At 36.7% G+C, this 63,131-nt stretch overlaps 2 protein-coding genes and 3 long non-coding RNA genes across 5 annotated transcripts; 3 read left to right on the forward strand and 2 right to left on the reverse strand.

Moving 5' to 3' along the window:
• Positions 1-3,209: 3,209 nt before the first annotated feature.
• LOC149409001 (uncharacterized) lies at positions 3,210-7,511 on the forward strand. Its single transcript, XM_089650235.1, has 4 exons — positions 3,210-3,501; positions 4,296-4,512; positions 5,921-6,073; positions 6,169-7,511. Exons 2-4 carry the CDS (start codon positions 4,359-4,361, stop codon positions 6,927-6,929), a joined length of 1,068 nt encoding a protein of 355 aa, XP_089506361.1. The 5' UTR covers positions 3,210-3,501; positions 4,296-4,358; the 3' UTR covers positions 6,930-7,511.
• Positions 7,512-14,800: 7,289 nt separating this feature from the next.
• On the reverse strand, positions 14,801-18,472 carry LOC149409002 (uncharacterized). The gene is made up of 4 exons (XR_016305311.1): positions 18,355-18,472; positions 17,114-17,331; positions 15,533-15,679; positions 14,801-15,444 (listed from the first exon to the last, which is right to left on the reverse strand). It is a non-coding gene; the product is annotated as an uncharacterized LOC149409002 (long non-coding RNA).
• Positions 18,473-22,609: 4,137 nt separating this feature from the next.
• Positions 22,610-31,262, forward strand: LOC149409003 (uncharacterized). The gene is made up of 5 exons (XR_016305310.1): positions 22,610-22,747; positions 24,523-24,685; positions 27,760-27,930; positions 28,390-28,545; positions 28,644-31,262. It is a non-coding gene; the product is annotated as an uncharacterized LOC149409003 (long non-coding RNA).
• A 7,523-nt stretch (positions 31,263-38,785) lies between these two features.
• Positions 38,786-44,635, forward strand: LOC149409004 (uncharacterized). Its single transcript, XR_016305312.1, has 4 exons — positions 38,786-38,962; positions 39,453-39,669; positions 43,157-43,309; positions 43,396-44,635. It is a non-coding gene; the product is annotated as an uncharacterized LOC149409004 (long non-coding RNA).
• A 3,863-nt stretch (positions 44,636-48,498) lies between these two features.
• LOC149409005 (uncharacterized) lies at positions 48,499-54,142 on the reverse strand. Its single transcript, XM_089650245.1, has 4 exons — positions 53,723-54,142; positions 53,182-53,285; positions 50,469-51,310; positions 48,499-49,994 (listed from the first exon to the last, which is right to left on the reverse strand). The coding sequence occupies exons 3-4, from the start codon at positions 51,274-51,276 to the stop codon at positions 48,499-48,501; spliced, it is 2,304 nt and encodes a 767-aa protein (XP_089506371.1). The 5' UTR covers positions 51,277-51,310; positions 53,182-53,285; positions 53,723-54,142.
• Positions 54,143-63,131: the final 8,989 nt, after the last annotated feature.

The raw sequence follows: 63,131 nt of genomic DNA on the forward strand, positions 1-63,131 counted from the left end.
TTTGTATTTATTTATTTATTTATTCAGACGCCATAAAATGGCTTTTACAATACAGTGAAAATCGAATTACAAGCGTACAGTGGTAAACAGGATAATAATAGCAATAAATTAAAGATCAATTAATGCGTACACAAAAACACTATTGCAAATCATGCAGTTATTAATATAAGTGCAGTAAGACAATGCAACATTCAAAAGAAATATATACCAGTGTAACAATAGTTGTTTGGAGATCTGGTGAGGTGGCACGAAATGAAAGACGCCGGTGAAGGTCACTGTGTTTCATTGAGTCAGGTTGCCAAATGTGATATGACTTATGACCGATGTTGAACACTCCGGATGCAGGCGGTGATGTGCTGGTCAAACGCGGGTCAGTGAGTCGACGCCGCTGCTGGTGACCGGACTCGTTGACGGTCAGGAACTGGCGAAGAACGTGGGTCTTCAGGTACTCCAGTGCTGACAGGAAAGCCAAAGGTGCGGTGGACCTTGTAGGCGGTTGTACGGGAGGTGCATAAACCAGGGAGGATGCTGCGTGGTCTAGGTGCGCGAATGTAGCGCTGGTCAGATGCGCTGGAACCAGGGCGCTGTGATCCAGTGTAGCGCTGGCCAGGGACGGTGGCTGGAGCCAAGGCGTTATGATGATATCCCAATGTAGTCATTGGTTGAATCCGTGCAGAGCCGGTAATGTTGTCCCAACGCGCGGTGAAGGTGCGCGGGCTATCACTCGTTGGGCCTTGTTAATTGACGGCTGACTGCTCGCTGCGTCGGGTCTATTTATACAGACCGGCCGATGGCATCAGTAGGTAAGCGAGATCGCAGGTAAAATGGAGACAAGTCGCTCAGTCTGGGTGCCACTGGAATTTTCGTTGGCGCTGCTATTATTCCTAGGCAACAGGCTAGAACCTTCTAGTAAGTTCGCGTAATGTGCTAGACCAACTAGCAACGTATTGTCGTAGGTAGCTCTAGACGTCGCGAGTAGGTAGTTCACTCGCAAGTAGATACTCGTAGACAGGTAGGTCGTGTTGTTTACTTTCAGCGAGACAATCTGGATGATTCCACCCATCGCTACAGTTGAATTATTTTAACTAGGCTTGTATAAGACCTGTCGTAAGTCGAAGTATGAGGTGTCTATGATAATAGTAAGTACTGAGTTTATTGTTACCCACAAAATTAATTGTACTTAGAATAGCAACTTGGCATTAACAATTCAGGGCTGTATATTCCACAATTTAATCATTTAAAATAATATATATCGTATTTGCGGCACGTTTCAGAGTGGTAGATAGTTTCAGTATCACCTTAGTGTAAGACCACAATTCAGAATCGAAAAGTTGTTTGAAATGGCTTTAGCCTCATTTGATGACCAGATCTGAATAACCAGGAACTTCCTTACCTTCAACCCCACCTCCTTCCCTTCCTTACTACCAGAGATGTGCTTTATTTCAAATAAATCCATTTCAAATGGAAATGCAAAATGCAAAATGGGTATTTTCCATTTTGCATTTTAAATGCTTTTCTAAAAACCATTTTGCATTTTGCATTTTAAATGCTTTTCTCAATGCATTTTCCATTTTAATTGCTTTTTGCAACATTCTTCCTACTATCTCCACTCATTTTTTTCATAAGCCCCAAATATCAGTCGGTCCTCAACCTCGCTATGAGAGATAATTTACATTTGTCAAGTTGCTCCCTGGTAGGAGCCCTGGCAATTGAGTGATACCATTACAAAAAATACTGAACATGGAGCCATGACGCTGTAATATTAAATATTAGATAGCAGTTTCTATGTTTTTACGTTGGCAACATTAGTCCCGCGCAAATTTTATGTGGTTTCATAATCTGTAGTCGTGGTGTTTTTGGATTTACCATCATGTAATATGTTTGTTCTACATTGATGTCCATTATTAAATGACAAAATTGTTCAAAAATCTATAATTTTTTTAATTGTTTTACCTGAGAAACCATTTTGCATTTTCAATGCATTTTGAAAATATGTATTTTGCATTTTGCATTTGAAATGCTTTTCTAAAAACCATTTTGCATTTGAAATGGAAAAGTTTTGACCCATTTCCATTTTGCATTTCAAATGGTTTTGGGTACCCATTTTTCACATCTCTGCTTACTACCTTCAGCCTCAAAACATACCCCAGTTAGGGATGCCATAGTCTCAATGGCTCCAGGCGGTTGGGAGGTGTTGGACCGGTTTTTTCTAAATTTAATAAACCCAAATCTAAAAATCTCCTTAATGGCAATAATTTCGCAGAAATTGTTGATGTGTTCAATTGTACGGCATATAGTTACAAGAAGACTATCGTAGCACACCTCAATAATATTAATAACTTAGGACGGGTTGTTTCGGAAAATTTGAACAATTCATCAAATTTCAACGCTCATTTTCCAGTTATGCGAAAGATTTTCAAGTTCTGTTTTTATTTCAGTTCTGTCAAGCAACTAGCCTATAATGATATAATAACAGAACTTGAATAGGACTTTCACAGAACCCTGAAATGAACTTTGAAATTTGATGAATTTTTCAAATTTTCCGAAACACCCCGTCTTTAATTGAGTTGAAAAAATAAAAAAAACTACATTGTATTGAGGATTTAAAATATGTTTGAAAATAAATTCTATCAATTCAAAATAAGCAGAAAAATGTCGGAATTCATCTCTCGTATTGTCGTACAATCATTTTTTGCAATTTTAAAATTTCAAGTCATTTTGGGTTTTCTCTTCTCAGATTAACAAGTTTCATTGACAAAGTTTCATCTTGAGAAAATACGCTGTAAAAGTTCATTTTCTAGTCAGATGAACCTTGCTCTCAGGAAAAATTTCGATATTTTTCTGCTTCAATGACATTTTTATTTTTAAAATAGTTTTTTGGGCTAAATAATGAATTGCTGAGTGCAATTATATTGTCTATGGTCGCACCTTTTTAAGGCCTTACCTTGTATGTTATCACCGCTCCGTCAGCTATATCTGTGGTTAAGTAGTGTACAAACTTTTTTGATACAAAGAGCTCGAAGATATCGATCTAGTGAGTAGTTTATTTGTGAATTATTTTCTTTAATTGAATGTTGTCTATGGATATGTTCGGCGTCACGTTTTCATTAATTCTCTTGCAGTGCAGTAATTGTTCTTCCTCCTTTTGAAAGGATTATCTCGTAAACTAAACAGTAATTGCATTAAGTTTATACTACCTGAGATTATGTCAATAGCCATCACATTCTTAAAGCAATGTTTTTTTAAATTTCAACTTGGAATTGACAACTGCGATTCGACTTAAGTAGGTTTTTGCTATATTGACCTAATAACACGTAAGCTCCTTAATATTGGTGCTTGTTTATTGTAAGAATACATCGTTTAACGCTTGATTGATCAGTTTTTACAACATTTGCGATATACATACTGAATTCCCCAACACCAACCAAGTTAACTTGAGTACATGAGTTAGTTCTTCGTTGATTGACGGACGCTGTCAATAATTAAAACCAAACGAATCAAGTAAGTTCATTTAATCTTCATCCTGAGCTACATAAATTCAATTCCATTTGACAAATATCATTATCTCACCACCATTTTTCTTGCATTTGCACCCAATGTCAATAATAGATGTCAACAGGTTTGTTTTGTTTTTAGCCCTTGAATTAATAAACCAGTTTTGTTCATTTTAAGTTTATATTTGCAGTTTTAATATTATTATTTCACAAATATGAGAAAATTGACACAAAATTACACCAATTGATTAAATTTCTGGTTGTCACATTTGTGTGGAACATTGCGATTGTTTTTGTCAAGTCTTTACTGAGCAGTCGCTTCAGTGGAAACCGCGCTCGTTTATTGCAGAATGGTACAGAATTATCATATATAATTATTGATTATTTAAATACTTACCGACTTTTTTGTGGGAAAGAAATCACCATGCTTTTACCGTCAAGGGTCCTAATTCTTATTTTCCATCTGTGATCAAGATTGATCATGTTGGATACTTAATGAGTTGCAGTTAGCATGAGCGTGGATAGTACTACGAGCTGTCAAATCGGAATTATCAATATCTACCTGCCTGAAGAGAATTTTAAAAAGAATTGTCATTGAGATGTTAACGATTCTTTGTACAAAATATGTGGTTTTTAATTAAGTACGTAGGTATTTAAGTACCTAATTACAAAATCTTATCATTTCAAGAGATTTTTTTTGTTTAATTTATTCAATAAGAGACAATTAGATCCCTACGTTTTGGACGCGAGGCTTACACTGTTAACAAAAGTACTAGTTCAATTATTAATATTTTTTTTCAGTTCTACTTTATATGAGTTGAGATCGATTACCATAATACAACAGGACGCTATCACAGCAGTGACATGGATCTTACTGACCCAGAGAGTGTTTCCATCAAGACGGAGCCAAGGTCCCAGGAAGAGGGCGCAGGTGAAATGCCGTATACAGATGTGAAAATCCACCTACCGGCTGTAAAGAAGGAAAGTTTGCAGTTTGCTGAGAGTGTACAGCCAACCAGTAAGTTGCATTGCGTATATTACAAAGGTGTTTCAGATACATGAAGTCAGTGAGTCAATTTGGGAGGCGGAAATGGGTATCGCTGCCCCGGGAACTATTTATTTTATAACCTAAACCGCTGCCATAGGTCACCCCAAGTAGGTTTCTACGTTTGGTGGCTTAGCAGGGGTGTCTGTGGTCACGGGGTTAGGATTGTCAAGGTCTTGGCGGTAGATGCATTTGCCCATCTACTGGGTGAATCGAGTTAGACTGGCTGAGGTAGAACCGCATTGGAAGAGGAGGATTCAAACGTCCATCACTGCTAGACACATTTTCCTTCAGATTGATACCCACCTCAAACCATTTCTCTTCCCAGAACATCCTCTCCTTCCTTTCCCTAAAAAGACCCTCCACAAAGACAACATAGGCCCCGAGAGATTTTTTTCGTCAAGGCCTCCTGTATGTCTCATGTTTTGATTTTACCGTCGAATTATTGCTTTTCGAGGAACTGTCGAACTAAGAATATCGTCAAACAATCGCCGCAACATATAATTTTATTAATAAAATAAATAAGCCCACTTTCCGTACTCTAATAATCGTTTTGATGTTTGTGCTATTCCTAGATTTTCGGAATGATAGTTCTAATGTTAATCTCCAAGATTCTACCGCATTCTTTTATATGTTGTCGTTCGAAGATTGGATTATATCGGCTGATGTGCTCTTTCTACAGAAAATTTCTCAGCTCCTATATCATGTTTAGACAATATTGTTGTTATGAATTACATTTCCTGTATGTCTAATAATAATACGAAAACACTCATTTCTTATGACTTGTATTGTTTTTTTATTGACTCTTCAAAAGTACAAAATCTACCCTACTTTTGAAATTTGTATTAGCTAGAGCTAAGATACTGTCAGTCGTTTGTCAGCGGTAGCTTAGATACACAGTACAGTCGAACTATAAATAAAATTAATCATAAAAAATGCCACTGATGACAATAATAAAATAATAAAAACTATAACATAATATACGCCTACTCAGCTATTCCAATTACAAGTAATTCTGTGAGTAGCAATAAACTCACTATAAACCTGTCATAGGTCGAAATATAAACTTCGACTTATGACAGGTCTTATACAAGCCTAGTATAAATTAGTTCAAATATTGTTTCACTGGTATATATTTCTTTTGAATTATGCATTGTCTTGATATTATTCATTATTAAAAACTGCATCACTTGCAATAGTGTTTTTGTGTACACATTAATTTTTCTTTGATTTATTGCTATTATTATCCTGTTTATCACTGTACGCATGTAATTCGATTATCACTGTATTGTAAAAGCCACTAAGTGGCGTTTGAATTGAATAAATACATTTTAATGTCATACTTGGCTTGTCTTGACAAATCAATTTAATATTATTCCAGGTAGCATTACTGAGGAAACTGTCCCCATCAAGGCAGAACTAGGACCCGGAGAGGAAGATGGAGCGGGAATTCCTTATTCGCGAATAGACGTTGACTTACCGGATATTAAACGGGAATGCTTAGAGCGTTCGGAAAGTATCACTCAGGCAACAGGTAAAATGGGTTTATTTTGCCTGAATTCATTTTAGTAATTTCCTGATTAAATGTTGGACAACTATTTATAAAGCTTTATCTGCCATCTTTTTCAGACTTAAAAACGGACACGAAGACGCAACCTGGAGAAAAACCGTTTTCGTGTTCTTACTGCAACTATTCTTGCTCTCAAAGGAGACTTCTAAAATATCACATGTTTACCCATACTGGAGAGAAACCTTATTCATGTACCCTCTGTAACTATTCATCACCTCTAAAGGGGCAGTTAAAAAGTCACATGCTTACCCATACTGGAGAAAAACCTTATTCATGTTCGTATTGCAACTATTCATGTTCTCGAAACGGAAATTTAAAACTTCACTTGCTTACCCATACTGGAGAAAAACCTTTTTCTTGTTCCTTCTGTAACTATTCATCAACTCTAAAGGGACACTTAAAACGTCACATGCTTACACATTCCAGACAAAAACCTTATACGTGTACCGATTGCAGCTATTCGTGTTCTCAAAGGGGAAATTTAAAACGTCACATGCTATCCCATACTGGAGAAAAACCTTACTCATGTTCTTACTGCAGCTATTCTTGTTCTCAAAAGGGAAATTTAAAAGATCACATGTTCATCCATACTGGAGAAAAACCTTACTCATGTTCCAAATGCAGCTATTTATGTACTCAAAAGAGCTCTTTAAAATTTCACATGCTCACCCACACCGGAGAAAAACCTTATTCATGTTCCTACTGCAGCTATTTATGTTCTCGAAAGGATAATTTAAAAAGTCACGTGCTTACTCATACTGGAAAAAACCTTATTCATGTTCCGACTGTAGCTACTGATGATCTCAAAAGTGACTTGTAAAATGTCACATGTTGACTCATTGTATAAAATAATCATTCACGTGATGCGATGGATGTCAAAACTTGTAACTTCAATTCATAATCGTTTGTTCAACACTGGCCCCGCGCGCCTTTTTACCTTCCCACATTCCGGCTAAAATCGCACAGAGAGTACACGGAGATTGGGTCGATACAATAAAAGTTTTTATTTCGAATCGCTCTAGTGCGAAAATGTTGCTTCCTATAAGACAAAGAAAATGACATCTTTTTTTCGCACACTGAAATTAACGAACGACGCGCAATGGTTTGTTATGCAATGTTTATGAAAATTGCCTTGCCTTAATGCAGGAGGTTGATTCGATATTCACTGATTTTTGGAATTAAATACACTAAAATTTGTAAAATTGATAGACATATTTAGAGATATCGTGTCAGTGATAAAACGAAATTTACGTAAATACTTGTGAAATATGCTGAAATGTACGAATTCACTACTTCGTAGAGAATCAACAATATTTTTCTAAATTTCTCAATTCGTACTTTAATTATTACATTTAATTTTATATTTTATAAACTCCTTTTAGTTGCTACTTATGTTAATCGAACATGATACTAATTAAGTAAATATTTTTTGTATTATATTTATGTACTTTGGAAAAGATATATTAAGATATATTTTTATCTCTTATTCGTCTTAGGTTTGTACTATACATAAATAATTATTGTATATATGTATTTACTTGCTTGTGTTTATTATGTGGTTATTATATCATTGTTATTATTTACTTATAAGATTTTTTATATAAACTTTGTATGCTTAAAGCCTGATGAGAGTCAAAATAAAATATTTTAAATGTGAAAATAATCAAAAATGTGTACTTTGCCCTTGTTCACTCTTTGCTTATCTACGTTATCTTACAAAAACAATCTATTCTCTGGTTTCGCAAATAGTCAGTTTTCAGTACAAAATAGCAGTCCACAATGGAGTGCTGGTGCCTACCCTGATGTATGGTGAGGCATAGAACTGGCAGAGAAAGGATGAAAGTAGACTGAATGCTGTATAAATGAGATCCCTGAGGTGTACGTGTGGTAAAACCATGTATGTGAAATATGGAGATTCGCAAATAATGCAAGGCTGATGTAAGCGTAATGAGTCTGATTAAGAAAGAGACGCATAGATGGTTTGGACGAGCGAATGAGCGAAGAAAGGAGTGTAAGGAGAATATAAGATGCAAATGTGAATGGTAGCAGAAGTCGGGGACGCCCGAGGAAGACATGGCACAACCAAGTGAATCTGATACTTGAGTCGGGCCATTTCAAGAGTCAGAACAATAGAAGAGTATGTATGAATGTGAATGAGGCAAGGAGTATGTGGTGTGACCGAGTTGTTTGGCGGTCCGTCCTCTACCTACCCCTGCTGGGAAACGGCGTGATGGTTGGTTAGTTAGTTAGTCAGTACAAACTATCGATGAAATATTTAACCCTTAAGGCCTGGCATATTTACCGTTGTATTTCTTAAAGAAGCTGTCAGAAAGTCGGATAATTTAAAATCCAAAAAATTGGATATTTCGGAACGTATCCAAAATGTAATAACTGTTTTTGAAAGGTGATAAAGAACGCTTTCAAATTGTATTATTACTAATAAACATATAATTTTTGGAATATTAAAATTTTGAAATAAAACACAATTTCTAAATTTAAAATAATAAACACTGATCTAAAATTATTGACAACGAAAAACAAAACTATTATTTTACTAGACAAATGTTTTATAAACATTTCTGGCACCTCTTTTGTCGTTTAATATAAGAATAATTAATTGAAAATTCACAAAGTTTTATATTTTTTTCTTAAATTGCGGTCGGAACCTTTGGTTTCATAGAGGCTTACTGTACCAGACGGTACAGGTCTGTACAGGACTAGATTTAGGCATTAGTCGCAAACCGTGTTTTTAACCGACGAGAATGCTGATTTTACGATGATGTTGATGATGATTAAATATGATTTAAGATTGGCGGCACGGCACGGCCAAAAGTATTTTTGTTATTTGTTTTTGGGGTGTTATGCCGTGTTGCGGCAATTCCTCCTTCTTAAGTCACCGTTACAGTGTCCATCATTATCTGCCTTGATGATGGACAGTGTAACGTTGTCCAAAACGTTCACTAAAGAAGGAGTTAGCGCAACACGGCATAACACCCCAAAAACAAATAGCAAATATTAATTTATTTCATTTAAACGCCCATAGGGCTTTTACATACAATGCATTTTTTTTAAATATAAGGTATATATACCATAGGTTTACAAAATATAGGTAACATGAAACATGAAAGTTTACGAAACGTAGGTAACATGGAATTTAAGTAAGTGAAATAAAAATAGATGGTTTGCCAATATCCTCCAAATCAATTGAATAAAAAAATTGTGAAATTGTCGTTCACATTAGCTTATAAACTATGTGACTTAATTAAAAATCTCTATTACGCTAGATTAGGATAAGAATCGACAAAAGGTCTAATAGAGATACATTTATATCTAATGTAAACATTCCATTAAACTGAGTTTAAATTTTGACACTGATTGGCAGCGGTAAACATCGATTGAACTATACTTATTACCAAGTCTGTGTAATCTTTGAATAGGTGAGTTTACCAAATAATTGTTGGCAGATTTTGGAAGATTATACAGGGCGTTCAGTCTAGTGCCCCGTGTACCCACCTGACTCGCAACGAAATAACGCTTGTTAAATCAATGGTGTCCAGTCTGCCATTCGATATTTTGAATAGACATACCATATCAGTCACTGTGCGCCTTGATTAAAAAAGTATAATTAAGATCTTCGATTGGAATTCCTTATTTAAAACTAATGAATCTCAGGAACTTATGCTGCACTCTGTCAATTTTTAGTTGGTGAATCTTATAAAATGGAGCCCAGATTGTTGTATTATACTCTATTATGATGACTTATGGTCGCCTAATAGGGCCGGATGGTCTTGATGAGGTAAGCACCAGGATGTTCCAAGCAGAGAAGGGGCGAGTGAGACAGCTGATGATCATGAGTTACTTTGAAGGCAAGTAAAAGTCTTTGTTGAGGGTAAAGTTTTATTACTTTTTTGTTCAATTACAAAGTTTGTACATGATGTAGGTAAAAATTATAATGTAAGCATAAATTCCTCCTTACCAGGGTTTCCTGTTCTGAGACGGTCTGCAGTTCTTATGCTTTTGCATTTAGTTACAAGTTGTCTTTATATCGTCTTCATAATGTTTTGTAAGTTGAATGTCACTTTTTTTCTCTCAGTCATGCTTTTACTTTTGTTTTAAATATATTAATTTCATTTATATTTTGTTTGATTTGGTAGAGCATTGTATAATTTCGTAGCACAGAATTTAAGATTTCTCTGTCCAAAAGATGATATGTTCAAACTGGGAGTAACTAGTATATTTTGGCTTATTGATCTGGTTGAGTATTTATGCTGGGCAGTGGGGTATTTTGATTTTTTTTCTATTTTAAATTAAATATATTTTTTAGTTTTTGTACATTATAGACTTGAAAGTTTTTAAATATTTCTTCGGTCGGAGTTCTAACCCGAACTTTTAGAATTGTCTTATACTACTGTACTACTTTTTGGGCTATGTTGAGCCGCTCTGTGTGAGTGCCAAAGACAGACCCACAACCAGTTATCTCGTACTGTACGTCAGTGATTGACACAAAGCGTAGTATACTTTTTTAATGTGGTTTACGTTGAGGATATTACGGGTGTTTATAAAAAAGAATATGTACCTGGTAAGTTTTTTTGTAATAAGTTGAACTGACTTTTTGAAATAATGACATACAGAGCTTCGGGCCGAAAAGGTCACTTTCTCTTTCATTGTGATTTTAATTTAAAGGTTGTTGAAAAATAGATGTAATTTAGGTTATGTGAAATAATTATTTGCAATGGAACATGGCTGCAATATAGGGAGAATTAGTCTTTACGTAGGATTTGTTGAGGTTTTTTATAAAGTTTTTTTATATTTTAATCGTACCGGGCGAGGAAATTTATAAAAGCATTTTCATGGGTGGGGATACCTAATCCAAAATAAATCCTTACGTATTGCCCTGGGAGCACCAAAATGGATGAGGATTTCCCAACTCAATCAGGATTTTACGAAGAATAATTCCGCAAGACTTAAGGCAAGTGTTCTGGGTTCGAGTCCTAGATGTTACCGTATATTTTCTGTTTCAAATTTTCTTTTAGGAATCGCTAATATTGTCTTAAATAATAAAATATAAATAATTTGTTTGATTTTCTCATTTTTTTTTAAAAATCATCATAGTAGAAATAATGAAATGATAAATCCGGCCGCAGTATGTCGGCGGTGCGGTATCCGAGCTTTTCGGGGTCGGAAAATTCAGCCGATCCTGGCTATAATCTGCTTGGAATTGGTTAGTGGCGTGCAGTGGACATATATTAACAAAATTATAAAAATTATGAAATGCCTAGAATAACATCTGTTACACGTAAATTTTTCTGTGGTTAACTTCTATATTTGTAGGTATAGCATGGAATCTTTTTCTTTCTAAACATCAGTTTAGTTCGTATTTCTGTTGACGGTAAGTGAGATATAATGATTTCTATGAAACCATGCGAGCTGTTCCGAAAACTGAACAAATTGGCAAGCATCTGCGGGCGCAGAATTTTCCTACCCTCGGGTAACGAACAGTTGTAGCTAGCCAGACAGGTTATTGTAACGTAAATAAACAGTATGATATTAAGAACCTTTTACTGATTATAAGAGTTCCCAACACCCGAAGTCCAGTGGCGGATCCAGGGGGGGGGTCACGGTGGTCATGACCCCCCCCTGGGCCCCAGCCCAGTACTTTCAATATTTAATTAATTTAATATAATACTTTGTTTGACGGCAAACGCATTATTCGGGAACGAACGCATCGAAAATTCGAATGTTACCGCGTCACCGCGCACCGCCACCGGCGCGCGCTTCGGCCGCCACCTTTCATATTATTATGACACATTTCGTGTAACCACGTATGACGCTTGCGCGCGCTTTGTTTCGACTGACGTCTAGCGTCTAGCAAAACCTAACCTCAATCGGAACGACTAAACTTTATTAATAAAGTGTTTACTTTTATTTGTTTACTAAGTTAAAAAAAATAAGTTCCAATATAAGTAATAGTGTTCTTAAAAATTGTTGCTGCAAATTCAATTCATTACAAGAAATGGTAAGTAATCTAATCAGTTTCTTCATTATGCCAGTGTATGTGTGTTTAAACTCAAATGTTATTTGTTAATGTTCTAAGGCTGGGGATAGACTCGTAAGTTTTTTTCCTGTAAATCGCTCTTGAAGGCGAGTTTGGCCAAATTCCCAATGTAAACGACACCAAAAGTCACTTAACGTAATTTTAGTAAGTTACAGAACTTATTCTTTCGGAAGTTTTTTGACAGGTCTGGACAGGTCTAACGCGCCCGCGCGAATTACCAGCCTTCCTATACTTCCTAAAGCAATTCTTAAGGCGAGACACAACCTCGTTCATCGAGGTTTTGCCCAAGGCTAACATTTTAATTTATTTCGGCGAAATTATAATTGAATTTAAAAAAAATAAAATTATGCCGCACGAGGGATGCAAGTTATTTATATTTTAGATTAATAAAACAATACCTTACAATTAATATATTTTACGTTCAACGATTTTAAAACTTTATAACCCGTGTATAACTATAAAGTTAGCGGACTTAGCGGTAAGTACCAGATTTTATTTTTCTAGATGATGAATAAAAGAACGTATTAGTTACATTTTGTTAATATATATACATATTATATTTAACTTAATCAAGTTTCTTTTTATTAATATTTATATGTACCTATTAATAATTCACTTTCAGAATATTTTTGTTTGGATTGTAAATAAATAAAATCAATTCAAATTTTATAAATATTTACTTTTATTAGCGTTCCCCATAGTTTGAGGATTGTCGATAATATTGACTACGCTGCCGGCTCGGCCGCTGCTGGCAAAATAGAATGGACGGTATTCATCCACCAGGTAACAAGGTATTAACAAGCGTATGGAAGCATCGGCGAACGGAGATCTCGCTGGGCGCTTCTTACGTATTGCAAGCACCGCGTCATGGCAACAATATTTATTTCAAATTACTTGCCTCGTGCAAATCAGGCCAAAATATGACGGTGCAAGGCGCTCGGTTTTAAAATTTATAAAGCACAAGAATCGAAATATTTCCAGCGTTTATATTCCTCTTAAATATGGAAGTACAGTACTTACATTTATTAATAACATTTGCTGCACACGATTGGTCCTAAAGGAGTTCAAATTTTTAATTCATTAGGCCTCACTATTGAGAAGAGCACGCTGGAAGGCATTATTCTACTCTTCGATAGACTGGATAGACACTTCATACCTACAGTGAATATTAGAGTGGAACGATTCAAATTCTTTACCAGGAAGCAAAGAAATAACGGTCAACAAGCTGTTATTATTTGTCTATTTTGTCGTGACAAGCAAAGTGTTACAATAATAATGTCGAGTCAAATTCTGCAAATGCAGAATGCTACGGATATGGTTGGCGAGTGGAAACGTTTTAAGCAATCATTTCTTTTATATATGATGGCGAATAACTACAACGAGGAAAAGGAAATTCAAAAAGTTGCAAGATTCCTACACACAATATGTTGAAGACACAACCTATGTTGAAGACACACCTGACACCATGTTATATTGTGGTGAAATAAGAACACGACTAATAATTGTAATCTGTACTGTATTGGTTGACAATTGACATTACACGAGCCTACGCCGCCCGGGCTTGCGGAGCAAAAGACAATCTTAATGATATACCTAGTGTTACCATATCCAACAATACCTACTTTTTACTTGTATATATTATTATCAAAATTAAATTATAACTTCTTGTAACTGTAATTGACCGGACCTAAGTCCTCCATCACAACACAAGCAAGCATTTACGGCTTTCTGTGGTGGTGGTAGGAGTTATTGTTGGGTTATTCGTAACCCGGGAATGTTTGTCTTTCTTTAAAAAAAAAAAAAAAACTTGACCACGACTACGTGACCCCCCCCTGGCGCCAAAGCTGGATCCGCCCTTGCCGAAGTCTGCTTAAGTAAAGGCAGATATAACAGTATGCATTTGGGCTAGAGCACGGCACTGACATTTTGTAGGTAGTATTGAAATATTACGAAACAGACGTTGGACATAATAGTACTTTAAGATTTCTTTTACTGATAGCCCCTTGTCTGTACAGTGTCAAGACATGGGAGCGTTGAGGCGGGTTGAGGTATAGGATTTAATAATGCGCGTCTTAATGAAGCCCTGATTGTATGAAGGAGCAAAAACACTAGCACAATTTAAAAGTTAATATGAATCAAAAGTTTGTACGAATTCACTGAAGAATTACATTGCAAGTTGTTTACGAAAAAATAATCATTTTGAGGGAGAGAACACAATGTCACACTTGAATTTTATGATCGTTAGAATGGGTAAGCATATGACGTTTTAAATGTCCCTTTTGAGAACATGAATAGCTGCAGTAGGAACATGAGTAAGGTTTTTCTCCAGTATGGGTAAGCATGTGAAGTTTTAAAGACCCGTTTTGAGAACATGAATAACTGCAGAAGGAACATGAATATGGTTTTTCTCCAGTATGGGCAAGCATGTGGAATTTTAAAGTTCCCTTTCGAGAAGATGAATAGTTGCAGTCAGAACATGAATAAGGTTTTTCTCCAGTATGGGTAAGCATGTGACGCTTTAAGTTTTCCTTATCTGAAAACGAACTATTGCAGTCAGAACATGAATAAGGTTTTACTCCAGTATGGGTAAGCATGTGACGTTTTAAATGTCCCTTTTGAGAACATGAATAGTTGCAGAAGGTACACAAATAAGGTTTTTCTCCAGTATGGGTAAGCATGTGAAGTTTTAAAGACCCGTTTTGAGAACATGAATAACTGCAGAAGGAACATGAATAAGGTTTTTCTCCAGTATGGGTAAGCATGTGAAGTCTTAAAGATCCATTATGAGAACATGAATAACTGCAGAAGGAACATGAAAAAGGTTTTACTCCAGTATGGGCAAGCATGTGGAATTTTAAAGTTCCCTTTCTAGCACATGAATAGCTGCAGAAGGAACATGAATAAGGTTTTTCTCCAGTATGAGTAAGCATGTGACGCTTTAAGTTTTCCTTATCTGAAAACGAACTATTGCAGAAGGAACATGAATAAGGTTTTACTCCAGTATGGGTAAGCATGTGACGGTTTAAAGTTCCCTTTTGAGAACATAGATAGCCGCAGAAGGAACACGAATAAGGTTTTTCTCCAGAATGGGAAAGCATGTGACGTTTTAAAGTTCCATTTTGAGAACATGAATAACTGCAGAAGGAACATGAATAAGGTTCCTCTCCAGTATGGATGCGCAAGTGCCGTTTTAATTTTGAATTGCTGTGGCTGACGTAGTTACAATAGGAACATGAATAAGGTTGTCTACCAGGATGCGTCTTCAGATCCGAAATTAAGTCTGAAAAGATGGTGGATAAACCTTAATAAATTTGTATGAAAACAGAAAATTATTAACAAGAATTCACACCAACAAAAACCTATTTTACCTGCAGTCTGTGTAGTACTTATAGAAGGCTCTAAGCTTTCCTTTTTAACATCCAGCAGTTCTATGTCTATTTCCGTATAAGGACGTCCGCCTCCGCCTTCTTCTCGGGGCCCAGCCTGGATCGGAACAGTTTCCACACCAACGCTACCTGGAATACAATGTTATGTCAAGTCCTGCTGAGTTTCATGATGCTTGCTGCGTGCAGTAATGCATTAGAGCGAACAGTTTGCGGACAGATTTCCATTTAAAAAATGAAAATATATTTTATTGAAAATAAAAAGAAGTTTTATTTTTTCATATAAAACTAGTGGATCCACCGCAATGCTTTGTCTTTCTCGGGCGCCTCCGACTTCTTCCACCATTCACTACTGTATACTACAACGTTACTGTGAAAAAACTACATTACATTGATTTTAATTCGACTTCTTATCTCATAACGATGCAGAGATTTTTCATTAAGTATTTCTCGGGTGTCTTCGACTTTTTATAACATATAAACATCTCTAAACACTCGTGGCACTAATAACAACAAACTTTGAAATTTTCAGCGATACCGGTAGACTACTTTTCGAGTTTGGCGAGCACAAACATACAATTTGTTTTAGATCTCTAAAACAGCGCCACCTATTGGGTCCAAAACTATTCTATAATCACCGAGAGGCAGCTGCAACAGTTGGAAAACCAGACCCCTCACTTGAACAAAAAAAGTGGATCGTCCACTACTCAGTCAGGGAGAAAGATAGGTATCGCCTGATAATGAGCGTGGACGAGGATAGTGTAAGAGTGCTGAGGGAAATGGTCATGACGGCGCAAGTCGGAATAATGAAGGCCACCTTCACGGTGCGCTGTTCCAACACCGAGGAGCGTAAGTAGGGTGAGTGTCCTAAGGATTAGAAGACACTGCCGTGCTCAGCAGGAGTCACCCGGGACAGTGTGGATCTCACGCTGATCCAAGAACCCTGGACTTTCAGAGGGAAGGTGAGAGGACTAAACATGAACCAAGGGATAATCTATTACAATGACTCGGGAGACAGACCCAGGGATTGCATCCTCATTAGAGAAATAGCTGGCACATTGCTCCCTGACCACTGCAGCAAGGACCTGGTGGCGGTGAAGCTACATGTCACGCTGGATCAAAGAAGCAGAGGAGTAGTGATGGCATCAGCATACATGCCCTACGACTCTACGGAACCACCGCTCGCACCACATTGTATGGGAGAGCGCGGACATCAAAAAGCGAGAACAGTGAACCTTGAGATACTCAATAGTGGTAGGAAACCCACCTTTGTTATAAGTAACGGATGCTCATAAGCAAAGCCAGAAAGAATACAAGGAAGCAATTCGGAAAGCCAAAACAGGCTGAAGGCTGGCAAATCTGGCAAGGCCTGAGGAATTAGGAACAGTTTGGGGGGAATTAAAAAAGTTAAACACTTTCTTAGTTCGACAGTTTTCTGGAAAGCAATATTACAAAGGAAGAATCTTTACAAAATACCGATGGACGATTAGAGGCGACGCAGAAAACAAGCCGATGTCCTGACTGCGTCGTCTGAAACTCCTTTGCGATATACGTAATGCCACTTACTAGTTGGCTGAACACTCTCAGCAAACTGCAAACATTCTTTCTTTACAGCCGGGACGTCGATTTTCACATCTGTATACGGCATTTCAAATGCCTCTTCTTCCTGGAACCCTGGCTCCGTCTTGATGGAAACACTCTCGGGGTCGGGACGATCCATGATATTTTTGTGATAGCGTCCTGTTAGGTGATGGTAATTGGCCTCAGCTGAAAACAAAGCTTAACTGAAACAAAACATTAATTAATTTATTAGTATTTCATTTTCGTATAATTAATTATAAGAACATAAAATGGCGAGTGTTGTTAGAAAATGTTAATTATTTTTTAACTGTACCAATCTATAATAATCGGCCGCTTTTACCAAAGAAATGATAGAAGATCTACCGCTAACTTAAGTCATAACTGTTTCGCCTGCGATATTATTCGATTCTCGGTTATATCGTATTGTTCAACACTCGACCATAAGTAACCTAACCTCACCGCGTTACCGATATTACCAGAGAAAAATTACCTGCGTTGTCTTTACTTATACCATTACCTTCAATAACAGACTATTAACGATACAAACTGTATCCACTGAGCTATGTCGGCTTATTTCCAACCCGCCAAATGATTCAGTATGTACTAGTACCTCAGTCAACAATTACTGCTTATTATATTTTTTTCCACCTGTAATCAACCAACATTATTTTGTAGGAAAGGCTTTGTTAGTGCTAAATTTCTCACTATATGGTGTCGAGACATATGATATCTTCATTTATTGGTGAAATATTTTTGACTTGTCAAATATATATATTTTTTTAATGATAAACTAATGTGTATAAAACAAGTTTTTATGCATAGCATAAAGGGTAACAAATAATTATAAGCTATAATTAGTCACCCGAAATACTAATACAAATTGAAAATATCTCCGAGTAATAACTAATTACCTACTAATTATTGCTAATAATTATTTGTTAACCTTTATGCTGTGCATAAAACCATGTCTTATAAACATTACTTTATCATTAAAAAACAATGGTACAAACTGTTTTATTATATAATATCTTTTAACGTGATTACTACAAAATTAACAAACTTATACATAAACTGTAAATAGTAGTAATACCGTGAAATGGGGCTACTTTGATCGAGATTGGTTGTATTCTCACTGTAAGTTATTAATTTGAACATACAATCGATGACATCACTACCAGACTGGAATAATTATAGAAATTATTCGATAATAACGTAAAGGGTCTCACATTATCAATTTAGTTAAAGGTAGCTCTTCAAAAATCGCTTGAAATGCGCATTGATGTAGGCAGATTTAAATTTACAACAAATCGGACAGTTAATCGTCGTTCCTCTCTGACAGCTAGGCCATAGATGTGTGTTCAAATAGATGCTTAATTCACTATATTTGCGATACGGTAGGTACTTTAACATAAAATAAAGGTACGCTCATGCCGTGGCGTCCAGTTTGGGTTCACGGTGGCTTTCAAGGTTATGGAAATTCTTCTGTTAGCAGCAGTTATTGATGATAAAGAAAAGAAAAAAATCTTGGTACTTAAGTATATTTGGAATAAAGAATGTGTTATAAATTAGGGTCCTTTTAAATTAAACTCCGTTTTTTTTGGGATCAAACTGAATTTTAATCATAAATGAATAGACACTTTCACATGATATGACTAGGCACTTTTTAGAGTAAAATATTTTATATACAGGCCAGTTCCTGTGATTCTTTAGGAAAGGTGAAACCTTTGGTTGTTTTTGAGCAAGAGAGCGTTTTTAATGAAACCTAACCTTTTATATAAAAAAACTGTTCCCAAATACATTGACAAATCAAATTCAACAGGCCGCAATACAGGAATTGTCCTTGCCGACGCGATTTAATTACAAACAAATAGCAGAGGCGAGAACCTTTCATAAACACTATAACCCAACCTTCACAGGTGGCACTAATGGTATCTAATTTATCCAAAAATAATACAGAATGTACTGATTAATGATATTGATTATTCATTAACAAGACAAGGATGTTGGTACATAGTTTTAATATACAAAAGAGAGTAAAGAGGCAAATTCGATTACTTTTCTGATAATAATTTGAGGTATTGTGTAATATATTATATTTTTGTACTTCAGCAATCATTTGTTCTGCCTCTGACATTGTAGATACCCACAAAAAACTGGAAATTATTTGCGTACAGCGTTCAAATAGTGTCGACATCAACTGATCGTGGCCGCTCGATGATCGCGTGTCTAAACGATGGCAAGACCAAACCGCCGCGATCATTTTGCGTCCGCGATGGCGTGCACGGTGAGCGTCCTGTTTGCGTGCAGAACCGTTCACACCAAACTAGCGATCAACTAGCGATCAGCTGGCGTCCGTGGCACTCGTACGTTCGTGTCGGTTGTGTGGTAGGTATAGCTCGGAGCGGGAACCATAAATAATCATAATCATGTTTGGAGACGAATCTGAAGAAGAATTATTACTTCTAGCGGCTATTGCAGATGAAGAAGATAGTAATGCACAGTATGATTGTGTCAGAATATTATATTTATTTATACTTAATATATGAGCAATTTTCAAATATTTTGTACAATATTTCGAATTATCTATTTTATAAAAATATCAACATTTTAAGGGTATTTTTTACAGAAAACAATTCCTTGCATATTCTACGTTATTAAAATTACCAAGAGACCATACATTTTACGGTATTTTAAGAGAAATCTCAGTTTCTATGTGAGACGGCAGAAAATATTTGTCCAACGAGTGGCCGACAGGAACAATCACTACGGACGTAGGTATGTCCTACTAGTTACTTTTAAGTAAATTTACACTGAGGGGGTTTTTCACCATCCTCCCAATAGCTTATCTACCCTAATAACGAATATTTTCGATTTACGATTTACGGTTTATTTATTTATTAAGTTGGAGTTTATAATTCGGTAATCGAACCTATGTATAGTGGCTATATATTGGATAAGTTGGCCGATTTTTTTAACCACTGCAAGTATTTTATTTTTATTTTAATAATATTCGTTATTAGGGTAGATAAGCTATTGGGAAGATGGTGAAAAAGCCCCTGAAAAGTGTAAATTTACTTAAAAGACGGTTTGGTAAGATAAATAATTTCGACGGGTTGGTAGGATAAAATGAAACCCATAATGCAATTTTGTTAGAATTTATGTATATTTGAACTATTTTTTAAGGAATTTTAATTACAAGAGTTTCTTTCGATTTCAATATTTTAAATATCAGATTAATGGGGACAAAATTCTTAAGAATGGTTTACACTTACATAAAACAAATTAATCGAACACATATATAATAATTACAACTTCTTTTGTACAAAATATAAACATAGGATAACAGAGGAATAAATACATGTAATTTATATGAAATATTTTATCTTTTATTTTATATCGATATTAATTAGATGAACCATTTAGTCTAGCAATTATAAAGATTTGATTAACAACATAAAAAATATATACCGGTTATAAAAATATATTTCGTTGATCATTCTCTCTGTATTTGTATCCGACATCATGAGAAATACCACAAACTCAGAGATAATTACGTTACGTGCAGCGTGCAGATCCTGCAAGCAGCAACTGATCGCGGACGCGAGCGATCGCCGCGTCCAGACGCTGCACAGGACGCAGCGGCCAATCAGAGAACGCTTCGATGTGAACACGTTGCTACAAGTTCATACACAACATCTGATCGCCACCGTGCACGGGATCGCGGACGCGCTTTGATCGCGGCGGTTTGTACGGGCCTTTACTGATTACTGCGTCCAGCCGCAGGGCGCGTGTTGGGAAGTACGAGCTTCACAGATGCACGCACAGATGGCAGTGCATAGAGTTTGCGTGGAAGTCCGTAAGATGGAGCCAGTGGACAGTAGTCGCCAGGGCCAGTGGTAAGGCTCTCAGGTAGGCCAGTGGTAAAGAGAAACTTACTGTTTCAGATTCCAATTAGCCAGCTTCTAGTTGGGTCGACTATCGAGTCACCATTATAATACGTGGAGTATTAATAATTCCCTAATTAATCTAAAAGAACCATTTAATTATAAACTCCTTCCAAGACGAGTTGGAGACCTGTTTGTACGAACACAACAGCGCGTATGGTTTGAATACGTAATTTCAAATTGTATTTGTAACTGATCGCCACCAGGCCTTTTTACGTTCGTTTAAATAAGTTGCGAAAATGTAATAATTAATAATAATTGATTGTTCAAATAACTGAGTGACTGACTGACTTAACTGACCTAATATGTTTGCATAAAATTATCCACGGCCATCTTGACACCTCATTATTTCTTAGCAATATTGAAATTAATTTCCCCAATTCCCATTGTTTAAGACACCATAGCATTTTTCAACTGAATATATTCAAAAATAATATCGCCTATTTTCGCCCTCTGACCCAAATGTGTCGACTGTATAATAAGATTGAATGTGGTGAAGTAGATATTTTCGTCGATAATCTATACAGATTCAAAAAAAGTTCTGCTGCTGCTAAATAATATGTTTACATAATTATATAATGTATGACTGTAACTCTCGTGTCTCTTGTCTCTCCTAGTATTATTTGTCATTTTACTTAACTTATTTATAATTTTATATTATTATTTGTTTGGTTTTTTAATTGTACGTAACCTGTATTCAATTGCATTTTTACCTGCATGTATGTTATCTGTAGATTATTGTCTGTAACTCAACTGATTTTTTTGTAACTGGATAGTTCTCACGTAAGTGAGAACATTTGTAAAAACCCAGTATAAATAAATTATAACAAACAACTATATTAAAGTGCAAAGTTTTAGAATATTCAAAAAAAATCTTTAAATTATGTATGTAATAAGTAAATTAGAAGTGCAAGTTAAATACATATTAGACGGTAACCGGGTATCCCATAAAAACGACAGTTCAACACACCTGCAAAAAGTGATATAAAGTCATGAAAAGTGATAAAACAAAAACTATTTTAAATAGGTTGCATAGGTAACTATTTAAAATAGTTTTTGTTTCATTACTTTTAATGCGCCCTTAATTATTTTCTAAGCGCCCTTGAGGTGATTTTCTCACGAAAACGGCGCCATATAAATAATCCAATCAATATTATTTATTATTAATGACTCTATATCACTCTCTAAAGGTGTGTTTAATTGTAATTTTGATGAAATATCATGGAACCATTTTAGACTCATCAAGTGGGTCTATTTTTTAATGTAATAAATAAAATAAAGTACGATTGAAGCCAAAATGAAAATAATAAAAACATAACCTACAAAACAACGACAGCGAGTGGCTAGAGGAGATTTATCCATAGAATATTTTGTTTTTTTTAATTAATTCTCATTGTTGCCATTTTTCTTTTACTGCGAGCGCGACTAGATTTATCATAAGTAGGTACCTACTTTCGTTTCACAGACCTCTCTGAACTTATCTTTTGTCTATGGTAAAATCCATCTGACAGTTCTGTGTCGCCATTCCAATATCTATGTGTGTCGTTATTAGAATTACTTTAATTTGCAGTTTTTAATTCGTGCCAAAATTATAACATGTTGAATTAGCATTTTCCGGGAACGTCTCAAATACGTCTGTATTATTTATGTTCCTCATCATTCAAACACATTGACGGTAAGACTTTGCGCTTCGCCTCGTAGGTACATTTTTCTTTTCCTTTGGTACTGGTTTAATTTAAAATTTGCATTTGTCTTCGCCAAATTAACTCTTGTTTACTTCTCTGTGCGCTGTTCCAAGCTTTAGAAGTCTTCCGTTTACTCTTAACAGCAAAATAAACTTGCAATGTTAAGACTAAATCGCCGGGGGATTGTAATATTTGTCATCATGTCATTAAGCTGTTTTTCTTCTTTAATATGATTTTATTTACCAGCCTTACTTCCAGCGGTAGTGTTTTGTATTCCTGGTTGATATTTCCTCAACCGCTACACTTTTAATAAGCAAGAAACAACGATTTTTCGTCGGGATAGATGGTAAAAAATGTATTATAATTCCATTTTTATTATTATTCAATCAAAGTTCAAAATTTACCAAATAAAACGATCCCTTTGCCGCCACGTTGGACTGTTTTGTATGGAGTGACACTTGCGAGAGTTTCATTTCAATCTAAATATGCATAAATTACTTAATTAACCCAAACTAAGAATAATAATAATAATAATAGTTGGATAATTTGTAGAGCGCCGTTTTTGTGAAAAATCACCTCAAGGGTGCTGTACAATTTATTTCCTAGGATCTACATTTGTTATTTAGAAAAGAAAAGAACCTATTTTGTGTATGTAAATAGTTGTTTCTTGTGGTAGCTATTGAAACAATGTTTTATTTCCATAACATGTGCTTTAAAGTGCAGCAGTTAACCTTTCCTCATCTGTGATGTGTATTTACTACACATTGCTTCTAATAACTTTAATAACTCTATAAATATAATAAATTCTGGGTTCAGATTTTAGGTATTCCTCCGTTATACATTTATGCACTGAATTAAAAAATAATATATTACATAGTTTTCAAATTCAACTAAAAATCAGAGTTTTTTGTTAAAAATCGGGAACAAATACACCAATACAATCAACCGTGTGATACTAAATACGCGAAGAGTGTGCGAGGAAATGATACGCTACTGATGTCCTGCTTTAATTTGCTATGCGGTAACATGAGACATCCACACTTCTGCAGTTGTAGTTTTTGATTTAGACCATCGATACCTACGACCGCACAGCTGTGTTTGTGCCAGCTGCCAGCTGCGCCGCTACTCGCTAGTCAGTTGGCCGCAGTTGGCCGCGAACCGTCGTTAGATGTGGACCCCTCGCACGTTTCTTTAGCATCTGCCGATGGTTTTTTCATGTTTTCAGCAATTAAATTACAATTATTATCACTTTTGATATAAAATATAATAAACATAATCGATTAGCTATGAATATTCATATTTTTCCGATATTAAATCGCTTATTTTGAGATGTGTATTGACTACACAGCACCGTAACGCGTGTATTTTTTTAGCACAGTAAGGGAAAGGTTAAGGAAATAATTACCTTAAATTTATTTATTTTAGTAGAAAAAAATATTTCGATTTTTTTTAAATTTCATTAACTCCTCATAGGGGATGCTGTGTGGAGGGATTTTAGAAATTGCAACTTTCAAGCGGCTGTTTCGACACGCTCGCGACCGCATGAAGCACTCTCCTGGGTTAGGTGAGGTTAGGTCAAGGGGGAATATGCAGCATGAATGCTATTGTGGCTATTTCCACAGCAGATAAATCAATTTTATTTAAAATAAATGTTTTATTTTCATTCATAATTGGGTCTAATGAACAGTAATGTGTCATCTTGTCAAAAGAAATCATTTTTATAAACCTGCCACAATCACGTAATCAAATGTTATATTGGTTTCAGTTAAACAACAATACGCTACACAGAACCATGAATTCCACCACCATCAAGTTAGAGCCAGACACGAGTGCAGAAGAGGGTGTGGCTGTGATGTTTACAGAAGTCGATGTAGACTTTACTTTCATCAAAAAGGAATTTTCGGAATCTATTTCCGAAAATAGTTCAGGTATTTAAAAGTGTTTCTATAGGTAAATACTACTGCCATACAATCGCAAAATAAAACTGCGTGTATGTATTAACATAATATGGAACATCAACCAGACGACGTGCCACGCAATTAGGCATTAGCCAGCGGTTCATACGCAGAATTTTGGTGAAAGATTTGAAGATGTTCCCTTACAAAGTGCAGACGGTGCATCAGCTGTTAGCTGTTGACCGCCAAACGCGTTTAACCTACGATCAAGCCATCCTGAATCTCAAGGAAGAGGTGGACGATTTTTCATCGAAAATTATCATCAGCGATGAAGCTCATTTCCATCTTAGCGGTTACGTGAATAAACAAAATAATCGTTTCTGGGGCACCGAAAATCCGTGTATCACCCACGAAGAGCCATTACATCCGCTCAAAGTTACTGCGTGGTGTGTTGTTTACGCTGGAGGAGTCATCGGGCCATTTTTTTTAGAACGCCGCGGGCCAAACAATGACTGAGAACGGCGCGACCGTACAGAGCCATGATTACCGATTTTTTTCTTCCTCAATTGGATGAATTGGGATTGGAGAATATATGGTTCCAACAGACGGTACAACGACGCACACTGCTTGAGCCACAACCGATATTCTGGAGGAAGCAATTCCGGGTCGCTTAGTCTCTCGTTTTGGTGATTTGCACTGGCCGGCCAGATCACCCGATTTAACCGTTCCAGACTTTTTTTATGGGTTGTTTTGAAGTCGCGGGCTTACGTCAACAAGCCTCAGACTATTGGAGCCCTTAAGGAGAATATTCGCTAGGAATGTGAGAAACTGTCGCCCGAAGTTCTGGCAAGAGTGATGGAAAATGCCACAAAACGGACCCGTATGGTCAAATTTTAAATATTTTTAAATTTCACAAGCATTACCAAAGTTATCATTAAAAAAAAATTACAGCAAAAGAACATCGGGTGATTACTTCTGCCCCACCTTGCTGGGCAAAAGTAATCACCTGCTGGGCGTACCGTACTAGGCAGGTATTAGATACTGCAGATAGTACACAACACCACAATTGCTGTTGAAATTAGTAGAACTCTGATCTGTAGCCCCAAAACACTTGAAAAAAACCTTGACTGTGCAAACGGGCGGTCCGTTTGATGGATTCCCTGTCTTAACAAACGTTATATACTCCGATGAACTAACTTAATTGATCCCTTCAGCGTAGGTCCCTTCCATTTAGTCGGGAAACACGCCAAAAGTGCGGCAAACATTTGACACTAGAGAACGGATCGTTTATACTACTCGTTCGTGAGTTCAAGAGCTCGGTTGTGGAACGATTTGCCAGTCGCTGTATTTCCTCCCTCGTACAACACAAGTATCGTCAAGAACCATGTTCACTCCTTCCTCTCTCCAAAAATCGGATCGATAGGCGTAACTACCGATGATTTTATACGAATTTCCCGTGCACAGTCGCGCTGTCGATAACCAAACCGAAATCGCCGTAAATGTTGTTCGACCTTCCGAAACGTCAAACAGCTACATAAAAATATGAATGAATTGATTTTAAATACTAACCTAAATATGCCAAATGACGGCATTTAATTATTGTTTCTGAAAACTAAGTTAATTAGGTCTTTATTCGCAACATGTTAAGTGAACAACTTTCGTTCCTCCCGGACTAATCTATCGTCGTTGGCCCTGGTTGGTTGGTTAGTTCAACTACGTTCGTTAATAAGCCTGTAATTTTGCATGACGAACGATATTATTCAAAAAGATTCCAAGATTCCATTCAATATACCTGCGCGTTCAACACGCTCTTATGTCCTGTTCAGGGTTGATCAAAGCAAAACGAACTCTAAACAGAATTCTTGCCTGAACAGACTATGCAATAATTACAATAGCGTTTTATCCAATGTTGATATTTTCAGTTGCGAACTTACCAAATACAAGAGGTCCATAAAAGAATATTTCTCTGATGGTTTGTGAATAATGTTTTTGTCTCTATTGTTTATATCTCTATTATGATTTGATATATATCTACAACCTCTCTCCATGGCTATAAATGTATTGTTTTGTAAATTTTTCGTTTTATATAATCTTTTGTTATGTATAAATTTTTTAATTCATATTCTTTTCTCACAAGTTTAAATAACTTAATCCATATTATACTGTCTCAGTAGAGGTAAATTCACAAGGAGGAAATCCATAATTGGTTTTATTTTAGCTATACAATACTTATGTACAAACTGATTAAATGTAAACTGTCGATTTCCCGAAAATGAATAAATAAAAATAAATAATGTGTATATTGCCCGTTAACCGAAGCTAATCTATTACTATGGAGGCCGCGCTAGAATTTGTCTATTGGCCGTCGGAACATTTCTTATCAATTGTTTTCCGTGCTCGCAAATATCGCTAATTGACCATAGATGATGAATTTAGTCAATATCATATTGACGTAGGGCTTTGCCGATCGATCGTGCTTTTTTATGTGACACTTCACAAGAGTGCCCCTGTCTGTACAGTGTAAAGGCGGGGAGCTATGTCACCCGTTTGGGCAGCTTTGCGAGACGGGTTAAGGTAGGGGCTGTTGGAAGGGATTTGTTCATGCGGGTCAAAGAGGCCTGGATTATATGAAGGAGGAAAAGAGATGCTGTTAGTTCATTCCACATACGAACCGTCTTGCGGTCTTGAAGCCAACATCAACTGTGAACGAATTTTCCGCACGTGCTCGTCGAGTCTCACACACGTGTACTGGTGCACCGACGATCGATACTGCTCCATTAAAATACCAGTAGAACAGACTTAGCATGCCCAAATTGCCTCGGTGCATTAGAGATGGCAATTGAGTTGTTAACAGTGGATTGTCTATCAGACTGACCGCCCTCTTTTGCACAGAATCAAGTAGGTTGATCAAGTATTGTGATGCTCTAGCCCAGAGGTGGCTCCCAAATTCAACTGTTGGGCGTATTAGAAGCTAGACCTCCTGAGGGAAATTATTTTACTCGTGGCCTCTTGTGTGGAGTTAATGCCAAAAAAACATTAACACAAATCACACAGTCTAAGAAGGATTTAGTAACTAATTCCAGTTTTTAATATTTTTTTTCTGTTAGCAGGTGAAATTAGTACAAGGGAGCATTCTAATCCAGATGGATTCACTATGAAAACTGAACCAGGGACTAAAATAGAAGAAGAAGGTGACATTTCAAATAGAGAAGTTGAAACTGAACTGCCGGACAAAAATGAATACTTTGAACACTCTGAAAGAACTCACCGAACGGCGGGTAAAACCATTTTATGTGAATATTATTTTAAATTATGCTTCAAATACGCAGACGCACTAACCCCTGCTAAGTTACCAAACGTAGCAAACCACTTAGGGTGGCCTATAGCTGGGGTATTGGCAAATTAGAAAATAAAAGCATACATCCAAAAAAAAAAGCACAAATACATGACACATAGAGAGAAAAAGTCACAATTCCCAAAGAAAACGAAAGACTAGAAACGAGTCTTTAAAATGAATTATTGAAGTAATAAAATATATTTTAAAGAAATGATGATAAACATTTAAATTAATCCAATGTACAGGCTAAAATTAATAAAACATCGTCAAAGATCCTGGCCAGACACTGACTCTATTAAATATATATTCAAAATAGTTTTTTAAATCTGATGAAACATTTTTTAACTGTTGCGTAATAACAACTTGAGAAAGTGTCGTAGTAATTGTTTTGATATTCCAGGTAGCATTAATGTGAAGACTGTTCCCATAAAGACAGAACCAGGAACGAGAGAAGAAAATAGAGGAGGGATTACTCACACGGAAATAGACGTAGAACTGCTGGATGTTAAAAAGGAATGCTTAGAACACTCTGAAAGTAATACCGGAAAGAATTCAGGTAAAATCAGTTTCTGTTTGTCTGAATTCCTTTTAATAATTATCTGTTTTCTTCGTAAATATATATATTTATTGAACTTTATCCACCATCTTTTTCAGACTTACTCTCGGCCCTGAAGACGCATCCTGAAGAAAAATCTAATTGTTCTCAGTGTAACTACTTCAGTTACAACAAGTCGGCGTTAGAACGACACTTGCTTACCCATACTGGAAAAAAAGCTTCTTTATTTTCCGAGTGTTACTTACAAAAACATGTACGTAATCACGCTGCAGCAAAACCTTATTCATGTTCATTATGCAGCTATTCATGTTTTCAAAAGGGAACTTTAAAAATTCACATGCTTACCCATTCTGGAGAACAACCTTATTCATGTTCATTCTGCGGATATTCATGTTCTCTAAAGGGAAATTTAAAACGTCACATGCTTACCCATACTGGACAAAAACGGTATTCATGTTCCTTGTGTAGCTATTCATGTTTTCAAAGGGGAACTTTAAAACTTCACATGCTTACCCATTCTGGAGAAAAACCTTATTCATGTCTCTTCTGCAGCTATTCATGTTCTGTAAAGGGAAATTTAAAACGTCATATGTTTAGGCATACTGGAGAAAAATCTTATTCGTGTTCGTTTTGCAGTTATACATGCTCTCTAAATGGATCTTTAAAACTTCACATGCTTACCCATGTTGGAGAAAAACCTTATTCGTGTTCCTCCTGCAGTTATTCTTGTACTCGAAAGGCAGTTTTAAATGATCACATGCTTACCCATACTGGAGAAAAACCTTATTCATGTTCCGACTGCAGCTATTCATCTTCTCGAAAAGGAGATTTAAAACGTCACATTCTTACCCACACTGGAGATAAACCTTATTCTTGTTTCTTCTGCAGCTATTCGTTTTCTCAATTGGGTTCTTTAAAGCTTCACATTCTAACTCATACTGGAGATAAACCTTATTCATGTTCTGACTGCAACTATTCATCTTCTCGAAAGGCAACTTTGAAAATTCACATGCTTACCCATACTGGAGAGAAATCGTACTCATGTTCCTCCTGTAGTTATTCTTGCTCTCGAAGGGGAGTTTTAAATGTTCACATGCTTACCCATACTGGAGAAAAACCTTATTCATGTTCTGACTGCAACTATTCATCTTCTCGAAAGGGAACTTTAAAACGCCACATGCTTACCCATACAGGAGAAAAACCTTTTTCATGTTCATTCTGCAGCTATTCAAGTTCACAACAGAGATATTTAAAACTTCACATGCTTAACCATGTTGGAGAAAAGCCTTATTCGTGTTCCTCTTGCAGTTTTTCTTGTTCTCGAAAGGCAAATTTAAATGATCACATGCTTACCCACACTGGAGAAAAACCTTATTCATGTTCCGACTGTAGCTATTCTTGTTCTCAAAGGGGGACTTTAAACCGGCACATGCTTACCCATACTGGAGAAAAACCTTATTCATGTTCCTTCTGTAGCTATTCAAGTTCTCAGAAGGGACATTTAAAATATCACATGCTGACCCATTCCAAAGATAACAACATTCAAGTCAGTCTAGTGTGACTGTGTGCGCGATTTTGTTCTTTTATTTAAAACTATAGTTTATATCAACTTCTGCAATTCCTACAAACTTGTGATTTATATTTCCTTTTAAATGTTATCAGCGTTTTCCCTCCTTCATATATCGTGGCCGCTTAAAGACGAGCATTATTAAATCCCTTCCTATGGCCCCTACCTTAACCCACATAATAACGCTGTCCAACCGAGTGGCGATATATTGTCCCTGTCCTTACACTGTGCAAAAAAGGGCGCTCTTGTGAAGTGTCTGAGAATGGAGAATGGTAGAATAATCAGTTTTTTTTTAATTGAAGAGTGCAGTTATGTTCAGTGCCTACCTTTAAAATGCCAGTCCTGTGCTCTAGCCCAAATACATACGAGTACTTACTTCTACACCGGCGCGTACGCTATCGTCAATTCAGAAGTCCCCAACCATTCTCTAGATTATCTGCTTCAAATGCCAACAAACAATAACGATGGCGTTTCATGTTACTTCTGTGGTAAACAGTTATTAAATCTGTAAATCTAAATCAATTGTTAGATAATATTTTGTTCTGTGTGCCATGTCACCCATCAAGAATTAAATATAAAATTAATTTACCTCCTTAAATTGTTTATTCGAAGGACTGAGCATTTCAAACACTCGATTGTAACTAGATTATATGAAGTTACTTATAGATACGCAGATGTGACGGATCGATTCAACTGCAAGGAAAGTAGGTACAAGAAAGCTTTACCTACTATCATACATTTTCATTCAATATTAATTTAGAATATTACTACTTTTAGAGCTTGTATTATTTTACTTCTAAAGCTTGTCGTATTTTTTTTACTTTCTGTCGTATTTTTACGATCAAATGCCATAGTTAATGGTTTTTTTAAAATGTGATTATGCTTATATGCTGTGACATGTAATTGTTTTTTATGGTATATACCGTAGATGTTAAATAAATAAATGTAAATCAAATATTTTAAAAGGTATAGCTACTGAATATAAATGCATAATGTGATCTCTGTTCGTGTTACCTGTCACCATTGATTTCTCCCTCGGGCGGTGCAAACTCTCCACTAGAACTCTCGGCTATATCGTCGTGACCCGGGTCCGTAAGATCCGGTTCATTCCAGTTCGCGGATCTTTGCGGCCGAGTGAGCCGGTGACCTGTGTGAGCAGAGATCCATATGATATATTATACAGCATACGCTAAGATCAAAAATGCAAATATTTCAGTTCTCTTGTTCAATATTGGATTTGTTTAGCAACCCTCCTCCCGATATGATAATATACGCGATTGTATGTTTTTCTATGGAAGCACTTTTTTACAAAGTTTGAGAAGAAATTGATTTTATTCATTCGTTTTCAGTTGAATCGTTCCTTTCTCATGAATCGTAGTTCGGCTCGCGCTTCGGTTCGCGAATATATATTAATAATATATCTTTATTTTAAAACTTTAACTAAGAATACATGTTAAGTGTTCATAATGTACATTTGTTTACAAATTAGGTAGTAAATATAAAAAAAACATTATGTAGTATGTAACAAATAGAATAAATTGAGGTTTCTCATAACCTGCCTCACTGGGCTAGTGGATAGCCTGTGTTGAGGCAGTCATTTTAAAAGTTAATTTAAATACATACGAATAAACCTATTCTTCTATTACAGTATAATATATATAATAACAATAAATACGGACAGCGAACACTAGAATATAAGGTGACTAACATGTTGCCAAGTAACATACAAAATTGTAAATTTCCAAATAGATTCAGATATATGCTGAAAACATGGCTCATAAGTAGAAATACTTTATACTTATTATCACTATCAATCAATAGTTTTATTAATTAGCAAGTAGATTTAGTGTTATTTTAGATTATGTGTTCCAATAATTATAATCTATATATCTTACAAGTAGCATTATGTATATTTATAATTAGTAATAATACTAAGCATACATATTTACATTCAGAGGCGGATTAACTGTTGAGAGCGCCCTAGGCAAGCACCTCATCGGCGCCCCTCTAGCGACCACATATTATAAATTTTAACAAGTACCTAAAGTAGCCGAATTTGTAGTTAGGTGGGTTTTACGTGAAAATAAAAAATTCGTGGGAGGGGGGGGGGGTGACTAGAGAATTTCAAGAAAATAAAATTTGTCCCGAAAAAAAAAATTCATGGGGGGGGGGGGTGGCTAGAGAATTGTTTAAAATTGATGTTTTTACGTGAAAATTATGTTTTTAACTTGACTCTGAAGTAGCCCGACCAGTCGCCTTTTAGATTTTTTCAGCGCCGATTCTCGTTCTGAGTAGCCTAAATGGCGATATATCGCCCTCGTTGGCAACACTGCCAGCTATCTTTTTTTTACATACCAAGTTTCATCACAATCGGTTCAGTAGTTTTTTTGCATGAAGAAGTAACATATACCTATACAAACACACACATATACACTTTCGCAGTTATAATATTAATAGGGATAATTAATAAAACATAAAAAATTTAAATGATCAATTATTTATGTAAAGGAATAAGTACTCACTAATAAGTACCTACCTAGAAATGCCTAGGATCCCTTTGTGTTTAAATTACGAATTTTAATTTATGCACTTTTCAAATGTCACTTATGTGTTGTCTTGGTTACACTTAAACAGCATTTATTTATGAACAGCATTGTGTACTCGCTATGTGGCTGACTGAGTGACTAATAAAAATAATGTAATTTTTTAATATAAAAAAGGACGACAAATAAACTTTAAATGTCACCCCTTTGTACTTCAGAGCAACGCATTGTTTTATTTGTCTTATAAAACGATATTTTTAGTGAAGAAAAATGGAAAAGTTACGATTCACATTTACAGTGTTAGCAGCATTGGGTGGAAAAACCGGTGTGAACTGCATAACTTCAATCGAGTCACCCGATGAACATTTATTTGATATTCCTGATGATTTGAAACTTGCAAGAAAACACACCGCCATAACAACTACGGGCGTTTTTACTAAAATTCAGAATTCTCTAAAGAAAAAACATCAAACACGGAAAATATTTATTAACCGGTATTTCAATGGAAGATGCTCCAAGGAACTAGCATCATTGATCCCCTCGGCACCGGTGCATAGTCGGGAAACACACCAAACGCGCGCCCAACATATGTACACGGTTGACATTTGTCATGTGACAAATGTCAAACGGGTTGCTTCTACGACTCGTTATTGTGTTCAACCTTGCTCTTCATATTTATTAAAATTTTCCCTTTCTGAAGAAATTATTAGAATCAGACTGTCATACATTTGAATAACTGTACAAATATCAATATCAACGGACTGTAATTTTTTATTGGTTTTATTCATGTGAACTAAAATAAAACCCCAAAACACGATCATGAAAGCAGTTTCTAGTCGTTCTAATTTCAATCTTATGCCTTTAGCTTCACATACAACAGAACGTTTTTGCTCTGTATTGCTCTCGATAGCAATTAAAGCATTGCAAATTTCTGGAAATGACTCTTTCAAACTTTTGCAAGCATCTGCTCGAGCTGACCAGCGTGTGTCAGATGGATTTTTGTCAGTAGTTTTATTTTTTTATCATTACCTAGGATTATTTGTGCTTGTAGAGTTTGCCATCTTTGAGTTGAAGCTGTAAAAAATGTGTAGATTTCTTGAAGGAGACCAAAGAACCAACAAGCTTCTTGAGCGCATTCAGCGGCACATTCACCCACTAGGTTAAGCGAATGTGCAGAGCAGGGTATATATTCTGCTAGGGGACATAGTTCTTTTATTTTGGCCTGTAATCCATTGTAAATGCCTGACATATTTGCGGCATTATCATACGATTGGCCTCTACAGTCTAATATATTAATTTCAATCATGTCCAATGTTTTAATAATAGCATTTGCTATGTCTTGTGATTTGTGACCGACATTTGCGATAAACTTAAGAAAACGTTCAACGGGCGTACCGTCGGTTTGAATGTATCGGATCACGAAAGTTAATTGGTCAATGTGGGAAATATCTGGTGTTGAATCCACTATTATTGAATAACATTTTGATATCTTGATTTCATGTTTTATTTGTGTTAATATTTTGTTTGCCATCAATTCAATAAATTCGTCACACGTTGTAGAACTTAAGTAATTGGTATATCCCTTTCCCTTGCCGCCATATTGAGCAATATGTTTACTTAAAAACGGATCAAACTCCGCTATGAGTTCCAGCGTCATTAAGTAATTTCCGTTATGAATAGAGCCAAGTTTTTCGTCATGTCCTCTAAATGGTAAACCACGCGATGCTAAAGATTTTACAGTGGCAACCACTCGTTTTAAAACTTCACGCCAATAAGTCATCTCTTCTAGAAATTGAGCGGCGAGCTCATGATCGACACGACCGTCAATGTTAGATCTACGTTGCAAGCTCAAAATACATGTTTTATGTTCACATGAGTTTTCGTGGCTTTCTAATCTATTCGATGCGTTCTTCCAATCATTAAAACCAACATCTTGTTTTCCAAAACTAGTTCCACCACCGAATAATAAACAAGGTCCACAATAAACTTTACCTGTGCTTGGAGAGTAAATAAGCCATTTCCTTGGAAGTTTTTCTCTATTTAACAACTTTCTTTCAAACATTGTTTTTGTTAAAAAACGTGAGATTTTATCTTCATATATTCTCTTACTCAATGAAAAATCTGCATTTTGATTTTGATTAAATCCATTAATTGCAATGTATTCTTGTGTTTCGTTATTGATATCCCACTTGACTGGGTCACATCCCACGACAAACAGTCTATTTTGCGACTGCCTCACAACTTCTACGGCTGACGGAGTAGGCAGCATGGACAAATCGTGTTGTTTAGAACTAGTAGGAATTTCACATTGAATAGACTCGGTAGAAGACGCACTGTGAATTGCGTTAGAAAATTCCGAATCATCACTTTTTAATTTAGATAAAAATGTCTCAATATGTTTCGTATGCTTTATAATATTTTGATTTTTTTTCTTCTTTTTCCTTAGCCTTCCTTTTATAAGCTGCACCACTAGGTTTCTTCTTCAATTCACTCATTATTTGTGTAATGAACTAAAACGCAATGTACTAATTAATTCACACAAATACCGCTGCGAGTACGTAATCAATAGAAGCGCGCGTAACCAGCGACATCCAAGCTGAAAGTGATGAGTGTGACTGTCACCCCGTCATCCGTTCGGAAGTCCGGTGCCGGCCGCTTAGCCCCTGCCCCCGCTGCGCCCTTTGCCCTGCAATCTAGCAACGCCCGCGAACGAATCCACGAGCGAGCGGTCTTCTATTAAAAAATCATGCGATGGAGGCATGGAGGAATAATCAAGAAGGCGAGTATGCTTTGGAAGCTCTGCATCTCTACAGAAGTAAATAATCTTTTATATTGTGTAAGCAGGTGCATACTTACTTACAAAATTAAGTTTATATATTTTTTTTTTTAATTCTAGGGGCGCCCGCCGGCGCCCCTTTGTAACTGGCGCCCCTAGGCACGTGCCTACTTTGCCTTAGGGTTAATCCGCCACTGTTTACATTGTAATTGAACATGTGCATCCTGTTGACAAACTGTTTAATTGTAATATATGATTTAAGATTTTCACGGCCAAAAGTATTTTTGTTATTTGTTTTTGGGATGCTATGCCGTGTTGCGCTAACTCCTTCTTTAGCCAACGTTTCGGACAGCATTGCAGTTGTATTTTAACGGGAAAAAACTTTAAAAAATATATATATACGCTCTGTAATTTGTTTGTTTATCACATTTTTTATGTTTTCTAAAAAAGTATCTTACAATTTTATTGCAATGTAACTAAAATTTCTTTCACCAAAATAAATAATTACAATTTTTATTTTTCAATAATTTATTGGATATCCAACAAAAGTGACCAGCTCGGTTTTTATTAAATGTTCGTTTTTTCTATTGCTGCAAGCGGTGCTTTTATTTTAAAAATTAAACCTAAATGACTGGTCGAGAGGTAGGGCTCTCGACTAGCAAGCTGGATGTCGCGGGTTTTATTTTATTTGATTCGTTTGTGCTATTTCACAATTTAGTCATTAAAAAAATACAAACTTTATTTGATGATATTTGATTTACACAATGGAGTGCTGGTACCTACCCTGATGTATGGAAGTCAGGCATGGAACTGGCAAAGAAAGGATGAAAGTAGACTGTTGAAATGAGATCCTTGAGGCGTATGTGCGGTAAAACCATGTATGATCGTGTGAGGAATGTGGAGATCCGCAAATAGTGCAAGGCTGATGTAAGCATAATGTGTAAGATCAAGAAAGGGACGCTTAGATGGTTTGGGCATGCAGAGCGAATGAGCGAACCCAAGGAGTGTAAGAAGGAGAATATACATGCAAATGTGAATGGTAGCAGAAGTCGGGGACGCCCGAGGAAGACATGGCACGACAAAGTGAATCAGATACTTGAGTCGGGCCATGTCAAGAGTCAGAATAATAGAAGAGTATGTATGAGACGATGTATGAATGTGAATGAGGCAAGGAGTGTGTGCCAAGACCGAGTTGTTTGGCGGTCCGTCCTCTCTGCCTACCTCTGTAGGGAAACGGCGTGATGGTTAGTTAGTTAGTTAGTTTACTTTATTTGAGGCGCGTTCCAGAGTGAAAGATACTCTTAGTATCGCCCTGGTGTAATACCAACATTCAGAATTGAAAAGTTGCTTGAAAAGGCTTTGGCCGTATTTAGAGTCCAGATCTAAATAACCAGGTAATTCCCCACCTTCCTCTTTCCAATCTCCACCCCCCCCCCCCCTAGACTACTTTCAGCCTCATAACATACCCCAATTGGGGATGCCATAGTCTCACTGAATCCAGACGGTTGGGAGCAGTTGGGACTCTTGTGCTGTTTCACATTTAAAAATAATTATAAATTCCTACGCAATTACTAAGCATCTATCACTTTCTGGGTAATAAGTGATTTTTGAAGCCCATTTTCCAAAAATATGTACTCTTCGTCGATGCTTCATAAAACTTTGTTTCATAAGCTCGTAAATGGACTTGCAGACATTCTAAAAATATATAAATGAGGTTTATATGTTTTTGGTTTTGAGATAATCCTTTTTTGACAGTCCTAGGCCCGCTGGCTCCGGACTTTAGTATGCGGTATTCAGAATTCATTTTAACTAGGAACTCACAGGCGCCTACTTTGTGATTATTTTCTTTATTTCGCTGTTGTCCAGGGGCGTATAACTCCCGCATAACCTTGTAACCCTGATGGGAGGAGTTATCCTCAACCCAAATTCTTATAGACAAAGCTGTTGTGGCTGAAAGCTCAGATCTCATTGGCTCAGAGCAAAAATTGTATCTTGATCTCTCGCTCTCTACCGTAGTGACTCGTGTAACAGAAAGAGAAGCTAAGCATGTGTTATGCTCCGATAAAAAAATAACGGTAATTTCCAAGACGCCATTTCGCAGATTGAAGTCAGTTGAAGGTTTTAGCGTAAATATTTTAAATTTTCTTTCACCCATCTAAAAATAATGTTGCGTGCTAGAATTCTTCAAGGTGATAAATTAATGCCGTGTTGTGTTGAAGGTTACTCAAACGGATTCGATAATCCAGTGCTAGGAAGAAGCAGCAAGAAATACGTTTGTTTGTGTGTGCCATTTCGCGATTGAAATAAAAAATACGGTACTTTTGGGATTAAAAAATAATGCGTTGCCAACGCTTAATCTTCCAATCATCATAAAATATCCGGTCTATCTCCATCAATTGAAAGAAGGACCCGATCCCGTTGTTAAATCCAGGTACTAACCTCTCGTTCTTTGATACAATGTTCATGATTCCTGAATGTACTTCATTGGCTAATAATTTGATTAATTTTCCTTTTCAGACCTATCCGTATTCCGACGCGATCTTATACCACGTATTAGGAGACTAAAATTGCTAAACAAAGCCACGATTACATCAAACAAGTTCATTTAAACCTCTCCAGAATTACATCATGTAAGTACCAGTATTTTCAATGATGTTTGCTGACGACAAAGCTGTGAAAATTATATGAAACCCTTGCAGGAGAACTTGAATAACTTCTAGTGCTATTTTGTGTATATATTCTTGTATTTTTGTGCAAGGTCAAATTAAATCCTATTAAGTTGTTGCAGTAAGACAAAAATCCTGGGTTCGATTCCTAGTTGAGACTGTTACTTTTTATTTTTTTGTTTCTTGTTCTGTTTCATGTTTTGTTTAGATATATTAGTATTATCTTCTACTTCAATGATAAATCAATGCTCAATACATCGGTTGTACTGACCCTGTTTTGTATTACTGTCCATTGTCTTTTTGAAAATAAAAAATATTTTGATGTGTGCATAGCTGTGGGTTTTTTTTTTATTTTCCTTTTCCTGCATTCCAGTATTTTTTATTATATAATTTTTTTGGGCTAGTGAATGAACGATGTTAGCTGGGTGCAGGTATATTGTCTATGTTTGCTCTTTTTTTAAATGACCTTGAGATTTCTTTATGGTCCACCATATATTTACCTGTCTGGACCAAACGACCGTTTTATCTGTGGTCGTCTGTGGTTAAGGGGGTGACAAAATGGCGCCATACAAAAAGCCCGAAGATATCGATCTAGAGAGTGGTTCATTTATGCTGTTGTCTATGGAGATGTCAATTTACGGCGTCTCGACTCCTTTTCCTTCATACTCTTGCCACGCGTGATTGTTCGTCCGTATTTACCGATTATCGTGTTGACTGAGCAACAATTGTGTCAAATTTATAGTACCTGAGATTATTTCAATAACCATCACATTTTTATAGCAAAGTTTTTTAAAATGTAACGTTTATACTATTCAAGTGACGTTTCTTCAACAGTTTGGAACAATTAACCGCAGCGCTTCGTCTTGTACGTACATAATAAGTAGATTCTTGCTATTTTTACTAAATAACACCCAAGCTCCATAATATTGGTGCTTGTTAAAGTAATAATATATCGCTTGACATTTGATTAATCAGTTTCAACAGCTTTCGCGATGTACATATTGAGCTACACAACACGAACCGTTTAACGCGTGATATACGAGGGTGCATATGTTTGTTCATTGTTGTTTTACGGCCGCTGTCCCTGATTAAAACCAAGTAAACCTACTAAGTTTAATTAATCTTTAATCTGAGCGAAAGCGTTAACCCGATTGTTTTTAATAAATATCATTATTTTATGTTTTGCATTTACACTCAATGCCAATCATTAAAAGTGTATTTAATTAATTTCATAAACCGATGTTATATATTTTAAGTATATATATATACAACAACAACAAGTTTATTACATAATTAACAAAGGTGCTCCTTTACAAACACTAAAATCGGACTGATTATTTAATTTGTTTTTACAGATCTACTTCATTTGAGCTGTGACTAATTACCGTAATACAACAGGACGCTATCATAGTAGTTCCATGGATTGTCCCAACCCAGAGAGTGTTTCCATTAAGACGGAGCCAGGGTCCCAGGAAGAGAGCGCAGGTGAAGTGACGTATACACATGTAGAAATCCACGTCCCGGCTCTAAAAAAGGAATATTTGCAGTTTGCCGAGAATGTTCAGCCATCTAGTAAGTTGCATTGCGTATATTATAAAGTAGTTTCAGAAAAAAAACCGTATTAAAATCATATTAAAATAACCTTCGGGCTACCCAACAGATCGCTTATTCGAAGAATTTCAAGTACATACCTCCTTTTAAAGATCTGTACATTAAAATTCATTAATTCAAATCATAACGGCCGGCATAGTCCAGTGGTAACGCATTGGACTGCCATTCCGAAGGTCGCGGGTTCGAACCCGGCGTGCGCAAATAAATTTTATTTGATTAATTTGTGTTATTTCACAATTAATTAATTAAAATAATATATAGTATATTTGCGGCACGTTCCAGAGTGGAAGATACTCCCAGTATCGCCCAGGTGTAAGACCACCATTCAGAATTGAAACGTTGCTCCAAATGGCTTTAGCCGTGTTTAGTGACTAGATCTGAATAGCCAGGTACTTCCCCACCTTCCTCTTTTCCTTCCCCACTTACCTTCAGCCTCACAACATCCCCCAATTGGGGATGCCATAGTCTCACTGGCTCCAGACGGGAGCAGTTGGGACTCTTGTGAGGTATTCACTATAAAAAAAAAATAAAAAAAAATAAAATAAAAAATTTAAAAAAGTACCAATTCATAATTGAAAACCGTACTCGACTTAAATACATTTTTCCATGTCCAAAATTAAACACTTCCTTTGCACAAAATTACTATACATACCAAGGAAGAACCCTTTTCAATCAACTCCATGAGCATTTTGAAAAAATATTTTGAAGATAAATTATCAAAAAAATTAATAATTAATATTCTACTTAAAACGCAAATTCTTCTCCAAATATAGTTGTACTGGACGGGAGTCCGCACAAGACTGTAGATTTAGGCGCCGGGTCTAAACCGTGTCTTCAACCGATGAGATGCTCCTTTACGGCCGATGATGATGATTGTAGTTGATATTGTGATGAAATCTGCCTCCCGCACCCAGGCTTGGTGAATGTTGGGCACTGGGTGTGCTGTCGTCTCTGCTCGCTTCTGGTGTTGGCGGTTTTCCAGAGGAGGGCCGGCTTGTCTTGAAGAGGTAACACCAGAAGATCTTGGAGCAGCAGACTTGGCGAGGTGAGGCAGATGTTGGGCAGGAGTCACTTGTAGATAATAAAACGCTTGGTTTCGGTGGTAAAGATGAACTGATTTATTTTTAATTATGTGGCTGCTTATATTTAATTAGCCTGACTCGCGCCCGACATTGGGCTAGGAGCCCAAAAGTGGTGGGGGGTTGTACCCGCGCCAACAATGAGTTTATAGCCTCCGACAAAATGTTGCATATTCATTTTGTCGGTAGCACTGGTGATAGTAGTCGCTTAAATTTGCGAGTTAGAAAAGATTTTGAACGCTTACATGAATGACAATTACATAGTTTAAATGCATAGTAGTTATAGGAATGTGTATCTTGACAACTAGATTTTTTGTTTGTCAAGATACGACAAAAAATAAGAAATGTTTGTAAATAAATGTGTAAAAATGATCTCAAAGCGATCAAATTTGTAAAACATGTTAAGTTAGTATTTTTCCGAGGTCCCCCGTAACATAGCGCTCAGAAAGAGATAAGATTCACTATGCTACGAGGTTCCTGGATTTTTGTACACGCAAAAAAGGTAAAAAATATTGTTCAAAAATGGGTTTACATATGGGTGAAAAACAGCTTTTTTAATATCTCCTCAGCGGTAGTATATCGAAAATAGTGTTTATTTGACTACCGCCGAGGGGATGAACAAGTAAAATACATACATTTGTAACATTTAAAAATTGATTTTTCCTAGTAATTTTTACATAGAAAAAATGCTGGACATCGATCCACGCGGCAGGTAAGCCGGCGACGCGGTATCGATGCCGTTCGTAGACAAAGTTTTCAAGCGGCCGGGAACAAAATGGCCAGTGGCGGGGAGTGGTGATTTTGCCAGTGGCGTGGGGTAGGCACATTTTATAAAAGTAAAACAAATTTTATGAAATTAAATAATGTGGTCAACTACGTCCGTTACAATAGTATACATACTATTATAGTGATTTGTTTTTGGGGTATTATGCCGTGTTGCGCTACCTCCTTCTTTAGCCAACGTTTCGGACAGCATTGCAGTGACCATCATCAGGGCAGATGTGTAATTTGATATACATATGATGACATACTATATAAATATTAATACAGAATCAATAGAAGTACATTTTTTTTTATATTGTATGTAAAATGTACTGATAATAGCTACTACTAGTAGTAGTACATTTTACTTACAATATTTTTTTCTCTACTTCTCTTGATTCTACGTAAAATATAAAATGTAATATCTACAATAATATAATGTACACTCCTCTTCTAACCACAAGCTAATGCTTCTCTGGAAGAGTAGTATTAAATATTGTCACTGTAATTGTAAACCTTATTACTTATATGTACTTTTTCCTTTAATAAATTAAAAAAACACTAAAACAATATCAGTCCCTTACTTAAGTCGGTGTACATTACGTCTGTTTGAAGACGTTTGTTCATTTGTTCATTAAATTCTTTTTACAATTTTTAAAGTACCTACAGTAGACAAAATATATCAAAAATATTCAATACTTCAAATTTACAAAGAAATACAGTCAAATACTCATAACTTGCAATTCAATACATCAGCAAGATACCAGAAAACTACTAAAATCCCAAAATTTAACACTAAGCTCATTCAAAATACCTATCTTTATCAAGGCATAATTTATTTTAATAACCTTCCATTAAATTTAAAAAATATCGAAAATATTCAGGAATTTCACCTTAAATTAAAAAAATTTCCTTAAACTATTATAATCCAAAATACGTTCACTACTTACATCTAGAAGTAATATTGTTTAAATCTTGAGTTGTTTCTTAATAATTTATTTACCTTAATACTAACATGTACATAATTGAACTAGAATTCCCTCACCAAACACAAGAGCTTTGTCTCTTTATGGTGAGGAAAGGCTACTTTAATTTATATTGTTTAATATCTTGTTTATATCCTGTATACTTATCAATGTAAAAAAAAAATATTTCAAATATTAAATAAAATAAAAATTGTATTAAATAAATATTCCTGATAAATCATTAAGTTTGTTAAAGTAGATCTATTTGCCATGAACCCATGTTGACGGTGCGAGATTATTTTATTGATCTCATGCGAGAGTTAATGTTTGTGTTGAGTGTTGATATTTAAAGTCCCCACTTCTCTTCCCTCCATTTCGTATGAAATTTCAATTATTTCAGCGCTTTGCATAGGGAAAGTAGACTGCATAAAGAGAGTGGGATTTGTGCCAGCACTTTGTAAACCGTTAACTCACCTTCTGTAATTCCCGTTTTCAGAGCCCAATGGTCCCGAGTAAATCCAATGCTTTTGGTAACATTTTGGCCACTTGTTCCTGAGTGAAATTTTGCTAGGTTCCATTAGAATATTGTTAATCAAATTTAATTTGGCTCAAATCAAATATATTGTTGTTTTGTTATTGCAGGTAGTATTAATGTGGAGACTGTTCGCATAAAGGCAGAACCGGAACCCCGAGAAAAAGATGGACTGGGAATTCCTTATATGCAAATTGACATACAGCTGCCAGATGTTAAAAGGGAATGCTTAGAGCGATCTGAAAATATTACCCCATCGGCAGGTAAAATCTAATAAAGTCTGAATTCGTTTTTATATTCTTCTGTTTTCATTTTAGATATCTACTTATTGAGATTTTTTCTTTTTCAGACTTAATAAAGGACCTGAAGACGCATCCCGAAGACAAACCTTACTCGTGTTCAGATTGTAACTACTCTTGCTCATTCAAGTCAACCTTAGCACTGCACTTGCGTGCCCATTCTGGTGATAAACCTTTTTCATGTTCCGACTGCAACTATTCATGTTCTCAAAGAGGAACTTTAAATCGTCACATGCTTACTCATACTGGAGAAAAACCTTATTCATGTATCGCCTGCAATTATTCATGTTTTCAAAAGGGATCTTTAAAACTTCACATACTCACCCATTCTGGAGGAAAACCTTTTTCATGCTCCTACTGCAGTTATTCATGTTCTCAAAGGGGTGGTTTAAAACGTCACATGCTTGCCCATACTGGAGAAAAAGCTTATTCGTGTTTCAACTGCAATTATTCATGTTCTCAAAAGAGATCTTTAAAACTTCATATGTTTACCCATACTGGAGATAAACCTTATTCATGTTCCGTCTGCAACTATTCTTGTTCTCAAAAGGGATCTTTAAAACCTCACATGCGTACTCATACCGGTGAAAAACCTTTTGCATGTTCTTACTGCAACTATTCATGTTCTCGAAGGGGAGATTTAAAAAGTCACATGCTTGCCCATACTGGAGAAAAAACTTATTTCTGTTCCTACTGCAGTTACTCATGTGCCCACAAAAGATCTTTAAAACTTCACATGCTTACCCATACTCGAGAAAAACCGTTTTCCTGTTCCGAATGTAATTATAAAGGTTCACGAAAGGAATATTTAAAACGTCACAAGCTGACTCATCGTACAAAATAACCATTAATGTGATGCGATGGATGTGTATCTACTACACTACTGGTCTACTATGGAGTAGCAGAGTCCCGGGGATGTATATGTTCATGTGATGCGATGGATGTGTATCTCCTACACTATCGTTGTACTATGAGTAGCAGAGGCCCGGGATGCACGTGTTCATGTGATGCGATAGATGTGTATCTACTACACTATCGTTATATTATGAAGTAGCGGAGGCCCCGGGATGTACGTGTTCATGTGATGCGATAGATGTGTATCTCCTACACTATCGTTGTACTATGAGTAGCAGAGGCCCCGGGATGTACATGTTCATGTGATGCGATTAATGCGATGGATGTATATCTACTACACCATCGGTCTGCTATGAAGTAGTAGAGGCCCCGGGATGTACACTCCTTACACGTTTGGTGTCAGCAGGGGTCCACGGGTTGAGGTTGTCTAGGTCTTGGCGCGGATGCGTTTGCTCACCTTCTGACAGAATTAAAATTTTTGTTTTATTATTTATAATTACACAGGAGGCCCCGAGGAAAATAATTCCCCTCGGGACCTGTGTCATCTGCGTAGAGGTTTTTTTTAGGAAAGGAAGTTCTGGAAAAAAAGTATGAGGTGTGGGTAGGAATCTGGGGATCAGTATATCCAGGAGAGACGAACGTATGACCTGCTGGAGAGGTCAAAAGGTCTCCCTCAACTAACTCTCTCTCTTGATCCTGCCTGCTACGCAGATAATGGGCAGACGCTTCTGTCGCTAAGACCCGGACAAAACTTACCCCACATGAACCCGGGCACCCCTGCTAAGTCGCTAAGTGTAAGGAACCACTTCGGGTTACCAATGGTAGAGGTGTTGGTTATCCAATAAATGGTTCCCGGGGCGGCGGTACCCATATCCGCCTCCCAAAGTGTATTTTCCGAAAAATATTTTTGGTGGGTGGGGGGGGGGTAATGCTTGCGTAGGAAGACGGGACGACGCTTTATTTGCCAGCCTCGTGACTCGTTCCCTCTTCCCGCACGGCCTACAAAACTCTGCGCGGTGTATTCTCACTAAAATTTTTAACTAAATGAAGATGAATTTTTAATTGGTGTATTTATTTACTTCCTTCAAATACAAATCAATTTCGATATTTCAAACCTGAAGTGAAGACATTCTGTTATATATATACCTATTGTTATATAATATTAAAAGCGTTAAAACTTAGAATAAAAATCGTCCATATCAAATACAGTACCCGTTGAGATAAAACACAGACTTTATGTGACTGTTGTCGTCACTCTGACAAATCTCATTTTATTTGTTTTGGGGAGACCCGAAAAAATTAAACATTCAAAATTATTTTAACTATTTGCATTCCTCTTTAAATTCCTGTAGCTTTCATTGATATTTATATATTTTTAGGTACATGTTGGAGCTAACTATCGACAGAGTACGTACATTGAGGTGATCGTTGTTTTTAATATAATGGATCACATTCTGCTCTCTTGAAATAAACCATTCCCATGTTCTGAATGCAATTAGTAATGTTCTGATAATTATTTCCATAAATAATGACGTTCGTGGGCAATCTGGAAACAAGCCATTTCCATGGTATATTTTCTTGCAATGCTTAGAGAAACCATTATCTTGTTCCTCGTGAATTCACTTGTACTATTCTGGAAGGTGTCTATCGCTTCCTGGAGTACTTCAGCGATTTGTCGAATGCGCTGGTTCAGTCTCTCCTCATATAGCTTCTGATTGTGCGTGTTCCTTAGTTTTTCATTAACTCCACATAGGAAACCCCGAAGAACATAATCTCCCTGGGACCTAGTCTGTATCATTCAAAGCATCCCTGCTTGTGCTGTACAATCTGTAAATATTTATACGTTGCAATTTTTTAATCCAATATGAATTCTGTGTTGAGTATATTTACAGATATATTTTAGTAATTAGAGACGAAGGAAAGGTTAAACCACGAACTTACTGGTTTGTTAATTGGTCCTGTGAACCCGGGCGACCCCGCCCGTAGTGCCACTCACAGTGATCTATGGCAGAGGTTTTGGTTATGCAATGAATAATTCTGGTATGCCACCAGCAATTTATGCGGAAAGAAACAAGATTGGTAAACGCATTCCAGGATATAAAATAAAATAAACGTTTCCACAATAAGTACATTAGCATTTAATATCTGTTAAGTGAATATTAAAGTATTACTAACGTCTATTAGCATCTAGCGAACGCTCAGTCAAAGAACCGACTAAATACCATTCGCGTATTATTAACCAAGAGTATCGTTTTTTACTTAACTTAGCGTTCGCTCGGTAATTATTAGTGAAAGCGAACATAAAAGTGTATTTCCACATCATATAAAGAAGCAGACTAATACAAAAACGTACTAATTTACCTAAAAATATAAGATTACTTGGTTGGCACAACGAATACTTATGTAACTAAATGATTTTAAAACCTTTCAATTTACCATTAGTTATTAAATTTAAAGAATTACTTATATTATAAATAAAGACGAACATTCCCAGCTTAATAAACTGTAATCAAAAAATTCCTTCTACTACCATTTCAGGGCAGAAACGCTTCTCGTGCAATGCTGGAGGACTTAGCAAGAAGAGGAACAGACCCACAACGGCCGGTAACACATAACTTTGGTTAGGATTACTGACGAACCATTGAAGGATGTTGACTTGTGTTGAAATTTCGAGTCGCGTGTCAGCGCCCCCTCCTTCTTAGGCAAACGTTTTCAAGATATTTGCTGTGTCATCATCAGAGCAGATATAGTAATGTGCAAAGATGGAAACTACGAGACATTACCTGGCAAATACAAGCAAAAAAATACGAGCTGGGAGTTGCGCCAAAAGATTGCCTGACTTATTAACATTTTCCATGTGAGAAACAGTTCAGATGTCGAATAACTTATGTGTTATCTCCCACCTTCATTATGGGTGATTTAGAGAATCAGTCGTTCCTTTCCTTCAACCGACCCCCAAATAGCATCCTCAAATACAAAAATTAGTTGAAATAAACAGTAAAAATACGAAAGGTTCAATATCAAAGCGATCAAACTAAACTAAAACCGATAAGTCTTAATTGGTAAAATACCATCTTGAAAGCACAGGCGTCTAACATTCGAACCGGCATAGCAATGGAAGGTGCTCCGAGGAACTAGTGTCCTCGATCCCGTCGGCACTTCCAGTAGGCCAAACGTGCGCCCAAAGTTTATTTGTAGATGGTTGACATTTATCACATGGAAACGATTTGCCGGCTTCTATGTTTCCTCCCTCCTACAACGAGGGTCTCTTAAGAACCCATGTTAACTCCTTCCTCTCCTCGAAAAGAACTTCCACAAAGCATCCTCCTTGGTTTTGTGTTCAGGTTGAAGAAAAGAGAAAAGCTCACAAAGAATCAATCTGATTCTTAAGTTTTTGACTTAATTATTTCAATGAATTTTTCATTCAATTAAAGTATTCCGGGCAGCATATTTCCGTTTGCGTGTTTGGTAGACGCCTTAGCCATTCCGAAATCAATGTGTTTTTTGTAGCGACATTCCCGATCGAAACAGTGTCCATTTGAACACCAATAACGCGCGGGTTTGTAGAGCCAAAAGCCTTCCAAAGCCAAAGCCTATTTCCATTTGCGCGTTCAGTAGACAGCTACGCAATATGACATCCTATTTAGCAAATTTCTAAAAACTGTTTCCAAGGTGCAATATTTACACAGGGTATTGAAGTAATCTCTCTCAAAAACGGCGCTATTCAAATCAACCAAATATTATTATTATTACTTGATATTCAGTTCAACACGCTTTTGTGCAACGATTGTCAAAATTATACTACAAACCCGTGCTGATTTCACGATGACACAGCTAATAGCGGTCCTTCTTCTCTAGCTCACAAAAAGTCTATAACACCCCGCCCTTGGACAGGGTGCATAGTCGTCTACCGAACACGCATATGCAAATAAGTTAAACGTTTTTGGCGGTACAAATCCGTGCATTATTAGTATTCAAATGGACAAGGTTTCTTCTGGGATGTCGCTTTAACAAACCCACGTGGATTTTGGGACGGTAGAAGCGCCGACTGAACACGCAAACGGAAATACGCCTGCGAGTCTTTTCTTGAGATGGATTGCTTTCAATCGATGAATCAGAATTGGAAACTGTTAAATTGTTTCATTAAGTCCAACAATCACCTTTTTCACAGAACAACTCCTGCAAATGTGATTTATAAAGATAGACCTTTCATTTAACTTAGGCTGCTGGCCAATGGAATGTTTGATTAAATTCACGTGCCAATAACGGTTTTCCTTTTCCGCCAATTAATCGGAAAATTATTGTAACTTGTGTGTCCGCATATGTTTCTTCAGCGTGTGCCTGTGCCTCCCGCGGTAGCTGCACTCGGAGCACGGGAAGGGCCGCTCCCCCGTATGGATCAACATGTGACGCCGGAGGTTGTTCTTCTCGTTGCACTCGAAGGGGCACTGCGAACACGAGAAGGGGCGCACCGTGGCATGGCAGAACATGTGCGTCTTCAACGACACCTTGTGCCGGCACGTGTAGTCGCAGAGCTGGCACTTGATCGGCTTCGACTCCAGGTGCATCAGCATGTGTCTGCGGAGATGCACCCTCTGCGAACAGATATAGCTACATTTCTGGCATGAAAACGGTTTCTCTTTAGTGTGCGTGAACATATGGCTGTTGAGGCTGCGCTTGGTGTGACTAGTGTAGGCGCAGTGCGCGCATGCGTACGCCTTTATATCGGTGTGCGTTATCATGTGCGCCTCCAACGACGATGTCCTCTTGCACTTGTAGCAACATTTGGGGCAGTTGTAAATCTTCACTTCCACATTGTTGTGAACCTTCATATGCACTCTGTGCGCCTGTTTCGTGACGCTCAAAAACTCGCAATGCTTGCAATAGTGAAGCTTGTGGACGACCAGATAGTGTCGCTGGATGTCTTTCTTCTTGTTGATTTTGAAGTCACAGAGCGTGCAGGGAAACAACTCGACCGCCGCATGCTCACGCATGTGGCTTTGCAGCTTGTATTTGAGGTTGCACGTAAACTCGCACACGTCACAATAGAGCTGTTTGTTTTCAGCGTGGGTCTGCATGTGGAGTTTGACGCTTGTTTTGGTTCTGCCGGTAAAGTTACACTTTTGACAGGCGAACGGTTTTTCCCCGTTGTGGGAGAACATGTGGGATTTGAGGGTTCTGCTCATGGCACAGCTGAAGTCACATTCAGGACAAGAAAACGGTTTCTCTGTGGAGTGAGAGATGAGGTGGTATTTAAGCAGCGGCTGGGTCCTGCACACGTAGCTGCAGTGTGGACAAGCAAATGGTTTCTCTCCAGTATGGACTAAACCGTGGTTCCTTAGCGTTTGTTTCGAAGCGCACGAGAAGTTGCATTCATCGCACGAGAATGGTTTTAACCCGGAATGCGATAGCATGTGATTCTCCAGCCCGCGTTTCGTCCTGCTGCTATAGCTGCAGTTATCACACGGGAATGGTTTCTCGTCTGTATGCAGCAGCATGTGAGTCTTTAGGGTGCCTTTTTGCTTGCATTTGAAGTCACACTCCGAACACGCGAACGGCTTGACATCCGTGTGGATGATCATGTGCGTTGCCAGGGAACTCTCCTTCTTACAGACATAGCTGCAGTGCGGACAGACTATTTGCTTCGTGTCCGATCTGCTCCATTTGTATTTGGATAACTTCTTAGGGGCTTGGCGGGTGTTTTTGATCTCAACGTCATCGTCTTCTTCTTCTTTAATGTGGTGGTTGGAGAAAGATATCTCGCAGTCGTCGTCTTGCCTCTCGAACCAGTTCGCTACGACATAAAACATACATTACGTTTTGTACAAAAACTATCATTACTAATAGATCAGAAAATGAAAAGTGGGCCTAAAAGATGAGAAACAAGTAGAATAAATATATATCTATTCATTTGAGAAACAGAGCACGTTCCAAGATAGTGCATATGAAGAGGGACTTCTGCGCGGTCTTCTGGGCACTATTAGTTTTGGATTTAAAGACAAAATACACAGCCGAAAATAATTTCCAAATTCTAAAATCATACAAAAACTGATCCGTTAATAACGAATATTTTATAATTCAAAACATAAATCACTAACAAATAGCTCACATTCGTCGTAGGTAACATTTGCTACACATTTCAATAAAAAATAATTCAGTTTGGTTGTGTAATTTGATCTCAAATCCGAAACTAAGTTTTGTGTGAAAAAGGCCACACAGGAATTCCTCTTGAGAGGCTGTGAAATTATTTTTTAAACAATTTCCTTACCACCTTCTTCATCTGAACCGTCAAAATATTTTTCTCCTTCCACGACTTGTCCTAAAATCGCATTGGACACAGCGACGCCCCCAATTTCTTTGGAATCTTTATAATTCTTCGGCTCCACGTTCTCGAAGTCTGCTATCAGTTTGGATTCAGTTAGGTCCAGATTTCCTGTTCTGGTGTCGAAGTCAGGTAGGTTTTGTATTTCCGGATTGGTGTCGATGTTGGGTAGGTTTTGAGCTCCTGGATTGGTGTCGAAGTCAGGTAGGTTTTGTATTTCCGGATTGGTGTCGATGTTGGGTAGGTTTTGAGCTCCTGGATTGGTGTCGAAGTCAGGTAGGTTTTGTATTTCCAGATTGGTGTCGAAGTCAGATAGGTGTTGAATTCCCGGATTGGTGCCGATGTTAGATAAGTTTCGACTTCCCGGATTGATGTCAAAGTCAGGTAGGTTTTGTATTCCCGGATTGGTGTCAATGTTAGGTAGGTTTTGAGTTACTAGATTGGTGTTTATGTCGTACAAGTTTTGTATGCCCGGATTGGTGTCAATGTCGGGTATGTTTTGAGATCCTAGCTGGGGGTTAATGTCAAATAAGTTAAGTATCCCCGAGTTGGTGTCAATGTCAGGTAGGTTTTGAGTTCGTAGATTGGTGTTAATGTCGTACAAGTTTTGAGATCCCATATTGGTATCCATGTTAGCTAGGTTTTGATTTACTGCACTGGTGTCAATGTCGGTTAGGTTATGTCTTCTTAAATTAGTGTAATTATCAGGTAGGTTTTGGGTTGTAGGTTTTGATAAGTCATATCCATTTTGCATTACTTGTACTTCTCAAAATCAAGTAATCGGTGAGCTAAAACAAAAGATAAATGTTAATTTATACCTACGTGTTATAATACATAATAATAAGAAAAAAAATAGAAGACATCAATTCCCAGGTTATGAATAAGCTGACAATACTTAAATTGTTCTAACTACTATCATTCTAGTTAGAAAATACTGCTTGAGCAATGATGGAGGTGTTAATTATCATAATTATTATATTATATACTAAAATCATTTTGAAATTATTATTTTTTTTTTATATATTAATGTCTATTTAATAAGATGTGATGAGATTTACATTATATAAAAATCTATAATATTTCATTCATATAGTTTCTTCTTAGTCCTCCTCACTAGGTAGTCCTGTGCTGAGGCGGACTGGTAGATTTTTTGATTTTCTGTTATTTAGTTTCTATGATGTTTTTAGTACATTTTCTAGTATGTCTGCATCATAGACATATGAATATTAGTAGACCTGCCCTAAGTGATTAAAAGCGTATTATCCCCACTCCCCATACCGGTTCCATTGGAGCCGGCTGTGCTCGCGTATGGCCTCAAGTGAAATTTGAAAACGTGACGTCATCATTCTTGTGCGAACTATGGTCGAGGCATCATCGGTTCATTTTACGAAATAACACGGCAAAATGTTGATTTGTGCTATGAAAACTTGTAAAAATAGATGTGAAAAAAAGAATAAACCCAATTGTCGTATTACATTCCATATATAAGCATTATTTTACATTATTTTAAGCTTATTCACACCGTATTATATGGATCAGTTTTAGAAACATATACTCACATCACATCACAATGGTTGGTTGCTATGAGGTGATTTGCAAATTCGGAGAATCCATTACTGTTTAAGCATCTTAGGTGTTCAGATTGTTCCCTATTGACAAAGAGCACTCGCCTCTCAATCTCCCACCTATCCCTACCTCTTCCACTGTAGCTCAGACTGTCCACCTACCGTGATATCTACACATGTTAATTTAATTTTTAGATTTTTAATATTATACTGCCCTGATGAGGCTACGGTTGTAGCGAAACCCGGTCGGCATTAAGTATTTACCCATAAGTGATGTTTACAAAGTTACTGTTTAATTTTAAATTAAAATAATTTTATTTATGGAAAAAACTTTTGAAGGTGAGAGCCATCAATGTAATATTTAATTGTAAATATACAGAAAATGGGACACAGTTAGTGCGTAGTTTTAATAGAAATCACTGTACATCAGTTAGATAACAATGAGAAGTAAGTTTCAGTTTGCGGGAATGGAAAGAAAAATCCATTGCGGCCATTGTAATCGATGTTTAAGTTTTGAGGTTAGTTTTTTCTTTTCTTATTTAATCAGAAACATTAACGTAGTGATACTAAAATAGGTTCTTAGTTTAAGTATAATTAAAAAGTAAAATTAAAAAACCAGCCTAAAAAATCAATTTTAATATTATCATGTCAAAACATGGCGTGAAGAAAAAGCTATTGAAATGCATTATTTTCCATTTCCCGAACTGAAATACTTACTTCTTACTATTGTATATACGATTGTATACACGAAACTAAAAAAAAAAACAAATTTAATAAGACAAAGGCATTATAAAAGTTGTCGTCTATCGAATGTTGGTTTTTTAAATTGTTAATTGACAATTATTTTTCAAATGCTGAATGTAGTTCAAGAATTATTTTTTTAATTTTTTGGTAGCATTTGCGGTAATTTTTTTAATGCAAACTGAAAGCGACATATTCTCTCTTTCTAACACCATTTAAATCATATTTCTCTTCGTAATCCAAAGTGAGATAGCATAACTTTTATGAGACCGTGTCAGGAGGGATGTATGTTGTATGTGAAAAATATCTCCCCGAATTAAATAAAAATATCTCACGAAATAGTAAAGTTATACCTTTATAAATTTACTAGTGGATCCATTGCTTCGCTATTGCTATACTGTCTTTCTCGGGCGTCTCCGACTTCTTCCACCATTTACGACTGTATACCGCAACGTTACTGTAAAAACAAATATTTTTCAGCGATATCGGTCGACTACTTTTCGAATTTCGAGAGCGCAAACATACGCTGGCTGAATTTGTATATATTAAGATGTAGTTGTATAGATTAGTTGTAATAAAAGATGGTAATTTTTTACTTACAACTGATTTGGAAAAAAACCTACTGGTTCCAAAATGATGCGTTAATTATAGATTTACGCGTATATGTACGAAATTAATATGAAATAGTGCTATTTTCCTAAGCGTAAATGCAAAAAGTTATTGTTTATTGTCATTAAGTTGAATCAAAGGTTTGTTCTTTAGCTATTTAGTTTTTTTATATCCCTTTTAGCTAAACTCTTTTCCACAAAATATAAAATCAAATCATTTTTACAATTTATAACAAATATTGATTAAATTATTAGAATATTATCAAAAAATGAACATTAAACTTACTTTGTCATAAGTTCCCATCGCAAATACAAATTTTAATTAATAAAACTGTTTCCTTGTGATTTGTTGACAGTAAATGTCTTCAGGTGTAAAAAATATCGATTAAACTCAATTGCAAAATTCACAGCTAATTTTGATTTTAAAACGTTTAAAAACATAAATTACTTGTCCAGAATGGTTTTAGCAACATCAGTAAAGTTTATATATTCATTAAAATGCTTTAATTTTAGTTAAAATTGTAGAAAACTGTCGGAAAAACGATCGGGTCTTAGCCACTAGATCTGTCAGAATGGCGTCGGTATATTAACCACAGATATTGCTGAAGTTAGTATTGCCAGACTACAAAAATACTTGTACGAAAGCATCACATTTTGATTCAATGTTTGATATTTTTTGGAAATTGGTGTTTGGTTTTTTATATATCACTCCAATGTTTAAGTTAAGTTTATTTAATTGTATCCAGAGGAAATTGTTGTCTGAATCTACTATATTGCCGATAAAATTTTATTCTAAGTTTTCTTCAATAAATATGGATACTCCACCACCGATGCCCTCAGGTCGGCAGGATGCCTCGTGTTTGTAGCCTTCAATATTGATGTATGGTACGTCCGTTTCTTTGAGCCAAGTTTCTGTTAAAAGTATGATGTTGATTTTGTAGTTAATGGTTTTTAATAAGCACAGGATCTCGTCGACTTTCCCTTTCAGGCTTCTAATATTTAGATATAGGAATGAGATTGAAGTTTGGTTTTTGTTTGTTCCCAACTGTTTGCAGAGAGTTACGTCATCTACTCATGTATGTAGTTTTTTGTTTCTAAATAGTAAGTTTCGATGTGACTGGTGGTCGTCGATTGACTATTTTGTTTTTTTTTTATTATAAGATTCCATTTCGTCCATTAAATTGGTGATTTTCAATATTAAATTCATCAGTGCTGTTAAGAGAAGGTTCAGTGGTTTATTTATGGGTTAAACCAGAGGTTTCCTACCCCGTGCCCGCGGGCACCATGGCGCCCGCGGAACGATTCGTATGTGCCCGCCACTATTCGAAAGAGAAATAATTTTTTCATAAACATTAATTAAAAATGTGAATTATTTTTATTTATTTGTTAGAGTTTTAATTTTTTTGAGTGCCTAGGTTTATTAAATACGTTCGAATGTTTGCGATATTGTAAGTATGAGTGGTTCCTTTACTGACAGTACTTGTCGCAACCCAGGGGGGTATAACTCCGAGAAAAAAGTGGGTCAGAAAAAAAGACACGGTAATCTCTATGGGTAACTTGTGACGTATATTTTCCACAAACCAATACGAACTTCATGCATGTTTATAGGCCGCTGTCATTGGCCGATTTTAGGCTAGCCAATGGGTTGGCTCCGAATGAGAATTATATTGTCTATGGTTACGCCTTTTTTATAGTTTCTATCCTAGTCGATGGTGAGTATGTGTAGTAGTGACGTATATTTTTCAGTTACAGACTTTTATCTATGGCAAACATTAGGACCCATGGGCTCAGTACTAAAAACCCGAAGATATTGATCTAGTGAGTGGTTCATTTATGTCGCAACCTGTCTAGCAGCGAGCCAGACTGCACTCTTCACGCTAGTCTGGAACGCTAGTCTGGAGAGTTCTATTTGCACATCACTCCTTGTACACGCAGAAAACCCGAAGTGAACGAACGCCACAAGCTGAGCCGATGAACGCTGAAGAAACAAACACACATGGCACATGACTTTGCCAGCTCTGTCTGTCAGTGAAATCAATAAGCATGGCCCCGACAGCCAAACTGACAGTAGTCACGTGCTCGTACCGTCCCGATCGGTTCGGCGATCATCGGCTCACTTCGGGTTTTCGGCGTGTACAAGGCGTGATGTGCAAATAGCATTTCCCCACCGAGTTTGTCGATTAAAAATAGGTGGTGCCCGCCACTCTACCGATATTTTAGAATGTGCTCTAGAGTACAAAAATGTCGGGAACCCATGGGTTAAACCAACGCGTCCATCTTGCGGCCGCGGTGGCGATCAGTTACAATTGTACTTGCATAGAATTGTTCAAACCAAATGCGTCCTGCGACGCGGTAATCAGTACAGCCACAAATAAACCATTCACTATCTTCGGGCTTTTTGTACGAAACAAATTGGTCCAAAAAACATAGATATGCCAATATATAGACAGTCACATTCTCATTCGCAGCGTACTTATTATACTACTGGATATACCTAGTTAGGCAATAATATGACGTCACAATATTCACAGTTCCAATTTTCCATCGGAGTTATTCCCCCACGAGTACAGCGTTCAAACGCGCGATCTAATAATTGCAAATAATATCCAGTTTTTGTGGGTATCTACGATGTCAGAAGGAGAACAAATTATTGCTGAAGTACAAAAATATAGTGTATTATACATAACAGTTAGCTTCTAAATTTCAGATGTCTGATTTTAAAACACAATGTACTCCAATTGAGCCTAAATTGAATTTGAATAAGTCAACGGATAAATGTTTACCTAAACCTTACCAAAAACTAATTGGAAGTTTAATGTATTTAGCAGTATTAACGAGACCAGATATTGCTTATTCTGTAAGCTGTCTTAGCCAATTCAACAATTGCTATAATCATGTACATTGGAATTATCCAAAACGAGTGTTGACATATTTACAGTAGTAATAATAATAATGATCTACAAGGTTTTGTGGACAGCGATTGGGCGAGTGATGCATTAGATAGGAAATCCTATACTGGTTTTTGCACAGACATAGGAATTAATAGACAATAAGATAATGGCGAGGAGTAAATCAACTGTTGAAGAACGAAGGGGGTGAAGCTGACTGTGATTCGTCAATAAATCAATCTGACAGTAAATAGGCATCTCGCATTATAATATCACCATTTAGTTCTTAAAAGTAAAATCTGCTTTTGAATGAATAGACATTTTTACATGGGAGCGCAAATTACTCGCCACGTTATGAACAAATTTGCGAAGTCCAAATTCGGCAAAAAAATTCGGTTCTATTTTCAGAGTCGAATATTTCGTTTAAGTATTTAGTTAAGACACTTTTATAAATGTTCATAATTTACTTCCCAGCAACCAACCAGCTTTGTGTTTCGCGTCCAGACATGTTTCTACAACTGATCTATATTATACAATGTGAATATGCTTAAAATAAAGTAAAATAATGCTTATATATGGAATGTAATACGACAATTGGGTTTATTCTCTATTTCACATCTATTTTTACAAGTTTTCATAGCACAAGTCAACATTTTGCCGTGTTATTTCGTAAAATGAACCGATGATGCCTCGACCATAGTTCGCACAAGAATGTCAAGACGTCACGTTTTCAAATTTCACTTGAGGCCATACGCGAGCACAGCCGGCTCCAATGGAACCGGTATGGGGAGTGGGGATAATACGCTTTTAATCACTTAGGGCAGGTCTACTAATATTCATATGTCTATGGGTTTTTGCTTTAAGCTGTCAGGTTCAGCTATTTCTTGGCAAAGTAGAAAGCAGAAAACAGTTTTTTTGTCCAGTACGGAGGCTGAATATATTGCTTTATCTGAGGCTTCCAGAGAGCCTGTCTACTTAAGGAATTTGATGCATGAAATTACTGATACACTTTATGACTGTAGATTACTAACGCCATCTAGATATAAGAATGTAAAACTTTTAGTGATTTATTAAAAGCCGTCGGTTGCGAACAGTAAAACGTGTTTCAACAGATACCTCATATCCTCAACATAAAAACAATTGAATTCTTTTTTTCTCCAGTCGTGCGCACTTTTCCGAATGTCAAGTCGGTGCGAATGACTTTTCAATAGTAGTCGTGCACTTTGCCGGGTGCAGACACTAAACGCGTAGTTGGTGTGAACGACTTTTCAATAGCAGTCGTGCACTTTGCCGGGCGCAGACACTGAACGCGTAGTTGGTGTGAACGACTTTTCAATAGCAGTCGTTCACTTTGCCGGGCGCAGACACTGAACGCGTAGTTGGTGTGAACGACTTTTCAATAGCAGTCGTGCACTTTGCCGGGTGCAGACACTAAACGCGTAGTTGGTGTGAACGACTTTTCAATAGCAGTCGTGCACTTTGCCGGGCGCAGACACTGAACGCGTAGTTGGTGTGAACGACTTTTCAATAGCAGTCGTGCACTTTGCCGGGCGCAGACACTGAACGCGTAGTTGGTGTGAACGACTTTTCAATAGCCGTCGTGCACTTTGCCGGGCGCAGACACTGAACGCGTAGTTGGTGTGAACGACTTTTCAATAGCAGTCGTGCACTTTGCCGGGCGCAGACACTGAACGCGTAGTTGGTGTGAACGACTTTTCAATAGCAGTCTTGCACTTTGCCGGGTGCAGACACTAAACGCGTAGTTGGTGTGAACGACTTTTCAATAGCAGTTGTGCACTTTGCCGGGCGCAGACACTGAACGCGTAGTTGGTGTGAACGACTTTTCAATAGCAGTCTTGCACTTTGCCGGGTGCAGACACTGAACGCATAGTCGGTGAGAATGACTTTTCGATAGCAGTCGTGCACTTTCCCGGGTGCAGACACTGAACGCGTAGTTGGAGTGAATGACTTTTCAATAGCAGTCTTGCACTTTCCAGGGGGCAGACACTGAACGCGTAGTTGGAGTGAATGACTTTTCAATAGCAGTCTTGCACTTTGCCGGGTGCAGACACTGAACGCGTAGTTGGTGTGAATGACTTTCCAATAGCAGTCTTGCACTTTGCTGGGTGCAGATACTGAACGCGTAGTTGGTGTGAATGACTTTTCAATAGCAGTCTTGCACTTTGCCGGGTGCAGAAACTGAACGCATAGTCGGTGAGAATGACTTTTCGATAGCAGTCGTGCACTTTCCCGGGTGCAGACACTGAACGCGTAGTTGGTGTGAACGACTTTTCAATAGCAGTCTTGCACTTTGCCGGGCGCAGACCCTGAACGCGCAGGTCGCGCAAACGTTCCTTTAGTATTATCATCAATCATCAGCAAAAATACTAATTTAGATTGTGTGTCTGTCTGTAATGCTGGTTCAATTAACTTTAGAACTCGGATTTGATTTGAGATGGTAAAAGATTAATTAAAGTTCCAATTTTTTAAATCAAAGTTATGTTTTAAGGTTAGGAAATTCGCATAAATTATTAAAATAACTTAAACTACCAACCTAAAAACCTAAAAATTTATTTCTTATCCATAATTATCATTGAATCGCTGTCAGCCCTGAATTGTTAATGCCAAGTTGCGATGCCTACTCAGCCATTCCAAGTACAATCATTTTTTTGGTAACAATAAACTCACTACTGACTATTATCATAGACACCCTCATACTTCGACTTTTGACAGGTCTTAAACAAGCCTAGTATAAATTAGTTCAACTATTGTTACACTGGTATATTTTTCTTTTGAACTATGCATTGTCTTACAGCACTTATATTAATAACTGCATCACTTGCAATACTGTTTTTGTGTACACATTAATTGTTCTTTAATTTATTGCTATTATTATCCTGTTTACCACTGTGCGCTTGTAATTCGATTATCACTGTAGGTATTGTAAAAGCCATTTTATGGCGTTTGAATAAATAAATAAATAAATAAATAAAACAAGTACTATTTTAGAATCTAGATAAAATTATTTTTCCGATGCATGCAATTAAAAAAAAAACTATTTCTAAATATATATCGTCAAAAAAATTATGTATATCCGCATGATAGAAAAAAATACTTTTATGAAATATATAGTACGCCGTTATAACGCCAAATTATTTTACTTTGCGGACGTTGTTCTTCTATTCCAACAAACCAACACTATTATTTAGTTTTTGAGACGAGTATTGCTTTGTTCTTTGTCCACAATGTTCCAGGCGAAAGACTCAATGCCATTATTTGGTTGAAAATAATCTGGAACAAACCAATACGAAAGAAAACTGTTAGACTGTTGCAAACTTCTGCAACTCATAAACTTACGAATACCTACAATAACAACACGACAAAATACACTATTCCACTGCAACACACATAAGCGCAATTACATTGCAAACTCCCCAATACAACGGTTTCACACTATGGGAAACCAATACTTAGGTGATGTCGATATATTTCATATTAATTTTGTGGATTACGTAAAAGACTTATTTCAATACTTTTCCTAAATGGAAGTTATATTTTTGTAAACCAGTCAAAACGCTGTATTTTTTAATTATGTTTTTGTTATTTTTAATTTTGTTTCTTGCATACATTATTTTTTAATGTAATTTTATTTTTATTATTTCTTTCTTATGTTTCAAAACTGTCATTAAAATTGTACCACCTACATGTAAAAGCCCTCTGGGCGTTAAATAAATAAATAAATAAAACCAGGAACATTGTTTATTGTTTTGTTCTACAAACAAACAGACGTAATACATTGTAATTTTTTTTTGTGGAAATGGAATAAAAATACTCCAAAAACGTTTTCAATTTTAAAGCTATGTGGACAGAATATGTACCTAATTTGTTATTTATTCATATTTATTTAATTATTTAACTTTTGTACACTGTTTAAACGCTTTTACACTTGTTCCAAAGTAATCCTGTGCACAGTACTAAGCTTCCCGGAGAGATTTTCAGAGAGGATATACTGACGAATGAGAAGGATGTCATACTTATATGTGCGGTCGGCTTTGTGAAAACACGCTACACTAAGCTATATATAATAATAATTGGTTGCTTGAAATATTAATTCAAATTGAAAATATCTCCCAAATAAAAATAAATGCCGCCAACGGGAATTGAACCCGCGCCTTCTGATGTCCAGTCAGGTGCTCTGTAACCACTGAGCTATGTCGGCTTATTTCCAACCCGCCAAATGATTCAATAAGTACTAATACCCCAATCAACAATTACTGCTTATTAAATTTTTTCCACCTGTAAACAACCAGCTTTATTTATGTAGGAAAGGCTTTGTTAGTGCTAAATTTCTCACTAGATGGCGTCGAGACATATTATATCTTCATTTATTGGTGAAATATTTTTGACTTATTTTTTTTTTATGATATAATGTTTATAAGACAAGGTTTTATGCATAGCACAAAGGATAACAAATAATTATAAGCAATTATTAGGTTACAGAGCACCTGACCGGACATCAGAAGGTACGGGTTCAATTCCCGTTGGCGGCATTTATTTTTACTCGGGAGATATTTTCAATTTGTAGTGATATTAATTATTGCTTATAATTATTTGTTATCCTTTATGCTTTGAATAAAACCTTGTCTTATAAATATTAGTTTATCATAAAAAAAAAAAACTACATATTATAGTCCGACGAAGTGTCCCTGATGGGGTATGCAAATAGGATAGAAGACTGAATAATGAAAATCTGCAAGAAATAAAAAATTAAAAACTGGAAAATTACGAAAACTTTTTTTAAATCAAATAAAATGAGAAATTAAAAACTATTGAAACCAAAAAGTTTAAAAATTTCGAAATTAAAAAAATTCTAGCATCGAAACAAAATAATTTCGAGACGAAAAAGTTTTGAATCTGAAAACTTTCTACCATCAATACCAAAAATTCCTAAAATACATATAAGTTCCGAAACCAAATATATTAATGTATTCATTCTTGACGTTTCGGCTCGATCAAACATGTTGACTTGGAACCACGCCCGTCGTTGCGTCCACACGCTCGAGTCACTCTACACAAGACACTATAGATATACCAGCAAGACGCTCAGTCAAATTGTAAATTTTTGTCAAACATCGAAGCACGGTTCTTGATTCTTTTTCGCATCGAGCGAGCGAGTACACACATTGAGACATGTTCAAAAGAGCGTGAAGTCATCGAGCATAAACGAGCGTGGGTTTAACGGTTTCTGTTTTTTATTTACTGGATTTTACTGAGTTTTTTATGAATTTCGTTAAAATGGTCCGTAGAACAAACCAATATACGTCTAGCAATTTGTTAATAAATTAATTTGATGGTATACTGGCAACTGGCAATGTATTTAGTCATCAAAAATATAATCTGCACTCGAATTACTGTCCTTTTAGTGCGCAAATTGATGGCTGCGTAAAAAACCCATATCCCAAATCAGGTAAACAAAAGTTAATGGATGGTTCCAAAATATAATATTTCTTATGTGTTATAATTTACCCACCTCACACATTTTTAGCTTCGCTATGCCAGGCGGTTCAGATCATACTCAGAAATGTCCCACAATGGACATGGCTGCAACACGCTGCCTTACTTTTCTGTGCAGAATTTGGTTATTTCAATGTGCACTCTTCAGCAGACAATGTACGTCTACTGGACGTGAGTCCGCACAAAACTGTAGATTTAGGGCGCCCCTTTACGGTCGATTAAGTTTGAGACTTGCAAAAGATTTTGCAGGCTTGCCTGTATTACATTTACATGGTTTTATGACATAATAGTTAATACAATTTGTATCTTGACAACTAGATTTTTAGTTTGTCAAGATACGACAAAAAATAAGAAATGTTTGTATGTTAAGTTTGTAAATTTGATCTTGAAGCGATCAAATGTGTAAAAGAGGTTATGATAGTATTTTTCAGAGGTTCCTCGTAACATAGTGCTCCGAAAAAGGAAAGATTCACTATGCTACGAGGTTCCTGGATTTTTGTAGAGGCAAAAATGTAAAATCAATGCTAAAAAATGGTTACATTGAAATCGTTAAAACGGCATTTTTAAATATCTCCCCAGAGGTAGCATATCGAAAATAGTTTTTATTTGACTACCGCTGAGGAGATGTACAAGTTAAAACAGGTATTGGCAACATATTTGTAAAATTATAATTTGTTATCAAAAATTTGTATGGAGAAAGCTAAAGATCGATAAATCGGAATACGCTCCAAATGATAATCTAGTCTCCTTCAACGGAAGCAATCTTCCGAACAGGCCTTCCATTGATATGCTTGGTGTAACTATAAGTGACCAGCTCAGGTACGGGGGCTCCATCGAAGCCAGAGTAAAGTTGGCCTCTCAGAAGCTGGGCGTACTGTACAGGGCCCGCAGATACTTTAATAGTACACAACTGCTGACCCTGTACAAATCGCAAGTGCGCCCTACTGTCGAATTTGGCAGCCATCTCTGGTCTGGAGCCCCTAAATACCTGAAAAAAACCCTTGACTCTGTGCAGAAACGGGCGGTCCGTTGGATAGATTCCCCAATCTTAACAAATGGACTGCAATCTTTAGAGCACAGGCGTCAGGTAGGTATGCTGTCCTTGTTCTATCGGTATTACAATGGAAGATGCTCTGAGGAACTAGCGTCATTGATCCCTTCGGCACCGGTGCGTAGTCGGGATACACGCCAAACGCGCGCCCAACATTTGTACACGGTTGACATTTGTCACATGAGAACGGGTCGCTTCTACGATTCGTTCTTAAGTTCAACAGCTCGGCTGTGGAACGAACT

Source organism: Hesperophylax consimilis, unplaced genomic scaffold, assembly GCF_061612785.1.
Source record: "Hesperophylax consimilis isolate HC1 unplaced genomic scaffold, BYU_Hcon_1.0 scaffold_39, whole genome shotgun sequence".
Classification (NCBI taxonomy): domain Eukaryota; kingdom Metazoa; phylum Arthropoda; class Insecta; order Trichoptera; family Limnephilidae; genus Hesperophylax; species Hesperophylax consimilis.

Coding starts and splice junctions, on each gene's coding strand:
- LOC149409001 (XM_089650235.1), top strand. CDS start 4,359: ATGGATCTTACTGACCCAGAGAGTGTTTCCATCAAGACGGAGCCAAGG. Junction 4,513..5,920: donor TGAGAGTGTACAGCCAACCA/GTAAGTTGCATT, acceptor ATATTATTCCAG/GTAGCATTACTGAGGAAACT. Junction 6,074..6,168: donor AAGTATCACTCAGGCAACAG/GTAAAATGGGTT, acceptor CATCTTTTTCAG/ACTTAAAAACGGACACGAAG.
- LOC149409005 (XM_089650245.1), bottom strand. CDS start 51,276: ATGCAAAATGGATATGACTTATCAAAACCTACAACCCAAAACCTACCT. Junction 49,995..50,468: donor CGGTTCAGATGAAGAAGGTG/GTAAGGAAATTG, acceptor TTTATGTCGTAG/CGAACTGGTTCGAGAGGCAA.